This window comes from Topomyia yanbarensis, chromosome 2 (assembly GCF_030247195.1).
Source record: "Topomyia yanbarensis strain Yona2022 chromosome 2, ASM3024719v1, whole genome shotgun sequence".
NCBI classification, from domain to species: Eukaryota; Metazoa; Arthropoda; class Insecta; order Diptera; family Culicidae; genus Topomyia; species Topomyia yanbarensis.
The window spans coordinates 278,585,508-278,652,283 of record NC_080671.1 but is presented as its reverse complement, the minus strand read 5'-3'; the positions used below and the strand labels follow the sequence as shown (position 1 = coordinate 278,652,283).

Sequence of the window (66,776 nt, the reverse complement as noted above, 5' to 3'; positions counted from 1 at the left end):
AGTTCGCGACCGCAGAAGACGTCGTCGCAGCCGTCAAGGAGCACTGCGGCGTCACAATCGAGCGGGCCTCTGTGCGATTGAGGGACGGACCCTCTGGCACCCAAGTAGCCTACCTCAGGCTACTGAATGCGGATGCCAAAAAGGTAACCGAGAAAGGGAAGCTGAAGATCGGCTGGTCGGTATGCCCTATTAGTATACCCCAGCCGCCTTCAGTGGACAGGTGCTATCGGTGCCTAGAATCCGGCCATAAAGCATACGAATGCAAAGGCATAGATAGGAGCAAGCTATGTCGTCGCTGCGGCGAGGAGGGGCATAAAGAGCGGGTGTGCACTAAGGCATATAAGTGCCTTATCTGCACCGCTAAGAAGCAAGCCCATAAACATGCTATGGGCGGACCTTCGTGTCCCTTCGGCGAGTTAAATAAGAAGAAGCCGTGAGAGTCACACAGCTAAATCTTAACCATTGTGCAGCAGCTCAACAGCTGCTGCGGCAGTCGGTCTCGGAGTCGAGGACAGATGTCGCCCTCTTATCAGACCCGTACAGCATCCCTGCCGGCAACGGCAATTGGGTGTCGGACGGATCTGGAATGGTGGCAATCTGTACAACGGGAAGGTTCCCGGTTCAAGAGGTAATACACCCCTCCGCCGAGGGTGTGGCGATTGCCAAGATCAATGGTGTGTTCTATTGCAGCTGCTACGCCCCACCAAGGTGGCCAATAGAACAGTTCTACCAGATGATCGACAGGCTCTCGTCGGACCTCGTGGGCCGGAAACCGGTAGTAATAGCGGGAGACTTCAACGCTTGGGCAGTGGAGTGGGGCAGCCGCTGTACAAATAGCAGGGGTCAAGCGCTAATGGAAGCGTTTGCGAAACTCGATACTGTGCTAGCTAATGATGGCTCCGCTAGTACATTCCGTAGAAACGGAGTGGAGGCGTGGATTGATTTGACCTTTGCCAGCCCGAGTCTGGCTCCAGGCATGGAATGGAGGGTAGACGAAGGCTACACCCATAGCGATCATTTAGCAATCCGCTTTAAGATCAACTATGGTGTGCAGCATCCGCGGGCGGGAGATCCCTGCCAGGTACGCGGGTGGAAGTCCAATCACTTCGACAGCGAAGCTTTCACCGCGGCCCTGGGACTGGAGGCCAACACCGACAGTCTAAGCGGGGATGCGCTGGTAGCTGTTCTATCACGCGCATGCGACGCCACTATGCCGAGAAAAACACTGCCAAGAAACGGTAGATGCCCGGTATGTTGGTGGAGTGCCGAGATTGCAGCTCTACGGTCAGCCTGTCTCAGAGCTAGACGTAGGATGCAAAGAGCTCGCACCGAGGATGCAAGAGAGAACCGCCGTGAAGCATTTCGAGCTGCGAAATTAGCCCTTAACAAGGCTATTAAAAGCAGCAAGAGAGCGTGTTTCGACAACCTGTGTGAGAGTGCCAACGCGAATCCGTGGGGTGACGCCTACCGGATTGTGATGGCCAAGACCAAAGGGGGCTCCTCACCCCCAGAACGGTCTCCGGACAGGTTGGCAACGATTATCGAAGTACTCTTCCCGTCTCGAGCCACAAGCCCCTGGCCACCTGCACTACGAGATAGTGCGGGCACGGTCGAAATGGTGGCTCCAGTGACGAATGAAGAACTACTCGCAGTGGCTAAATCCCTAGCAATGAACAAAGCTCCAGGGCCGGATGGAGTTCCAAACAACGCTCTCAAGGCAGCGATCATAGCGAACCCGAACATGTTCAGGCTAGCTATGCAGAGATGCCTTGACGAGTGCCGTTTCCCCGATAGATGGAAAAGGCAGAAACTGGTGCTGTTGCCGAAGCCCGGGAAGCCGCCAGGCGACCCATCGGCGTACAGACCATTCTGTCTGATAGACACGACTGGCAAACTGCTTGAGAGGATCATCCTCAACAGGCTCACCCCGTACGCGGAAGGTACGGACGGTCTGTCAAGCAACCAGTTTGGCTTTCGGAAGGGTAAGTCCACAGTGGACGCTCTCAACTCAGTGATAAATACTGCCGAGATAGCGATCCAACGAAAAAGGCGAGGTATTCGATACTGTGCGCTAGTGACACTTGACGTGAAGAACGCATTTAACAGCGCAAGCTGGGATGCCATCGCGCTCTCGTTACACCGGCTTAGCATACCGGTGGGTCTGTACCGGATCCTGGAAAGTTACTTCCAAAACCGCGTACTGATATACGAGACCGATGCCGGTCAGAAAAGGGTTCCGATTACCGCCGGAGTCCCGCAGGGCTCGATCCTAGGCCCGGTGCTATGGAACCTCATGTATGACGGGGTTCTGAGACTGAAGTTCCCTCCTGGGGTCAAGATCGTCGGCTTTGCCGACGACGTAACCTTGGAGGTCTACGGGGAGTCAATTCCTGAGGTAGAACTAACCGCAGAACACGCGATTAGCACGGTGGAGGAATGGATGAGCGCGAGAGGCCTGGAGCTCGCTCATCATAAGACGGAGGTAGTTATCGTCAACAACCGCAAGTCGGCACAACATGCAGTTATCCATGTGGGAGAAGTCGCGATCACTTCACAGCGAAGTCTGAAGTCTCTCGGAGTCATTATAGACGACAAGCTGACCTTCGGCAGCCATGTCGACTATACGTGCAAGAGAGCGTCGACTGCTGTTGCGGCACTATCGAGAATGATGTCCAACAGCTCAAAGGTGTGCGCCAGTAGACGTAGGTTACTGGCAGGCGTTGCCGTATCTATCCTCAGGTACGGCGGCCCGTCATGGTCAAGAGCACTGAGGGTAACCAGTTACCTACAGAAACTGGAGAGCACCTACCGCGTGATGATCCTCAGAGTGATATCTGCCTACCGCACGGTATCACACGATGCATCCTGCGTGATAGCGAGCATGATGCCAGTCGGGCTGGTCATTCGGGAAGATGAGGAGTGCTTTAAGCTACGTGGAAATAGGGGAGCCCGCGAGCGCACCAGGGTGACCTCGGTCGCCAGTTGGCAGCGTGAGTGGGACAACTCCTCGAAAGGTAGGTGGACCCACCGGCTGATACCTAGCATATCGAGCTGGGTGGGAAGACCCCATGGGGAAGTTCACTTCCACCTGACACAATTCCTGTCAGGCCATGGCTGTTTCCGTCAGTACCTCCACAGGTTCGGGCACGCGGAGGTCCCAGTCTGCCCGGACTGCCCAGGTGTAGATGAAACTGCCGAACACATACTGTTCGTATGTCATCGGTTCGACGTCGAAAGAAGAGCAATGCTTGACGTCTGTGGCTGGGACACAACCCCGGATACCCTTATCCAGCGGATGTGTCAAACGGTGGAGAAGTGGAACGCAGTCTCGGCTGCTACCATCCAGATTGCCAGTAGGCTACAGGTAATCTGGCGAACCGAGCAACAGACGGCGGGCACGGCTAACTAGTGATTGGTTAGCTGGAGCGAAAAAGGCCAAGCGCAAAATAAGAGAGTGAATGGTCTGTTCATGCCGAGGTAGGTTGGCGCAGCGAATGGCAACCGCGTAAGGGGTAAACCCAGCCACCCCGAAGCAAGACAGAAGAGTGAGTGTATAGGCGTATAAGTGGACTGCCTCATGCCAAGACGGGAGGGTCGTAGCGTAGTATGTTGGAACTAAGCTATCGATGCCTCATGGCGTGGCAGAGGAGTGAAAGGGTGAGCATCCAAGTCAGTCTCACATTGCATGTTAAGAGTGAGCATAAAAGTCAGCCTCACAGGTTGGTAGAGGCTAGCACAAAAGTCAGCCTAGCAAGGAATGAAAAAGGTGAGCACAAAAGTCAGCCTCGCATGGTATGTCAGAAGTGGGGCCTAAGAAAAATGTCCCACATGGGATGCCAGAGGGAGTGATAAAGGTACAATAGAGTGGCACGATTGAGAGTGAATCAGGTGATAGGGTGAGCACCCAAGTCAGCCTCACATGGATGGGTAGGGCGAGCACAAAAGTAAGCCTAGCAAGGAATGAGTAAGGTGAGCACACAAGTCAGCCTCGCATGGAACGTAAAAGGTGAGCACAAAAGTCAGCCTCATGTGGGAGTGTTTGAGAGTGAATCAAAGTGTGATTGAGAGAGCACACAAGTAAGCCTCATAAGGATGTATGATCGCGCGAGTGAGAGTGAATGAGTACATTGAGTACAGCCATCCCCCCAGAAGTAATACCGAGAGGTAGTTCCTGGGAGGAATGATGGCGGAGCCCAATGGAGTTTAGTCGGTATTAATGGCTGGTCACCATTCGAGTCCGACACGCCCCCAGTGCACCCCGTGTGGTAGATTGGACCCTACCGTTAGCACGTGTACTGGGCTAGGACATAAAGGTCTTCTCCATTGTAAAAAAAAAACAAAAATACAGACACACATACAGACTTTTTCCGATCTCGACGAACTGAGTCGAATGGGATATGACACTCGGCCCTCCGGGCCGGGATTAAGTTGACGTTTTTCAGAGTGATTGCATAACCTTTCTATATGAGAAAGGCAAAAATGTGCCAAAATCCAAAAAAGTGAATCGTAGTTAAATTTTTTTTCGAGTTTGCATCAAATCTCGACGTTTCATGCACCTTGAACACATTTAGCATCAAAAATAAAAATTCTATTTTTAATTTTTCCTATAGTTTATATGAGAAATTTCTGTGTGGCCGCACTCTAAAACCCGTAATTCCGGAACCAGAATTCCGATCGATCCAAAATTCAGTAGCAGCCGATGGGAAGGTTGCACCTTTCATTTGAGACTAAGTTTGGGCAAATCGGTCCAGCCATCTCTGAGAAAAATGAGTGACATTAGTTGACACATACGCACATACATACACACACATACAGACTTTTTCCGATCTCGACGAACTGAGTCGAATGGGATATGACACTCGGCCCTCCGGGCCGGGATTAAGTTGACGTTTTTCAGAGTGATTGCATAACCTTTCTATATGAGAAAGGCAAAAATGTGCCAAAATCCAAAAAAGTGAATAGTAGTCAAATTTTTTTTCGAGTTTGCATCAAATCTCGACGTTTTATGCACCTTGAACACATTTAGCATCAAAAATAAAAATTCTATTTTTAATTTTTCCTATAGTTTATATGAGAAATTTCTGTGTGGCCGCACTCTGAAACCCGTAATTCCGGAACCAGAATTCCGATCGATCCAAAATTCAATAGCAGCCGATGGGAAGGTTGCACCTTTCATTTGAGACTAAGTTTGGGCAAATCGGTCCAGCCATCCCTGAGAAAAATGAGTGACATTATTTGCAACATACACACCTACATACACACACATACACACATACATACATACACACACACATACAGACTTTTTCCGATCTCGACGAACTGAGTCGAATGGGATATGACACTCGGCCCTCCGGTCCGGGATTAAGTTGACGTTTTTCAGAGTGATTGCATAACCTTTCTATATGAGAAAGGCAAAAATGTGCCAAAATCCAAAAAAGTGAATCGTAGTCAAATTTTTTTTCGAGTTTGCATCAAATCTGGACGTTTCATGCACCTTGAACACATTTAGCATCAAAAATAAAAATTCTATTTTTAATTTTTCCTATAGTTTATATGAGAAATTTCTGTGTGGCCGCACTCTGAAACCCGTAATTCCGGAACCAGAATTCCGATCGATCCAAAATTCAATAGCAGCCGATGGGAAGGTTGCACCTTTCATTTGAGACTAAGTTTGGGCAAATCGGTCCAGCCATCTCTGAGAAAAATGAGTGACATTATTTGACACAAACGCACATACATACACACACACATACACTTCGGCAGCCATGTCGACTATACGTGCAAGAGAGCGTCGACTGCTGTTGCGGCACTATCGAGAATGATGTCCAACAGCTCAAAGGTGTGCGCCAGTAGACGTAGGTTACTGGCAGGCGTTGCCGTATCTATCCTCAGGTACGGCGGCCCGTCATGGTCAAGAGCACTGAGGGTAACCAGTTACCTACAGAACCTGGAGAGCACCTACCGCGTGATGATCCTCAGAGTGATATCTGCCTACCGCACGGTATCACACGATGCATCCTGCGTGATAGCGAGCATGATGCCAGTCGGGCTGGTCATTCGGGAAGATGAGGAGTGCTTTAAGCTACGTGGAAATAGGGGAGCCCGCGAGCGCACCAGGGTGACCTCGGTCGCCAGTTGGCAGCGTGAGTGGGACAACTCCTCGAAAGGTAGGTGGACCCACCGGCTGATACCTAGCATATCGAGCTGGGTGGGAAGACCCCATGGGGAAGTTCACTTCCACCTGACACAATTCCTGTCAGGCCATGGCTGTTTCCGTCAGTACCTCCACAGGTTCGGGCACGCGGAGGTCCCAGTCTGCCCGGACTGCCCAGGTGTAGATGAAACTGCCGAACACATACTGTTCGTATGTCATCGGTTCGACGTCGAAAGAAGAGCAATGCTTGACGTCTGTGGCTGGGACACAACCCCGGATACCCTTATCCAGCGGATGTGTCAAACGGTGGAGAAGTGGAACGCAGTCTCGGCTGCTACCATCCAGATTGCCAGTAGGCTACAGGTAATCTGGCGAACCGAGCAACAGACGGCGGGCACGGCTAACTAGTGATTGGTTCGCTGGAGCGAAAAAGGCCAAGCGCAAAATAAGAGAGTGAATGGTCTGTTCATGCCGAGGTAGGTTGGCGCAGCGAATGGCAACCGCGTAAGGGGTAAACCCAGCCACCCCGAAGCAAGACAGAAGAGTGAGTGTATAGGCGTATAAGTGGACTGCCTCATGCCAAGACGGGAGGGTCGTAGCGTAGTATGTTGGAACTAAGCTATCGATGCCTCATGGCGTGGCAGAGGAGTGAAAGGGTGAGCATCCAAGTCAGTCTCACATTGCATGTTAAGAGTGAGCATAAAAGTCAGCCTCACAGGTTGGTAGAGGCTAGCACAAAAGTCAGCCTAGCAAGGAATGAAAAAGGTGAGCACAAAAGTCAGCCTCGCATGGTATGTCAGAAGTGGGGCCTAAGAAAAATGTCCCACATGGGATGCCAGAGGGAGTGACAAAGGTACAATAGAGTGGCACGATTGAGAGTGAATCAGGTGATAGGGTGAGCACCCAAGTCAGCCTCACATGGATGGGTAGGGCGAGCACAAAAGTAAGCCTAGCAAGGAATGAGTAAGGTGAGCACACAAGTCAGCCTCGCATGGAACGTAAAAGGTGAGCACAAAAGTCAGCCTCATGTGGGAGTGTTTGAGAGTGAATCAAAGTGTGATTGAGAGAGCACACAAGTAAGCCTCATAAGGATGTATGATCGCGCGAGTGAGAGTGAATGAGTACATTGAGTACAGCCATCCCCCCAGAAGTAATACCGAGAGGTAGTTCCTGGGAGGAATGATGGCGGAGCCCAATGGAGTTTAGTCGGTATTAATGGCTGGTCACCATTCGAGTCCGACACGCCCCCAGTGCACCCCGTGTGGTAGATTGGACCCTACCGTTAGCACGTGTACTGGGCTAGGACATAAAGGTCTTCTCCATTGTAAAAAAAAAACAAAAATACAGACACACATACAGACTTTTTCCGATCTCGACGAACTGAGTCGAATGGGATATGACACTCGGCCCTCCGGGCCGGGATTAAGTTGACGTTTTTCAGAGTTATTGCATAACCTTTCTATATGAGAAAGGCAAAAATGTGCCAAAATCCAAAAAAGTGAATAGTAGTCAAATTTTTTTTCGAGTTTGCATCAAATCTCGACGTTTTATGCACCTTGAACACATTTAGCATCAAAAATAAAAATTCTATTTTTAATTTTTCCTATAGTTTATATGAGAAATTTCTGTGTGGCCGCACTCTGAAACCCGTAATTCCGGAACCAGAATTCCGATCGATCCAAAATTCAATAGCAGCCGATGGGAAGGTTGCACCTTTCATTTGAGACTAAGTTTGGGCAAATCGGTCCAGCCATCCCTGAGAAAAATGAGTGACATTATTTGCAACATACACACCTACATACACACACATACATACATACACACACACATACAGACTTTTTCCGATCTCGACGAACTGAGTCGAATGGGATATGACACTCGGCCCTCCGGTCCGGGATTAAGTTGACGTTTTTCAGAGTGATTGCATAACCTTTCTATATGAGAAAGGCAAAAATGTGCCAAAATCCAAAAAAGTGAATCGTAGTCAAATTTTTTTTCGAGTTTGCATCAAATCTGGACGTTTCATGCACCTTGAACACATTTAGCATCAAAAATAAAAATTCTATTTTTAATTTTTCCTATAGTTTATATGAGAAATTTCTGTGTGGCCGCACTCTGAAACCCGTAATTCCGGAACCAGAATTCCGATCGATCCAAAATTCAATAGCAGCCGATGGGAAGGTTGCACCTTTCATTTGAGACTAAGTTTGGGCAAATCGGTCCAGCCATCCCTGAGAAAAATGAGTGACATTATTTGCAACATACACACCTACATACACACACATACACACATACATACATACACACACACATGCAGACTTTTTCCGATCTCGACGAACTGAGTCGAATGGGATATGACACTCGGCCCTCCGGTCCGGGATTAAGTTGACGTTTTTCAGAGTGATTGCATAACCTTTCTATATGAGAAAGGCAAAAATGTGCCAAAATCCAAAAAAGTGAATCGTAGTCAAATTTTTTTTCGAGTTTGCATCAAATCTGGACGTTTCATGCACCTTGAACACATTTAGCATCAAAAATAAAAATTCTATTTTTAATTTTTCCTATAGTTTATATGAGAAATTTCTGTGTGGCCGCACTCTGAAACCCGTAATTCCGGAACCAGAATTCCGATCGATCCAAAATTCAATAGCAGCCGATGGGAAGGTTGCACCTTTCATTTGAGACTAAGTTTGGGCAAATCGGTCCAGCCATCTCTGAGAAAAATGAGTGACATTATTTGACACAAACGCACATACATACACACACACATACACTTCGGCAGCCATGTCGACTATACGTGCAAGAGAGCGTCGACTGCTGTTGCGGCACTATCGAGAATGATGTCCAACAGCTCAAAGGTGTGCGCCAGTAGACGTAGGTTACTGGCAGGCGTTGCCGTATCTATCCTCAGGTACGGCGGCCCGTCATGGTCAAGAGCACTGAGGGTAACCAGTTACCTACAGAAACTGGAGAGCACCTACCGCGTGATGATCCTCAGAGTGATATCTGCCTACCGCACGGTATCACACGATGCATCCTGCGTGATAGCGAGCATGATGCCAGTCGGGCTGGTCATTCGGGAAGATGAGGAGTGCTTTAAGCTACGTGGAAATAGGGGAGCCCGCGAGCGCACCAGGGTGACCTCGGTCGCCAGTTGGCAGCGTGAGTGGGACAACTCCTCGAAAGGTAGGTGGACCCACCGGCTGATACCTAGCATATCGAGCTGGGTGGGAAGACCCCATGGGGAAGTTCACTTCCACCTGACACAATTCCTGTCAGGCCATGGCTGTTTCCGTCAGTACCTCCACAGGTTCGGGCACGCGGAGGTCCCAGTCTGCCCGGACTGCCCAGGTGTAGATGAAACTGCCGAACACATACTGTTCGTATGTCATCGGTTCGACGTCGAAAGAAGAGCAATGCTTGACGTCTGTGGCTGGGACACAACCCCGGATACCCTTATCCAGCGGATGTGTCAAACGGTGGAGAAGTGGAACGCAGTCTCGGCTGCTACCATCCAGATTGCCAGTAGGCTACAGGTAATCTGGCGAACCGAGCAACAGACGGCGGGCACGGCTAACTAGTGATTGGTTCGCTGGAGCGAAAAAGGCCAAGCGCAAAATAAGAGAGTGAATGGTCTGTTCATGCCGAGGTAGGTTGGCGCAGCGAATGGCAACCGCGTAAGGGGTAAACCCAGCCACCCCGAAGCAAGACAGAAGAGTGAGTGTATAGGCGTATAAGTGGACTGCCTCATGCCAAGACGGGAGGGTCGTAGCGTAGTATGTTGGAACTAAGCTATCGATGCCTCATGGCGTGGCAGAGGAGTGAAAGGGTGAGCATCCAAGTCAGTCTCACATTGCATGTTAAGAGTGAGCATAAAAGTCAGCCTCACAGGTTGGTAGAGGCTAGCACAAAAGTCAGCCTAGCAAGGAATGAAAAAGGTGAGCACAAAAGTCAGCCTCGCATGGTATGTCAGAAGTGGGGCCTAAGAAAAATGTCCCACATGGGATGCCAGAGGGAGTGACAAAGGTACAATAGAGTGGCACGATTGAGAGTGAATCAGGTGATAGGGTGAGCACCCAAGTCAGCCTCACATGGATGGGTAGGGCGAGCACAAAAGTAAGCCTAGCAAGGAATGAGTAAGGTGAGCACACAAGTCAGCCTCGCATGGAACGTAAAAGGTGAGCACAAAAGTCAGCCTCATGTGGGAGTGTTTGAGAGTGAATCAAAGTGTGATTGAGAGAGCACACAAGTAAGCCTCATAAGGATGTATGATCGCGCGAGTGAGAGTGAATGAGTACATTGAGTACAGCCATCCCCCCAGAAGTAATACCGAGAGGTAGTTCCTGGGAGGAATGATGGCGGAGCCCAATGGAGTTTAGTCGGTATTAATGGCTGGTCACCATTCGAGTCCGACACGCCCCCAGTGCACCCCGTGTGGTAGATTGGACCCTACCGTTAGCACGTGTACTGGGCTAGGACATAAAGGTCTTCTCCATTGTAAAAAAAAAACAAAAATACAGACACACATACAGACTTTTTCCGATCTCGACGAACTGAGTCGAATGGGATATGACACTCGGCCCTCCGGGCCGGGATTAAGTTGACGTTTTTCAGAGTTATTGCATAACCTTTCTATATGAGAAAGGCAAAAATGTGCCAAAATCCAAAAAAGTGAATAGTAGTCAAATTTTTTTTCGAGTTTGCATCAAATCTCGACGTTTTATGCACCTTGAACACATTTAGCATCAAAAATAAAAATTCTATTTTTAATTTTTCCTATAGTTTATATGAGAAATTTCTGTGTGGCCGCACTCTGAAACCCGTAATTCCGGAACCAGAATTCCGATCGATCCAAAATTCAATAGCAGCCGATGGGAAGGTTGCACCTTTCATTTGAGACTAAGTTTGGGCAAATCGGTCCAGCCATCCCTGAGAAAAATGAGTGACATTATTTGCAACATACACACCTACATACACACACATACATACATACACACACACATACAGACTTTTTCCGATCTCGACGAACTGAGTCGAATGGGATATGACACTCGGCCCTCCGGTCCGGGATTAAGTTGACGTTTTTCAGAGTGATTGCATAACCTTTCTATATGAGAAAGGCAAAAATGTGCCAAAATCCAAAAAAGTGAATCGTAGTCAAATTTTTTTTCGAGTTTGCATCAAATCTGGACGTTTCATGCACCTTGAACACATTTAGCATCAAAAATAAAAATTCTATTTTTAATTTTTCCTATAGTTTATATGAGAAATTTCTGTGTGGCCGCACTCTGAAACCCGTAATTCCGGAACCAGAATTCCGATCGATCCAAAATTCAATAGCAGCCGATGGGAAGGTTGCACCTTTCATTTGAGACTAAGTTTGGGCAAATCGGTCCAGCCATCTCTGAGAAAAATGAGTGACATTATTTGACACAAACGCACATACATACACACACATACACACACATACACACACATACATACATACACACACACATACAGACTTTTTCCGATCTCGACGAACTGAGTCGAATGGGATATGACACTCGACCCTCCGGTCCGGGATTAAGTTGACGTTTTTCAGAGTGATTGCATAACCTTTCTATATGAGAAAGGCAAAAATGTGCCAAAATCCAAAAAAGTGAATCGTCGTCAAATTTTTTTTCGAGTTTGCATCAAATCTGGACGTTTCATGTACCTTGAACACATTTAGCATCAAAAATAAAAATTCTATTTTTAATTTTTCCTATAGTTTATATGAGAAATTTCTGTGTGGCCGCACTCTGAAACCCGTAATTCCGGAACCAGAATTCCGATCGATCCAAAATTCAATAGCAGCCGATGGGAAGGTTGCACCTTTCATTTGAGACTAAGTTTGGGCTAATCGGTCCAGCTATCTCTGAGAAAAATGAGTGACATTATTTGACACATACACACATACATACACACACATACACACACATACACACATACACACACATACACACACATACACACATACACACACATACATACATACACACACACATACAGACTTTTTCCGATCTCGACGAACTGATTCGAATGGGATATGACGCTCGGCCCTCCGGGCCGGGATTAAGTTGACGTTTTTCAGAGTGATTGCATAACCTTTCTATATGAGAAAGGCAAAAATGTGCCAAAATCCAAAAAAGTGAATCGTAGTCAAATTTTTTTTCGAGTTTGCATCAAATCTCGACGTTTCATGCACCTTGAACACATTTAGCATCAAAAATAAAAATTCTATTTTTAATTTTTCCTATAGTTTATATGAGAAATTTCTGTGTGGCCGCACTCTGAAACCCGTAATTCCGGAATCAGAATTCCGATCAATCCAAAATTCAGTAGCAGCCGATGAGAAGGTTGCACCTTTCATTTGATACTAAGTTTGGGCAAATCGGTCCAGCCATCTCTGAGAAAAATGAGTGACATTGTTTGACACATACGCACATACATACACACACACATACACACACACATACACACACACATACAGACTTTTTCCGATCTCGACGAACTGAGTCGAATGAGATATGACACTCGGCCCTCCGGGCCGGGATTAAGTTGACGTTTTTCAGAGTGATTGCATAACCTTTCTATATGAGAAAGGCAAAAATGTGCCTAATTCCAAAAAAGTGAATCGTGGTCAAATTTTTTTTCGAGTTTGCATCAAATCTCGACGTTTCATGCACCTTGAACACATTTAGCATCAAAAATAAAAATTCTATTTTTAATTTTTCCTATAGTTTATATGAGAAATTTCTGTGTGGCCGCACTCTGAAACCCGTAATTCCGGAACCAGAATTCCGATCGATCCAAATTCATAGAAGAGCAAGAAAAATAAGAATTGTAATTTCTTTGTAATTATTCACCCTATTAAATTGTCATATGATGAAAGCGGAGAAAAATTTGAAAGACATTTTAATCTAATAACTTGAGAATTCGAAATTGTGCATACCAGAGCTTTTTTTTTATATTTAACTTTTTTCCTTTTTTATTGCCCTCTCGCAGGTTGATGGGATTGACGGTATTGTAAACATCATCAAGCCACAATATATTCAATAGAGTTATCTAAATATAAGGACCTTCGCTCTTTTTAGTTTTTATTAGCACCAAGTTCTACTACTAGAGGTTAATTAGTTCTCATGTTAATAATCCACCAAACATTATGACTACTGAGGATTTGATTTATATAAGAAGCCCGCTTCAAGATGTTGATTACAATACGCCTCGATAGTGGTGTGTCGAGGAGGCCGAGAGGGCTGATATGAGCCTTTTGTCTGTTCTATACCTTTCCTCTATTCACCAGCTCATAACCAACAATCAACCAGTAACAAATAGATAATTGAGAAAGGATGTGCTATGTGTGGTGATTGGCTATTCAAGTATTAGTAGTGTTTGAAGTACTAATGTATGTCTCATGTGATGATCATAACTTTAGCTGTATCTTGTACCTATCTAATCTATTAGGTCTCTCATATATTGTCTTTTATTTCTTCTTTTCGAGTCCTATACTGCCATTCTACACCCGCCTTCAGCTGAATCAACAACGATGGTGTTAGTGAACGTCTTAACACTCACACATTCTCAAACGCGGTCTCAGCGGGAACCTAAAAAAATGCCATCGTGCACGCGATTACGAATCGGTCACGTCCGAAAGTCTATCCTTGATCCTAGAAGCCTAGGTCCATGCCTTCAGCTGGACCAATTAAGAAAATACGCCCATACTTATTAGACAACACGTCTCATGGCAACATGACCGGGAACCCTATCGATATAAACGATCCCACTCTCTGCCAGAATTCAAACCGCGCACTGAAAATTTAATATCAGACTCACGGTTCGCGCAACCATTCAAGAACACACGTTACAAAATCACGTCAGCGCACAAACGTTAGAGCCCCTCGCGATTTTCCAAGCAGCCTACGAACTCGCAAACATGATTACACCCCGGTGATAAGGTGAAAATCTCAGCACTCATAAACTTACCAACACGATCTCAAGTGTCAACCTACAAACTCCCGCGCTCGCGCCATCATGAATCAGGATCGTCCGGAAGTATCTATCCTCGGTACAAATAATCTAGGTCCTTGTTAATTATTAAAAAAATAATAAAATTGAAAAATAACTACCATATCCACTAGACAAAACGTTCCATGGCGACATGACCGGAAACTCTAGTGATATGGGGTAACTCTCTCCCTGTCAGAATGTGATCCGTACACCGAAAACTAAAGATCAGAATGACGGTCCGCGAATATATAAATCGCCGCAGGGTTTCAAAATCGAATTTATACACGCGAAGTCACATACACGCGAGCACACGGGACAAACACGTCAACATACGAACGCTTAAGCCCTTCGCGATCATCTACGCACACCTATGCCCGCGATCGCGTAAACTTGATAACACTGCGGCAATTGTTTGAACGTTTTAGTACTTACGAAGTTACAAACGCGATCTCAAACGCCAACCCGCAAATGCGCGATCATGAATCGGTCACGTCCGGAAATCTTTAACCTTTATTCTAGCAATTTAGGTCCATACATTCAGTTGGACCAATCAAAAAAAAATAAAGCTCATATCCACTAGACCACGCGTTCTACGACGACATGATTGGGATCTCTAATGATATGGAAGAGCCCACTTCTTTCTGGAATCTGAACCGTACACAAAAAATTAAGTATCAGATTCACGGTCCGCGTGCGATCATTCTAGAACACACGCGAATATGCGAAAGGCTCACGGTTATGAAATAGAATTTATGCACGCGAAGTTACACGTTAGCACACGCGACATACAAACGCACACGCGATCGAGCACATTAACGTACAAATATTCGAGCCCTTCGCGATGATACACGCGATTCCGAGTCCCTACGCCCGCACATGCCTGAAGCGTACAAAGAATATCACAATCAGAATCACGGCCCGCTACAATTGGCCTATTGCAGTGTTTTATTGGGCGACATTGCCTGTCTCGTCTGCAAATTGTAGTATGTGATTCTGACGGGGAGCCCTTCCGAGAACCTAGCTCTACAGCTCCAGTAGGACAACTCTCGAAAAAAAAAAACTTTTTTCCTTTTTTATTTCGACTATGTTAGTCACATTTTCTTTTTACATTTTAACGACATTCAATTAGCTAGAGATTACTGGGTAGGGAAATTTATGAAAATTAGAGCCATAGTACTCAAGTGAGAGCAAGGATGTGAAGTAAACAGATCGGAATACTAGAAGTGGCAGGGTCATTAGAACAGGCTTAATATCGTACGGGCTTAATCTTTGTCTTCTGTTAATGAGGGTCGAGCTTAGGCAGTATAACTACGAATCACCCGAGTTCACTAACATGTGTCCTGGTATCGATAGACGTGTCCATCTTTACCGTGACAACCGACGATATATTTAACATTTGTTAAAACAAACGTTCTTAGAGGAGTTGTCTACTTTATGTACTAGGTCAACAAAACCGAGTTTTTTGTTTGAATTGGCAGAATACTTTACAAAACGTTCAGAAGCCAATTCAATGTATTTTCGAAGAGAACAGCGCCAAACAGAAATGCAAGCACACGGACGTATCCGTCCTCTTCTGCGTTCGTTTCTTTACTGGTGGTACCGGTTGTTGGATTGCAGACACTGGGAGTATTTTATTGAGTGAATATTTGTTTCTGTAAGATCCACAAGTCTTAGTTTTGAAGCTTTTTGTGGTTTGGCATAATATAACGATGTGCTGTTAGCGGTTATAGTAGGCGGACTTTTCTTAGCTACTTCTGTACAATGTTTTAGGTGGTGCAGTGTTTTTTGGAGAATTTGCGCATAGGAATCTGCCCTGGGTGCATAACCGGTGTTGTCTGATGAGATGTTCCATGTTCGGTTAATATGCATAAAATGGTTTTGTAAAAAGGAATTAGTTTGTTCACAAGCATTCTCACCACAGGAAAAGGATTAGAATTACCCTGGAAAATGTTCCTCAATGTTATTAAATCCATTTCTCCGTACCTTGATATAAACTTTTTTTTTATCGCCATGTCAGGAGTGGGCAGAAATAAATCGTGTAAGCACACCTGTTTAGAGCCGTTGTCTATATATACGGGGATGCTTTAGTTAACGTTGCCGCATTCGTTGGCGTGTTGTATGTTGTTTCGCGTAACGAATGACTGTGATTAATGTTTTATATGGTGCAATTGTAGGATATTAGCTCCTGCCACATTGAGCACCTTTTTCACTTTTAGTAATTGTTTCACTTCTCGAATAGCTGGTCTCAAAGAACATTTCCAAAAAAACAATAGCAACACAATTTATCCACAGTGGGGCTAGTTTTTGCCGGGGATCTATGGCGGAACGATTTTAGCTTGGACTCCGGGAGGGATGAGAAGGTAGACTGACCTTAATTAACCGGTATTGAAATAAATTTTTATTTGTATATTTGTATTTTTATAGCACGTTAAAATAATTTTTCGCCAAAAATGCTTTGTGTTAAGATGGAACACTAATTTTGGGCGTCGCTAGAGATGTTTGTGATATCCATAAGAAGCCAATTGCTATGTGCCAAATAAGGAAATCAAATCAGTTCAATTCAGTCACCAGTACTAGCAGTCGTTTGCCCGCTGTACTCGCAGTTGTTTTATTTGCGTTTAATTCCTTATTACTGCGTTCTGTGTCATTTTTTGTCTATTACTGCATATTCCAACAGCGTATTAAAACCGACTTCTACATTAAAACGTCACATTCCTTTCCAAAAAAACCTTCATAAAAGCTATGATTAGAAAATTGTCTCGGTTGTTCTATATTTTTAATCCTACAACGGTTTTATGGGGTACATTTGTACCCCAGAGCTATTTGCAATCCCTGTTATTCCGTTACGGTTTATTTTAACTGCAAGCAAACTTTATCATAAATCAATTTGATTATTAAACTTCCATTAAAGCTGGTGCAACCTATTTGTTTCACTTAAATAACCTAACAGTGCCTGCTTAAAATTTGTCTTGGGTACAAATGTACCCCCCAAAACCGTTTACGTTAGTGTTTTATCATGTGTATATAATTCGGAAAATTTATTATATCTTTTTATAAGCAAAATATCGATACATAGTAACTTGCGTGAAATTGTATAGGCTTCAACACTTCTGAACAATTAAATCTGTTATTTGATTTAATAATGCTACTATAGCAAAGTAACTAGAAAAGGCGCTTGGATCGTAATCGTATTTTTGGTTTTGATGTCAAAATATGATTTGTATATAATATGTACTACGCACCACTCAATTCCTCATCTTCTGTAGCCCAAGTTCTGGAACGTACAATGCACTGGTCTGTTCCTTCATCGCCTATTTTAACTTCGTTACTGCATATTGCTGTATATTTGCTATTTGTATTGTATTTGTATTTGGTGTTCAAACAAGCATCGGAATAAATGCACTTTTTGGTCGGTTTTTGAATTATTTACTATTTGTTCAAAAGGCAATTTAATAATATTTACAACGCCGTATAGATAGTAAAAATCGGTTAGAAGCTTCCGAAGTTATAGCAATATTAAGGTTAAAAAGGGATGTTGACGTATTTTTAGGACAAATTGTATAAAAATGAAATATTGCATAAAAAAATTGCAAAGCGCGATTATTTTTGAAAAGGCTGCTTTGATTGGCTTATTTTTGAATAAAACTATCTAATTTAATTATAAATTCAATAAAAACTAGGCATATTAGAGCGGTTTTAATTCTGGGGTACGAATGTACCCCACAAAACCGTTTACGTATAGAAAAAGTTACGAAACCGTTGCAGGGTTAAACGAGAATTACGAGCTGAATTTGCTACCTTATTCTTGCTAACAACAAAAGCTAAAAACTGCTCCACCGCTACCAACAGATAAATCTACCCGTGTATCATTTTGTCTAAACCACAGAAGCAAAATATCGTAGGGGAGCCCGGGGCTAGTTGGCGGTTGAGGTAAGTTGGCGGAATCCCTTTTTCTCTGTTTCAATTAGACATATAGCGCTGGCTCTTCTTGTGTACTTCAAGTTAGGTAAAACCCGTTATCCAATGTGTTTTTGTTGCAAAACGATTTGTTTGGTGGAAGTTGTGGGTGATATTGTGTTTTCGAGTATACCACGTAAATGTTCTAAATTTTAAATGCTTTGCGTTATTTAGAGTGATTTTAAATCTATTTCCCGAATGATTATATTTTTCGATAGGGCGTGAAAAGAGCATCCGTATAGATATTACATCTATCCACAAACAAAAGTAATTTTTTAAATAATTTTTAATAAAATATGCGGTTGAGGCAAGTTGGCGGTGCTGCACGTGGGATAAGTTGGCGGTACTATTTACAGTGCAATAAAATCATGAAATATTTTTATTTCTGGAATTCACTCCAAAGTAAAAAAATCTTTTTCTTGTGCATCTCGCCAATGTAGGAGACATTTATTCCAGCCAATTGCATAAAAAATTTCGAAAATTTTCTTTTGTATAGGGAGTACGCGTCAAAGTCAAAATTTCGGGGTATTGAAACTGAAATATAATAGCAAATGTCGGTTAATATACAGTTTTCTCGAAAAGACATTAAGCACGTTCCAAAAAGACCCTTGAAGTAATTGATTCTCCATTTGATTGCTTAGTTTTTGGCGTATACTCACATACCGCCAACTTTCCCCGGGGCCGGGGTAAGTTAGCGGGTTTTCCGCGTCACATATTTTTGTCTCTAAAAATGGAGACAATGCATCAAACACTTTAAAAAAATCGGCGATAAAAATTGAAACCAAAAAACATCGCCAACTAGCCCCAGTCTCCCCTACTTCAACCTACTGTGTCGAACGTGAATAAAAATGAATGACGATCAAAGCGGAAAATGGCCGTACTGTAGTCAAACTGTATTCCTGTTTGCTTTTCGAGGTGTCCCTTAAAATCACCTGTTGGAGAAGTTAAAAATATCAAATTTGCAAATGGAGGTAAAGATGATCAATGTCTATACCTTACAGTTTCATAGTTGGACATAGTGTACTGATTATTTTTCAGACTAATAATCAAGTAGAAGCGTTTATTGCGCAAAATTAAATATATCATTGAATGTGGCAACATGAAGTCAGTACCTCTGTATATATAAAGGCGATGACACAAACGTGGTGCGAATACACGGATTATCTCCATATACCTCTAATAAGGTTGTTAACCATTGTGTACATTTTTAACAGGGCAAAAGAGTACCCGGGAACCCGCTAATTGAAAAACTCGTAACCATAGCAATTTTAGCAACAGCAACATAGTTTGATATATGAATGAATATATACAAGTCCTCTAATCAAGATTTAAATAAGTAAGTTGAGAAGGGCCCATCAGTAACACTAGCCTTGGGGCCCGCCGCCGCTCTCGACGGCCCTGGTGGCAATCTGTACAACGGGAAGGTTCCCGGTTCAAGAGGTAATACACCCCTCCGCCGAGGGTGTGGCGATTGCCAAGATCAATGGTGTGTTCTATTGCAGCTGCTACGCCCCACCAAGGTGGCCAATAGAACAGTTCTACCAGATGATCGACAGGCTCTCGTCGGACCTCGTGGGCCGGAAACCGGTAGTAATAGCGGGAGACTTCAACGCTTGGGCAGTGGAGTGGGGCAGCCGCTGTACAAATAGCAGGGGTCAAGCGCTAATGGAAGCGTTTGCGAAACTCGATACTGTGCTAGCTAATGATGGCTCCGCTAGTATATTCCGTAGAAACGGAGTGGAGGCGTGGATTGATTTGACCTTTGCCAGCCCGAGTCTGGCTCCAGGCATGGAATGGAGGGTAGACGAAGGCTACACCCATAGCGATCATTTAGCAATCCGCTTTAAGATCAACTATGGTGTGCAGCATCCGAGGGCGGGAGATCCCTGTCAGGTACGCGGGTGGAAGTCCAATCACTTCGACAGCGAAGCTTTCACCGCGGCCCTGGGACTGGAGGCCAACACCGACAGTCTAAGCGGGGATGCGCTGGTAGCTGTTCTATCACGCGCGTGTGACGCCACTATGCCGAGAAAAACACTGCCAAGAAACGGTAGATGCCCGGTATACTGGTGGAGTGCTGCGTGATTGCAGCTCTACGGTCAGCCTGTCTCAGAGCTAGACGTAGGATGCAAAGAGCTCGCACTGAGGATGCAAGAGAGAACCGCCGTGAAGCGTTTCGAGCTGCGAAATTAGCCCTTAACAAGGCTATTAAAAGCAGCAAGAGAGCGTGTTTCGACAACCTGTGTGAGAGTGCCAACGCGAATCCGTGGGGTGACGCCTACCGGATTGTTCGCGATGATTGCCACCTCTCGAGTATACGTCTTGATTACGGCCCAGCCATATCTTTGCCACTGGCCGCAGAACCGTCAAATGGGGAATGACAGACTGAATTAAACCAACGTCAATCACAATTAAGGCGATGAGCATATCAAATTTACAACAGCGAATATATTTTTCTAAATTGTTACCTAATTTGTCAACTATCCTATACGGTGAACAGTGAATTTAAAGGTAAAATTAAGATTTCCTATGATCGATTTATTTAATTAAAGCTAAGTATTTGGCAGTATTCATACTTTGAACAGAAGCCACACTTACGTGCAATTGGCGCCACTAGTTAAATTTATCAATTAATTGTAAGTAAAACATGTTTAAATATTAATCTAAAATCACAATATAACAGATTATATAACCTAGATTCAACAAAACCACACAGATTGTTACAAAAGACGGAAATCAGGTCGAAAAAGACTAAAATTGTAAGTTAACCTAACATTTTGTAACCTAGCTTAAGAACTAATGAATTAAAATATTATAGCTTGAAGCTTACTCTGATAAACGACGAGTTTGACTAAAGATCGTCTGAAAACGATTCCGTCCGTAACAAATCTTCAAGAATTTTACGGTAATAATATGTCGCCGAAATTAAAACCAAAAAAACTGAGTGCTGTACGAACACTGTCGTTGGAGGAACAGTTAATCGGGGACAAATGTCCAGCTTGCCACGAATCGGATATTGCGGATAACATGATGGTTCAATGCGACCGGTGTGACCAATGGTTTCACTTCACTTGTGCTGGAGTGGACGAAGGGATAAAAGATACCAGTTTTGTATGCGTTATCTGTGTTTATCGCAGTACTCCAGCAAGCACACACTCAGGAAGATCTGAAAAGTCGAGAATCTCGATGAGAATCCAACTCGACTTACAACGACTAGAAGAAGAGAAAGCAATAAAACAGAAGTTACTTGAAGACAAATCTGAGCTAAATAAGGAATTCGTCGGGAAGAAGTATGAGCTACTGCATGCGGAGTTAATAGATGTTGAAGACAACATAAGTGAGAGGAGTCATCGTAGCAACCGAAGTATTACTAGCAAAGTCCAACAGTGGTTACAAACCCAGGAAAAGTCGACTATGAGTACCGGCATCGGTAAAGCAAAAAACCCAACTGGTCTCACAGCGAATACGGGTACAATACCCAAAAGGACCGCTGCAGTTAACAACGGTGTAAACACGAAGCCATTCACTTCCAGTCCACACAACGCTCAATCTAATCATGCTTCGGGGGATGCAAACAAGCAATACGGTACACTAAATCAGCAATTAGTACCCTACGGAAACCACAAACAATCGCTCTATTCCAGTCCTCAGCAGCCAACTTCAGTGTCAATGCTGACAAATCAACAAATTTCTCCGCTCACAGAGCAACAAAAAAAATCGGCTGTGAGTAAAGATGTCGTAATCTCCCCCAACGAAAAAACTATTGTTAAGCAGCTCGAGAAACAGGTACAAGATCTGCAGCAACAATTGAACCAGTTACAGTCACCCTCGCAAGTTCAGCCAATTTTATCTAGAACTGAAAGCAGACATTTGGCACCGCCGCTCCCACAAGCGGTTAGCGTAAACAGTAAATTTCCTTACGGTGCAGGGTATTTACAACCTCGCCCGCATGTAGCCTTTCCATCTCTAGGACCCGATATGTCAATGGGAAACCCTGTAGAGAACTCTACACCAGTTACTATTCCCCAGCGACAACATTCCTTCGCACCAACGAACAGGGTAAACTCTAACACTTCACTGCTGGTGCACCCCGATAATAAGGGTTCAACGTTCTCCACTCTAACGAGCGTCCCGTGCTACACTGAATCCATTTCTTCGCCTTTGGCCTCACATACACATGCTATAAGCCCATCGGTACACATATGTGAACCAAACGCACAACAACTTGCTGCAAGACACGTCGTCCCAAAAGACCTCCCTATTTTCTTCGGCGACCCGGTTGACTGGCCACTGTTTTACAGTAGCTACCTAAACTCAACGCAAATGTGCGGCTATTCAGAAGCAGAAAATCTTATGAGACTTCAAAGATGTTTGAAGGGTAACGCTTTAGAGGCGGTTCGCAGCTGTCTCCTTCACCCATCGTTCGTCACGCAAATCATCACGACGCTCCAAACACTATATGGACGGCCAGAATTGATTGTAAAATGTCTCCTTGACAAAGTCCGCTCTACTCCTCCACCAAGAGCCGATAAATTAGAAAGCCTCATAAATTTCGGTCTTGTAGTGCAAAATCTATGCGGTCACTTACGGTCGATGGGGATGGATGCATATTTGTCGAACCCAATTTTGTTGCAAGAGCTAGTGGATAAGCTTCCCACCGTTAATAAACTTAATTGGGCAGTGCACCAACAACAAGTTCGATCCGTGGACGTTGGCGTTTTCGGGGACTATATGGCATCACTTGTATCGGCGGTATGCCAAATAACACCCTATAACGAGACGGTTTCGAAGCAAGAGAAACCCAAGAACAAAGAGAGGGGTTTCCTCAATACTCATTCAGCAGAAAACGAATTGAGCAAGTGCGACTTCGAGCGAAACGAGAGCAATGCTGAAAAGTTTATTGACTCGGCAAAGCCTTGTCCTGTTTGTAAGAAAGATGGACACAAGGTAAAAGATTGTAGGAATTTCAAAGAGAGCAGCTTGGACAACCGGTGGAAGCTTGTAGAACAATTGTATCTTTGTCGTAGATGCTTAGTAGCTCATGGAAAATGGCCTTGCAAAGCACCAGTTTGTGGAAAGGATGGGTGCGGTGTACGCCACAACAGTCTTTTGCATCCCGGGAAACCTGATATGTCGGCTATCATTGGAGAACATTCGAAAGGCCCTGAAACAGTGTCTGTTCATCATCAACTGCCTCGTTCAACTTTGTTTCGTGTAATCCCAGTAACGTTATATGGGAAAAAGGGCAAGTTTGAAACTTTGGCTTTTCTAGATGACGGATCTTCCTTGACACTAGTAGAAAAGCATATAGCGAATCAGTTGGGGATTGAAGGCGAGGCAGAGCCACTCTGCTTGCAATGGACGAGCAACGTAAAACGGGTGGAAAAAGAATCCAAATTGATTAGTTTGGAAATCTCTGCGTCCAATGGCAACCAACGTCACATGTTAAATAATGTACGGACAGTTGAGAGCCTTGAGTTACCCAGACAGTCGCTACAATTTGATGAGTTAGCAGGAAGATTCCCATACATCAGGGATCTGCCTGTGCAGAGTTTTAAGGAGGGCGCTCCTGGTATATTGATAGGGCTGGATAACGCCAGGCTAATTGTCACACTGAAAAAACGGGAAGGGCATCTCAACGAGCCAGTTGCAGCCAAAACAAGACTGGGATGGACCATTTTCGGATCTATACAGGATGCACGTGCACAAGAAACTCCACAAAACACTAATCTTCACATTTGCGCTCGCTCACGCGACCAAGAATTGCATGATGCAGTGAACGAGTTTTTTAACGTAGAGAATCTTGGTGTTACTGGCATCCCAATGATTGAAGCAGAGGATGATCAACGAGCTCGGAAGATTCTGCAAGAGACAACTAAGCGCTTGGGTACCGGAAGGTTTGAAACGGGTTTACTATGGAAATGCGACTACATTGAATTTCCTCACAGTCGGTCAATGGCAGAGCGACGTTTAAAATGTTTGGAACGAAGGCTAGAAAGGCAACCAGATCTATACGCAAACGTCAAGCAGCAGATCAACGATTATCGAAACAACGGCTATGCACATATAGTGACAAAGGAAGAATTGGCCAACTCTGACCCCAGGACAGTTTGGTATCTTCCATTAGGAATCGTTTTGAACCCAAACAAACCAGGCAAAGTTCGAGTAGTGTGGGACGCAGCAGCAAAAGTTGATGGCATTTCACTTAACTCTATGCTGTTGAAGGGGCCTGATCTCCTCGCATCGCTACCAACGGTTTTATACGGTTTCCGACAACGTCAAATTGCTATAACTGGTGATATAAAGGAGATGTTCCATCAAATAGTTATTCGTCCTCAGGACCGACAAGCGCAACGATTTTTGTGGCGGGATAATTCAACACAACCAATACAGGAGTACGTGATGGATGTGGCAACCTTTGGTTCAACATGCTCGCCATGCTCCGCGCATTATGTCAAAAATCGGAATGCCGAAGAGTGGAAAGATGTACACCCGCAAGCTGCCATGGCCATAATTGACAACCACTACGTGGACGACTATTTGGACAGTGTAGATACCGAAGAAGAAGCGATTCGCTTGGCGTTAGAAGTGAAAACCGTACACGCGAAAGGTGGATTCCATATTCGAAACTGGTTATCTAATTCGGATGCGGTCATTAAACAGATCGGGGACTGCGGTTCGGAAGCGTCAAAATGTTTTACTCTGGACAAAACGACGGGAGCTGAGAGAGTATTGGGTATGATTTGGTTACCAAATGAAGATGTATTCACGTTTGCTGTCAAGTTTCGAGACGATATCCAGCCCTTGTTGGAGGACTCCAGGAAACCAACGAAGCGAGAAGTCTTACGTGTCGTAATGAGCATATTCGATCCTCTGGGTTTCGTCGCCCCCTTTGTAGTACATGGCAAGTGTCTAATTCAGGATATATGGCGATCGAAGGTAGGATGGGATGAAAAGGTTCCTGATGAGATTTTCTCGCGTTGGAAAAAATGGGTTCAAGTACTTGGCAGACTTTGCGAGGTTAGGATTCCTCGCTGCTACTTTCCAGGATACAGTGCGGATAGCTTAGACACGTTAGAACTCCACGTGTTCGTGGACGCAAGCGAAAGTGCATATGCTAGCGTAGCCTATTTCCGTATCGTTGATTGCGGTCTAGTTCGTTGTGCTCTGGTGGCTTCTAAGACAAAGGTTGCTCCGCTGAAGCCAATGACGATTCCTCGTCTCGAATTACAAGCAGCGGTTCTTGGGGCACGTATGGCTAAAACTATACAAGAAAGTCACAAAATTCCAATTAGACTTCGAGTAATGTGGAGCGATTCGAGTACAGTGCTTTCGTGGATTCGTTCTGATACACGACGATATCCCAAATTCGTAGCATTCAGAGTCAGTGAGATTCTTAACGTGACGAGCTTAGATGAGTGGAGATGGCTTCCAACACGTTTAAATGTAGCGGATGAGGCTACGAAATGGGGTACTGGACCAAGTTTCCGTAAAGAAAATCGTTGGTTCCGAGCCCCAGAATTCTTGAACGGATATGAAGTAGAATGGCCAGCAAATAATCTACCACCACCAGGCACGACTGAAGAACTGCGCCCTGTCGTTGTTCATCATAGGCAGGCATTCGAACCACCAATGGATTATAAACGATTCTCTAAATGGGAGAGACTACTTCGGTCAGCGGCCTTTGTTTACCGCTTCATCGAAAACAGTAGGAAAATGTCCCAGGGCAAAAACTCCATCAACACAGGAATTTTATCCCAAGAAGAGCTGCAGAAAGCAGAAGCATGTTTTTGGCGTTGGGTTCAAATGGAAGCATATTCTGAAGAGCTAGCTGCAATCGAAAGGAATCAACAACAGAATCCAGGTGGTATTGTGAAACCAGGATACGCCAGCAAATTAGATGGAGTTTCTGCATTTGTGGATCAGAATGGAATATTAAGGATGGAGGGGCGCATAGGTGTCGCCACGTGCGCACCGTACTCTGCAAAGTTTCCTGCATTTCTTCCTAAAAAACATCCAGTCACTGAACTTCTCGTAGATTTCTACTATCGACGTTACGGACATGGCAGTGGTGAGACGGTAGTAAACGAAATTAAGCAGCACTTCAAAATCGCACGCCTTAGGCCCGTTGTTCGGAAAATAGCAAAGCAGTGTACATGGTGTGCTGTCTATAAAGCAACTCCAGCGGTTCCCAGAATGGCGCCGCTACCGGAATCCAGGGTAACACCTTATGTTCGACCTTTCACCTTCACCGGTGTCGATTATTGTGGACCGTTCATCATTCGGATTGGTCGAAGCAACGTAAAAAGGTGGGTGATGCTCCTCACTTGCTTAACAGTACGAGCGGTGCATTTAGAAATCGCCTGCAGTTTAAGCACTGAGTCATGCAAGATGGCACTACGCAGATTCATAGCTCGCAGAGGGTCTCCACAGCAGATATACAGCGATCAGGGTACTAATTTTCAAGGAGCTAGGAAAGAGCTAAAGGAAGAATTAGCAAGCATCAATCGTGATCTAGCCGGAACCTTTACGAACTGTACCACCCAATGGTATTTCAATCCACCCGCAGCCCCTCACATGGGTGGTGCGTGGGAACGCCTAGTTCGTTCGGTTAAAACTGCACAATTCAATCTTGCACCAGTCAGAAAGCCTGATGAAGAGACCTTTGGAACACTTTTAGCAGAAGTCGAAGGAATTGTCAACTCTCGACCATTGACCTATGTCCCACTAGATGCTGCCGACAACGAGGCTCTTACTCCCAACCATTTCTTGATGCTTAGTTCCAGCGGTGTAGTGCAACCACTTAAGGCGCCGATGGACAGTAGTGCAATCCTCAGATCTAACTGGAATCAAATACAAGCTTTGCTCGATCAATTTTGGACCAGATGGATAAAGGAATACCTGCCAAATATTAACCAACATACAAAGTGGTTAACCGACACCAAACCACTTCAACCAGGAGATTTAGTGATAATTGTGGACGATAGAACTCGTAATAGCTGGACACGCGGTAAAGTCGTCAAAGTGATTCCAGGAAGGGATGGCAGAGTACGTCGTGCAGAAGTAATAACTTCCAGCGGAGTAATCGAAAGGCCTGTTTCAAGACTGGCTGTACTCAATGTGCTCAGAGGTAGTGTGGCAGAAGAAAGTATCCTGCAACACGGGTCGGGGAATGTTCGCGATGATTGCCACCTCTCGAGTATACGTCTTGATTACGGCCCAGCCATATCTTTGCCACTGGCCGCAGAACCGTCAAATGGGGAATGACAGACTGAATTAAACCAACGTCAATCACAATTAAGGCGATGAGCATATCAAATTTACAACAGCGAATATATTTTTCTAAATTGTTACCTAATTTGTCAACTATCCTATACGGTGAACAGTGAATTTAAAGGTAAAATTAAGATTTCCTATGATCGATTTATTTAATTAAAGCTAAGTATTTGGCAGTATTCATACTTTGAACAGAAGCCACACTTACGTGCAATTGGCGCCACTAGTTAAATTTATCAATTAATTGTAAGTAAAACATGTTTAAATATTAATCTAAAATCACAATATAACAGATTATATAACCTAGATTCAACAAAACCACACAGATTGTTACAAAAGACGGAAATCAGGTCGAAAAAGACTAAAATTGTAAGTTAACCTAACATTTTGTAACCTAGCTTAAGAACTAATGAATTAAAATATTATAGCTTGAAGCTTACTCTGATAAACGACGAGTTTGACTAAAGATCGTCTGAAAACGATTCCGTCCGTAACACGGATTGTGATGGCCAAGACCAAAGGGGGCTCCTCACCCCCAGAACGGTCTCCGGACCGGTTGGCAACGATTATCGAAGTACTCTTCCCGTCTCGAGCCACAAGCCCCTGACCACCTGCACTACGAGACAGTGCGGGCACGGTCGAAATGGTGGCTCCAGTGACGAATGAAGAACTACTCGCAGTGGCTAAATCCCTAGCAATGAACAAAGCTCCAGGGCCGGATGGAGTTCCAAACAACGCTCTCAAGGCAGCGATCATAGCGAACCCGAACATGTTCAGGCTAGCTATGCAGAGATGCCTTGACGAGTGCCGTTTCCCCGATAGATGGAAAAGGCAGAAACTGGTGCTGTTGCCGAAGCCCGGGAAGCCGCCAGGCGACCCATCGGCGTACAGACCAATCTGTCTGATAGACACGACTGGCAAACTGCTTGAGAGGATCATCCTCAACAGGCTCACCCCGTACGCGGAAGGTACGGACGGTCTGTCAAGCAAACAGTTTGGCTTTCGGAAGGGTAAGTCCACAGTGGACGCTCTCAACTCAGTGATAAATACTGCCGAGATAGCGATCCAACGAAAAAGGCGAGGTATTCGATACTGCGCGTTAGTGACACTTGACGTGAAGAACGCATTTAACAGCGCAAGCTGGGATGCCATCGCGCTCTCGTTACACCGGCTTAGCCTACCGGTGGGTCTGTACCGGATCCTGGAAAGTTACTTCCAAAACCGCGTACTGATATACGAGACCGATGCCGGTCAGAAAAGGGTTCCGATTACCGCCGGAGTCCCGGAGGGCTCGATCCTAGGCCCGGTGCTATGGAACCTCATGTATGACGGGGTTCTGAGACTGAAGTTCCCTCCTGGGGTCAAGATCGTCGGCTTTGCTGACGACGTAACCTTGGAGGTCTACGGGGAGTCAATTCCTGAGGTAGAACTAACCGCAGAACACGTGATTAGCACGGTGGAGGAATGGATGAGCGCGAGAGGCCTGGAGCTCGCTCATCATAAGACGGAGGTAGTTATCGTCAACAACCGCAAGTCGGCACAACATGCAGTTATCCATGTGGGAGAAGTCGCGATCACTTCACAGCGAAGTCTGAAGTCTCTCGGAGTCATTATAGACGACAAGCTGACCTTCGGCAGCCATGTCGACTATACGTGCAAGAGAGCGTCGACTGCTGTTGCGGCACTATCGAGAATGATGTCCAACAGCTCAAAGGTGTGCGCCAGTAGACGTAGGTTACTGGCAGGCGTTGCCGTATCTATCCTCAGGTACGGCGGCCCGTCATGGTCAAGAGCACTGAGGGTAACCAGTTACCTACAGAAACTGGAGAGCACCTACCGCGTGATGTGCCTCAGAGTGATATCTGCCTACCGCACGGTATCACACGATGCATCCTGCGTGATAGCGAGCATGATGCCAGTCGGGCTGGTCATTCGGGAAGATGAGGAGTGCTTTGAGCTACGTGGAAATAGGGGAGCCCGCGAGCGCACCAGGGTGACCTCGGTCGCCAGATGGCAGCGTGAGTGGGACAACTCCTCGAAAGGTAGGTGGACCCACCGGCTGATACCTAGTATATCGAGCTGGGTGGGAAGACCCCATGGGGAAGTTCACTTCCACCTGACACAATTCCTGTCAGGCCATGGCTGTTTCCGTCAGTACCTCCACAGGTTCGGGCACGCGGAGGTCCCAGTCTGCCCGGACTGCCCAGGTGTAGATGAAACTGCCGAACACATACTGTTCGTATGTCATCGGTTCGACGTCGAAAGAAGAGCAATGCTTGACGTCTGTGGCTGGGACACAACCCCGGATACCCTTATTCAGCGGATGTGTCAAACGGTGGAGAAGTGGAACGCAGTCTCGGCTGCTACCATCCAGATTGCCAGTAGGCTACAGGTAATCTGGCGAACCGAGCAACAGACGACGGGCACGGCTAACTAGTGATTGGTTAGCTGGAGCGAAAAAGGCCAAGCGCAAAATAAGAGAGTGAATGGTCTGTTCATGCCGAGGTAGGTTGGCGCAGCGAATGGCAACCGCGTAAGGGGTAAACCCAGCCACCCCGAAGCAAGACAGAAGAGTGAGTGTATAGGCGTATAAGTGGACTGCCTCATGCCAAGACGGGAGGGTCGTAGCGTAGTATGTTGGAACTAAGCTATCGATGCCTCATGGCGTGGCAGAGGAGTGAAAGGGTGAGCATCCAAGTCAGTCTCACATTGCATGTTAAAGGTGAGCATAAAAGTCAGCCTCACAGGTTGGGAGAGGCTAGCACAAAAGACAGCCTAGCAAGGAATGAAAAAGGTGAGCACAAAAGTCAGCCTCGCATGGTATGTCAGAAGTGGGGCCTAAGAAAAATGTCCCACATGGGATGCCAGAGGGAGTGACAAAGGTACAATAGAGTGGCACGATTGAGAGTGAATCAGGTGATAGGGTGAGCACCCAAGTCAGCCTCACATGGATGGGTAGGGCGAGCACAAAAGTAAGCCTAGCAAGGAATGAGTAAGGTGAGCACACAAGTCAGCCTCGCATGGAACGTAAAAGGTGAGCACAAAAGTCAGCCTCATGTGGGAGTGTTTGAGAGTGAATCAAAGTGTGATTGAGAGAGCACCCAAGTAAGCCTCATACAGGATGTATGATCGCGTGAGTGAGAGTGAATGAGTACATTTAGTACAGCCATCCCCCCAGAAGTAATACCGAGAGGTAGTTCCTGGGAGGAATGATGGCGGAGCCCAATGGAGTTTAGTCGGTATTAATGGCTGGTCACCATTCGAGTCCGACACGCCCCCAGTGCACCCCGTGTGGTAGATTGGACCCTACCGTTAGCACGTGTACTGGGCTAGGACATAAAGGTCTTCTCCATTGTAAAAAAAAAAAATACATACACACACACACATACAGACTTTTTCCGATCTCGACGAACTGAGTCGAATGGGATATGACACTCGGCCCTCCGGGCCGGGATTAAGTTAACGTTTTTCAGAGTGATTGCATAACCTTTCTATATGAGAAAGGCAAAAATGTGCCAAAATCCAAAAAAGTGAATCGTAGTCAAATTTTTTTTCGAGTTTGCATCAAATCTCGACGTTTCATGCACCTTGAACACATTTAGCATCAAAAATAAAAATTCAATTTTTAATTTTTCCTATAATTTATATGAGAAATTTCTGTGCGGCCGCACTCTGAAACCCGTAATTCCGGAACCAGAATTCCGATCGATCCAAAATTCGATAGCAGCCGATGGAAAGGTTGCACCTTTCATTTGAGACTAAGTTTGGGCAAATCGGTCCAGCCATCTCTGAGAAAAATGAGTGACATTATTTGACACATACGCACATACATACACACACACACACATACACACACATACACACACACATACATACATACATACACACACACATACAGACTTTTTCCGATCTCGACGAACTGAGTCGAATGGGATATGACACTCGGCCCTCCGGGCCGGGATTAACTTGACGTTTTTGCATAACCTTTCTATATGAGAAAGGCAAAAACCTGTTTTAATCGACCTAGCGGTGCAAATGTGCCTTTTTCATTTCTCTAAACTATGGCACGGAGGCTTTTTATGTTCAACATACTTGTGGAAATGTCCATTACATTCTCAGTACACTTTGCACTTATACACAATGACATGCCAGCCACGAACTTGATGAGCTACGTGTTGACGGTGAAACACTTGAAACAAAAAAATATCATACTCCATTAGCCTAATCAGCATTAGACCAATGTTATCTGCTTGCTAACTCATTTTGTCATGCGGGGGTGGGTATGTGAGGAGGACGAAAGTCCCATGAACGAACGACTCCCCAGCTTAAATTGGTATGCTTTGTGATATAGTGGTGGTTTAAAGATGATGGGGTTGAAAGGGAGGGGTATGAGGGCTGGATGGGGTGGTGGTCTGAGGGCTGATTAAAGGAGATTTTTAAAGGAGGGGAGTGAAAAGTAGAGGGGGGGGGGGGTGTAACCCCTCTCCGTAAACCATCAACTACGCCCCTGTTAAAATCCAGAAACCTTTTGCGAGTCAAAAAAAAATTAGGATTAGGTTGACGTTTTTCAGAGTGATTGCATAACCTTTCTATATGAGAAAGGCAAAAATGTGCCAAAATCCAAAAAAGTGAATCGTCGTCAAATTTTTTTTCGAGTTTGCATCAAATCTCGACGTTTCATGCAACTTGAACATATTTAGCATCAAAAATAAAAATTCTATTTTTAATTTTTCCTATAGTTTATATGAGAAATTTCTGTGTGGCCGCACTCTGAAACCCGTAATTCCGGAACCAGAATTCCGATCGATCCAAAATTCAATAGCAGCCGATGGGAAGGTTGCACCTTTCATTTGAGACTAAGTTTGGACAAATCGGTCCAGCCATCTCTGAGAAAAATGAGTGACATTATTTGACACATACGCACATACACACACACATACACACACATACACATACAGACTTTTACCGATCTCGACGAACTGAGTGGAATGGGATATGACACTCTGCCCTTCGGGCCGGGATTAGATTGAGGTTTTTCAGAGTGATTGCATAACCTTTCTATATGAGAAAGGCAAAAATGTGCCAAAATCCAAAAAAGTGAATCGTCGTCAAATTTTTTTTTTCGAGTTTGCATCGAATCTCGACGTTTCATGCACCTTGAACACATTTAGCATCAAAAATAAAAATTCTATTTTTAATTTTTCCTATAGTTTATATGAGAAATTTCTGTGTGGCCGCACTCTGAAACCCGTAATTCCGGAACCAGAATTCCGATCGATCCAAAATTCAATAGCAGCCGATGGGAAGGTTGCACCTTTCATTTGAGACTAAGTTTGGGCAAATCGGTCCAGCCATTTCTGAGAAAAATGAGTGACATTATTTGACACATACGCACATACATACACACACACATACACACACATACACACACATACACACATACATACACACATACACACACATACATACATACACACACATACAGACTTTTTCCGATCTCGACGAACTGAGTCGAATGGGATATGACACTCGGCCCTCCGGGCCGGGATTAGGTTGACGTTTTTCAGAGTGATTGCATAACCTTTCTATATGAGAAAGGCAAAAATGTGCCAAAATCCAAAAAAGTGAATCGTCGTCAAATTTTTTTTCGAGTTTGCATCAAATCTCGACGTTTCATGCACCTTGAACCCATTTGGCATCAAAAATAAAATTCTATTTTTAATTTTTCCTATAGTTTATATGAGAAATTTCTGTGTGGCCGCACTCTGAAACCCGTAATTCCGGAACCAGAATTCCGATCGATCCAAAATTCAATAGCAGCCGATGGGAAGGTTGCACCTTTCATTTGAGACTAAGTTTGGGCAAATCGGTCCAGCCATCTCTGAGAAAAATGAGTGACATTATTTGACACATACGCACATACCTACACACACATACACACACATACACACATACATACATACACACACATACAGACTTTTTCCGATCTCGACGAACTGAGTCGAATGGGATATGACACTCGGCCCTCCGGGCCGGGATTAGGTTGACGTTTTTCAGAGTGATTGCATATCCTTTCTATATGAGAAAGGCAAAAATGTGCCAAAATCCAAAAAAGTGAATCGTCGTCAAATTTTTTTTCGAGTTTGCATCAAATCTCGACGTTTTGTGGACCTTGAAAACATTTAGCATCAAAAATAAAAATTCTATTTTTAATTTTTCCTATAGTTTATATGAGAAATTTCTGTGTGGCCGCACTCTGAAACCCGTAATTCCGGAACTAGAATTCCGATCGATCCAAAATTCAATAGCAGCCGATGGGAAGGTTGCACCTTTCATTTGAGACTAAGTTTGGGCAAATCGGTCCAGCCATCTCTGAGAAAAATGAGTTACATTATTTGACACATACACACATACATACACACATACACACACATACACACATACACACATACACACATACATACATACACACACATACAGACTTTTTCCGATCTCGACGAACTGAGTCGAATGGGATATGACACTCGGCCCTCCGGGCCGGGATTAGGTTGACGTTTTTCAGAGTGATTGCATAACCTTTCTATATGAGAAAGGCAAAAATGTGCCAAAATCCGAAAAAGTGAATCGTCGTCAAATTTTTTTTCGAGTTTGCATCAAATCTCGACGTTTCATGCACCTTGAACACATTTAGCACCAAAAATAAAAATTCTATTTTTAATTTTTCCTATAGTTTATATGAGAAATTTCTGTGTGGCCGCACTCTGAAACCCGTAATTCCGGAACCAGAATTCCGATCGATCCAAAATTCAATAGCAGCCGATGGGAAGGTTGCACCTTTCATTTGAGACTAAGTTTGGGCAAATCGGTCCAGCCATCTCTGAGAAAAATGAGTGACATTATTTGACACATACGCACATACATACACACACATACACACACATGCATACATACACACACACATACAGACTTTTTCCGATCTCGATGAACTGAGTCGAATGGGATATGACACTCGGCCCTCCGGGCCGGGACTAGGTTGATGTTTTTCAGAGCGATTGCATAACCTTTCTATATGAGAAAGGCAAAAATGTGCCAAAATCCAAAAAAGTGAATCGTAGTCAAATTTTTTTTCGAGTTTGCATCAAATCTCGACGTTTCATGCACCTTGAACACATTTAGCATCAAAAATAAAAATTCTATTTTTAATTTTTCCTATAGTTTATATGAGAAATTTCTGTGTGGCCGCACTCTGAAACCCGTAATTCCGGAACCAGAATTCCGATCGATCCAAAATTCAATAGCAGCTGATGGGAAGGTTGCACCTTTCATTTGAGACTAAGTTTGGGCAAATCGGTCCAACCATCTCTGAGAAAAATGAGTGACATTATTTGACACATACGCACATACACACACACATACACACACATACATACACACACACATACAGACTTTTTCCGATCTCGACGAACTGAGTCGAATGGGATATGACACTCGGCCCTCCGGGCCGGGATTAAGTTGACGTTTTTCAGAGTGATTGCATAACCTTTCTATATGCGAAAGGCAAAAATGTGCCAAAATCCAAAAAAGTGAATCGTAGTCAAATTTTTTTTCGAGTTTGCATCAAATCTCGACGTTTCATGCACCTTGAACACATTTAGCATCAAAAATAAAAATTCTATTTTTAATTTTTCCTATAGTTTATATGAGAAATTTCTGTGTGGCCGCACTCTGAAGCCCGTAATTCCGGAACCAGAATTCCGATCGATCCAAAATTCAATAGCAGCCGATGGGAAGGTTGCACCTTTCATTTGAGACTAAGTTTGGGCAAATCGGTCCAGCCATTTCTGAGAAAAATGAGTGACATTATTTGACACATACACACATACATACACACACATACACACACATACACACACACATACATACACACATACACACACATACATACATACACACACATACAGACTTTTTCCGATCTCGACGAACTGAGTCGAATGGGATATGACACTCGGCCCTCCGGGCCGGGATTAGGATGACGTTTTTCAGAGTGATTGCATAACCTTTCTATATGAGAAAGGCAAAAATGTGCCAAAATCCAAAAAAGTGAATCGTCGTCAAATTTTTTTTCGAGTTTGCATCAAATCTCGACGTTTCATGCACCTTGAACACATTTAGCATCAAAAATAAAAATTCTATTTTTAATTTTTCCTACAGTTTATATGAGAAATTTCTGTGTGGCCGCACTCTGAAACCCGTAATTCCGGAACCAGAATTCCGATCGATCCAAAATTCAATAGCAGCCGATGGGAAGGTTGCACCTTTCATTTGAGACTAAGTTTGGGCAAATCGGTCCAGCCATCTCTGAGAAAAATGAGTGACATTATTTGACACATACGCACATACATACACACACACATACACACACATACACACACATATACACACACATACATACATACACACACACACATACAGACTTTTTCCGATCTCGACGAACTGAGTCGAATGGGATATGACACTCGTCCCTCCGGGCCGGGATTAGGTTGACGTTTTTCATAGTGATTGCATATCCTTTCTATATGAGAAAGGCAAAAATGTGCCAAAATCCAAAAAAGTGAATCGTCGTCAAATTTTTTTTCGAGTTTGCATCAAATCTCGACGTTTTATGGACCTTGAAAACATTTAGCATCAAAAATAAAAATTCTATTTTTAATTTTTCCTATAGTTTATATGAGAAATTTCTGTGTGGCCGCGCTCTGAAACCCGTAATTCCGGTACCAGAATTCCGATCGATCCAAAATTCAATAGCAGCCGATGGGAAGGTTGCACCTTTGATTTGAGACTAAGTTTGGGCAAATCGGTCCAGCCATCTCTGAGAAAAATGAGTGACATTATTTGACACATACACACATACATACACACATACACACACATACACAAACATACACACACATACATACATACACACACACATACAGACTTTTTCCGATCTCGACGAACTGAGTCGAATGGGATATGACACTGGGGATTATGGGATTAGGTTGACGTTTTTCAGAGTGATTGCATAACCTTTCTATATGAGAAAGGCAAAAATGTGCCAAAACCCGAAAAAGTGAATCGTCGTCAAATTTTTTTTTCGAGTTTGCATCAAATCTCGACGTTTTATGCACCTTGAACACATTTAGCACCAAAAATAAAAATTCTATTTTTAATTTTTCCTATAGTTTATATGAGAAATTTCTGTGTGGCCGCACTCTGAAACCCGTAATTCCGGAACCAGAATTCCGATCGATCCAAAATTCAATAGCAGCCGATGGGAAGGTTGCACCTTTCATTTGAGACTAAGTTTGGGCAAATCGGTCCAGCCATCTCTGAGAAAAATGAGTGACATTATTTGACACATACGCACATACATACACACACACATACACACACATACACACACATGCATACACACACACATACAGACTTTTTCCGATCTCGACGAACTGAGTCGAATGGGATATGACACTCGGCCCTCCGGGCCGGGACTAGGTTGACGTTTTTCAGAGTGATTGCATAACCTTTCTTTATGAGAAAGGCAAAACGTGCAGATAAAACGTTTCCGAAAGACGAATTACGTGCTGGAAGGTGAGTCAACTAATTTTTGTTGTTTTTCCTGTATTTTCAGGCTGAAACGGACCCACCAAAAACAACCAAAACAAACCTTGGATGTAAGGTTGGAATGTGTCCGTTCGGTACTGGACGATTTCGGACGACGGATTGTGGACAATTGAAGCGGACTATGGGTGAGTTTAAGGCCATCGTAACTCGCGCCGCAAAACAGTAGGAAAAAGTTAGTTTTTCGAGAAAATAGACGATAAAATTAACTAAAATCCCAAAACAAAAAACATACGTCCCTGCAGAATTTATTCAGCTATCATCTGGTTAAAATTTTCCGTGAAAATTCTCCCGATTTTCCGAATGCATTACCTTAGACCGGAAAAACTTTTGCCTTTTTTGCATTTCCACGCTAATATCTTCGAAAATAAAGCGATGACATACTCTTTTTAGTATTTCAGTGTGTTTCTATTTCTCTAAAGCACACATTGGAACTTTAGTTTGATGGAATTTTCCGACTTTTCCATGAAAATTTTACGATTTTCCTAATTTCATTCATAACCTATCTATGCATTGTGCATACGCTCTAATTGATTCAAAAAATATACTGGATCATTCTACGTAATATTTACATCTAATGTATATTCAGTTTTCACGAAAAGTCTAAGATTTTCATTGGGAAATTCCATATTTTCCATCGATTGCATATCAAATCGTAAACTCCGCGGATGCTTGTTTGTATGCGTATACATGAACCGGCAGTAGATGGAAAACACAAATAATAAACGTTAGTAGGCGTTTGCGTTAGTGTCACAAGTTGCAGCATTTCAGGGATTACATCTTGACTACGATGTTGCGAACAATGAATAACAATATTTGTTTTCCATTCAAATATCGGTACTTAGTTGATTGTAACATTAATTTCAACATAATTACTGAATTGTGCTGTGCTTTTCATAAATAACATCAGTTTTTTTTTCTGAGCTAGAATATGGTTTTGATATTGGTGTACAATTGATGAAATTTTTGAAGACAACGTCCTAAACATGAACAAAACTAATTGAAAGAGATCAAATGTGACGTTGTAAAACATTATACTAACATGATAGCATATTTCGACTGGCTAAAAATCCACTTTAAGAATCCGGAAGAAAATCGTGTGAGTCAGTGAGCTAATTTCATATGCAAGTGATCTACCCAAATTTTCCAAATCTATCATATAAATCACACATTATGAGAAATTCCAGCATCGTCAAAGAGTTGTGAGTTGGTGTGATATTGCGGACATTGATAAAAAAACATGTTCATAATTTATTTCACTTTTTGGAAATCAACCAGAACAGGTTGGCAAAGCTGTATTATTGTGCAATACGATGCCACACTATGCCACCATTTTCTTCTGATACAGAACTCCTATCCCTCACCTTCCCGCGATGTCAGTTCCTACATTTTGACAGCGGTTGGGGTTGGAGCCTGACTCAGATTTGTTTCGGATGGAAGCGGCATTAGTGACCACGGTACGATTTGTGGTCGTATGCTGACAGGGTCAGCATACGGTACGCGCGGTCTACCCAAGCTAAACTAAGCTAAGCTTTTTGGAAATCAACCACAATAGTTTCTAATGTACACTCGCTAGCCAATAAATAATATAAAACGTTTTTCAGTAAGCATTGCCGTCCTGAGCATAACCAATCAATAGATATTATAAATATTTAGAGGAACTAAGCACGGCGAAGACTGACTATTCATATAACCATTAGATCTTCAATGTCCCAACAATGCTATGTGGCGGTGACACTATACCGATGACCCATAGTGAATTATACTGCCAACGATCGCACATTTGTCCCATTTTCTATGGAATTCTTATCTTTATGGGAGTGATTTGCGATCATGGTTAGTATATGTGTATATAAAAGCTATTCTGCTCTACCTAAGTATCAGTGATTTGTAAGTTATGCTACGTAGATTCGCCAACTTTGTTTGAAAAAAGCCAAACGATTTTTTTTACTGATAGCGTATAAGTACAATACTTCGTATAAAAGGTACTATTTGATATAGCAATTAGATATGTATATGTATTTCAACCTGTGAACATACACTTCGGTGCGCTATGCCCCACTACCGTGCAACAGATCATAGACATCGTGAAAGAATCAATCAGACGTAAAAGCATAAGATTTCCATAGTGAAAAACAACAATCCGAGAAAAACGTTGTTCAAGGTGGTAAAGTTTTTATGCCGACCCAGCAAACGTTCGACCATACTACCGATTTCGTCCATCGTGTGTTAGAGCGAGGGACTTTGAACAGAGAAGATAATTCTGAACACTACTCCTCTAAACTCCTCCAAGGAGTCCGACATTTGCCTGATCCCCCGGATTCCTAATTGCTAATGCACTTCACATGATTCCAGGTCTAGCTGTTCGCGCTAGATTTCGCTGGTTTTTTTTAATTGATCCGACTTCCGGTTCCAGAGTTACGGGTTGAAGAGTACGATCACACAGCAAATTCCCTTATAAACTGGTACCATCATAATGTCCAAATGATGCAATACATATTAAAATATGTGCAACATTACTTGGATTTGCGTGTCTAGATCACTAAAGACCCATCGAAGTCGCTTTGACCGCATTGGCCACCTATGACGGTTCTTGATGCCCCCGGGGAACTTCCCAAGTCTCTAAGTTAATGTCATACCTATTTCTCAGCTAATTATTTACCGATATTTCCAAACTTGGTCTCAAATGAAAGTTACTACGTTCCAATTGAATTTTGAATTGAAAAGTTACAACGCTGCTATTGAATTTCTAATTGAGCCGACATCCGGTTTCAGAATTGCAGGGTGATGAGTACGAACACACAGTAAATCCCGATTTCAACGTATTCGGCGATGGATGTAAATTTTTTACAAAAGGCGAAAATTTTTCCAATATGTGACCACAACTGCTTGGATTTGTAGTTCTAGGTCACTAACAGTCATTCAAAGCCTCTTTGGCCACATTGGCAACCATCGACGGTTCCAAAAGCCGCAGCGGAAGTATTCAAAGTCAAAATAACAGTTACATCGATTTCTCAGTGATTACCGGACCGATTGGACCAAACTTAATCCCCAATGAACCCCAAAAACTGTTATTAAATTTTATTTCGATCCGAATTCCGGTTGCGGTGTTACGGGTTATGGAATGTGGTCACAGAGAAAACTCCCATTCAAATCGATAGCGCTATGAATGCAAAAAGGATTTTTTTCCCTAAAATAGGAGCCAAACATCTTGCATTTGTAGTTCTAGGTTACTGACGGCCCATAGAAATCTTGTTGGCCACATCAAGATCCATCCGAAAATATTTAAAATCGTGACCGACCATCTTCGATTCCTACTTTACCCGTTTCACCGACATGGAAGACTGAACATTTTTCACAATTAGAAAGATTTTTTCGACTCAAGAAGAATTTTTTAAAAGGGCGTAGACATTTCTACGTGCCATAATTTCAAAAATGTTTAGTTCGATTACTGTATTTTATACAGCAAAACTTTCTAAGAATGAGCTACAGAGAATGAACATTTCTGTACGAAAAAAATATACACTGAAAAAAATGTTGTGTCATTTTCCACAAAAACAAAAAAAATTGCGCTAAAAATTTAAATTGCAAATAAAACTAATTTTTTCTAATTTTTAATTATTGCCATCGAAAACTTAAAGAGAAAAGAAATATTTTGAACGTGTTTGTATGATGAAAAACTTATCGCTAAAAATTAACAATAGCTTTATACATGTTTTTTTTTAGTTTCATGCTAATTGACATATACAACTGTAATTTTATTTCAGAATATAATTCTAAATATCGTTTTAAATTATAACGCATTTAACAAAAATCTTCCGAAATGCGATAGTTTTCGAGGTATTTGGAATTTTGTTCCAACAAAAAAGCTAATTCGTGTGATTACGCCTTTTTGCCTTTCTCATATAAAGAAAGGCTATGCAATCACTGTAAAAATCGACTTTTTAACCGAGGCCCGGGGGGCCGAGTGTCATACACCATTCGATTCAGTTCGTCGAGATCGGCAAATGTCTGTGTGTGTATGTATGTGTGTGTGTATGTGTGTGTGTCATTTAAACTCACACAATTTTCTCAGAGATGGCTAAACCGATTTTCGCAAACTTAGTTTCATCTGAAAGGTATAACGCTCTCATAAGCTGCTATTGAATTTTTAGTTGATCCGACTTCCGGTTCCGGAGTTACGGGTTGAAGAGTGCGGTCACACAGCAAATTCCCATATAAACTGGTACCACCATGATGTTCAAATGATGTAAAACATATTAAAATTGATGTAACATTACTCTAGTTTGCGGGTCTGGATCACTAATGATCAATCAAAGTAGCTTTGACCACATTGGCCACCTATGACGGTTCATGACGCCCCCGGGGAACCCGCCAAATTCCTAAGCTAATATCACACCCATTCCCCAACGAATTCTCTACCGATTTTTACAAACTTGATTTCAAATGAAAGATACAGTAATGCCATTGACTGCTGCTGAATTTCATTCGGTTCTGACTCTTGCTTCCGGAGTTACAGGGGTGTTAGTAAGGATACACTGGAATTTCCCATATAAATCGGTACAATCGTAATACCTCAGAGGCTAAAATGGTCACCAAATTACTTCTAATCGCAGATCTAGATCACTCAAACATACTTTGAATATATTGTCCACGATCGACGATTCCGGAAGTCCGGAATTCCGGGCATATTCTACAATTAAAGTCACATCGGTTCTTCGGTGATGACTGAACCGATTTTCTCAAACCAAGTCTCAAATGGAAGGCAAAATATGCAGTTGAGTATTGCGTCGCCGCCCCCCCCCGTCTTGCCCTTACACCTCCCTTCTTCATCACTTCCCTCCCCTTGGACCACCCTCACGCCCGCATTTCCTTCATCCATCCCGTATACCGAAATAAGATGAAGGATTTCTGACGCATCCTCCACTCCCACTCTACTAACCTCCCATTCCCTACACTTTCAAACCCATTCCACCAACCTTTCCAAATTATAATCACATGAAGATAACATTGAACTCATGCTTATTAAGCTAATTAAATATTATTCTTTTGCCTTTCTCATATAGAAAGGTTATGCAATTGCTTCAAAAACCAATTTTCCAACCGAGGCCCGGAGGGCCGAGTCTCATATAACATTCGACTCAGTTCGCCGAGATCGCAAAATATCTGTGTGTATGTATGTGTGTATGTATATGTGTTTGTATGTATGTATGTATGTATGTATGTATGTATGTATGTATGTATGTATGTATGTATGTATGTATGTATGTATGTATGTATGTATGTATGTATGTATGTATGTATGTATGTATGTATGTATGTATGTATGTATGTATGTATGTATGTATGTATGTATGTATGTATGTATGTATGTATGTATGTATGTATGTATGTGTGTATGTGCGGATTTGTTAACAAAATGTCCACATCGGTTTCTTGGAGATGGCTGAACCGATTTTTACAAACTAAGATTCAAATGAAAGGTATAATATTCCCATACGTTGCTATTGAATTTCATTTTCAACCGACATCTTGTTCCGGATTACGAGTTGAAGAGTATGGTTACAAAACAAAATTTGTTGATTTGTCCACATCGGTTTCTCGGAATTTTCTGAACCGATTTTGACAAACTTGATTTTAAATGAAAGGTCCATCAGCTGCTGTTGAATTTTGTGTGGATCCGAGTTCTGGTTCCTGAATTACAGGGTGATACGTACGATACGCAGCAAATCCCGATTCTAACGAATTCTGCGATGAATTGGTGAGGTGATTTTTTTCCAAAATATAAACACAACTGTTGAATTTGTAGATCTAGGTCACCAACAGTCATTCAAAGTCTCTTTGGCCACACTGGCCACCATCGACGGATCCGGAAGCATCCAAATTCAGTATAACGGTTATATTGGTTTTTCGAAAATGGCTAGAACGATTTGATCAACTTAGTCTCAAATGAAAGGTGTTGCGTCCCCGGAAACTGATATTAAATTCCATCTCCATCCGACTTCCAGCTCCGGAGTTACGGGTTGTGGAGTGCGATCACATAGAAAACTCCGATTCAAACCGATACCTCGATGAATGCAAAAAGGTGCTCTTATATATACTTACCAAGTGTAATAAGAATGAAAGACATTTCCATAATGTTATATTGTACGAACTAGTTATTAAATCATAGTTTGGAGAAATGAGAAAGGCACAATTGCACCTATAGGTGCATTAAAACAGGTTTTTAATAGATATTTGCGTTACCCCATCATTAAATGTCAAAAATCTAATGCTTATCGTTTTAAAGACATAAAAGAAACCTTTTCAGTGTATTTGGACCATGGATAAGCTTTCAAAAAAAATTTCCTAACTACAACTTTTGACATATTTCCATGATTCATACTATTTGCATTCAAAAATACAATTTTCTTTTTGAATATGATTCTAAACACCGTTTTAAATTAAAATGCTCATGACAAAATTTTTCTGAAATGTAGTAGTTCTAGAAATGTTTCAAATTTTGTTTTAACTTCACAATTATTTTATTTCATTGAGACCATTTCGCGTTTGTCCATCAACAACAATAGGTTTTTTAAATGGCCCATAAAATTTCCTGTAACTTCTCCTTTGAATTCAATGCGGTATTGTAACCCATTTGAAAACTACATGAAAAAAAGCATGATCGTATGATCGAACTATTTAGTTTAATCATCAGATCCTTTAATTGAATAGAATTTTGATTGTTTTCGTATAGCTTTCAAATGGTTTACAATATCGCCTTGATGTCAAAAAGAAAGTTACAGGAAATGTTATGGGCCTTTTGAAAAACCGATTGTTGTTGATGGAGATACGCGAATAACTTCTGAAAAGGTAGTAATATAACAAAAGAATTGTGTTTTTAAAACAAAATTTAAAATATCTCGAGAACTACTACATCTACATTACAGAATTTTTTTGTTATTAGCATTTTGATTTAAAATTGCGTTAAGAATCATATTCAAAAAAATGTATTTGTGACTGCAAATAGTAATAATTATGAAAATATGTCAAAAGTTGTTGTAAGAAAAACTTTGTATTGAAAGCTTCTCCATGATCCAAATACACTGAAAAAATTTCTTTTGCCTCTTTGAAACGATAAACATTACATTTTTTATATTTTATGATGGGGTAAGGCAAATAACTTTTTAAAAGAACATAACCAGTCGAATTAATTGTTTCTGTTGGAACAAAATTCCAAATATCTCGAAAAGTATCGCATTTTGGAAGATTTTTGTTAAATGCATTTTGATTTAAAATGATACTTAGAATTATATTCTGTAAAAAAATGTGTATGTTAATTAGTATGAAATTTAAAAACATGTATAAAGTTATTGTTCACTATCATACAATCATATTTATTTTTTTTCTCTTTAGGTTTTGGTTGACAGAATATAAAAAAATCGCAAAAATGTTTTTTTGCACTTTAAATTTAAAAATAAATTTTTGTTTTTGTGAAAAATTACACTTTTTTCAGTGCATTTTTTTGTACGGAAATATTCATTCCCTGTAACTCGTTCTTAGAAAGCATTGCTGTATAAAATACAGTAATCGAACAAAAAAATGAAATTTATGCACGTAGAAATATCTACGCCCTTTTGAAAAAATTGCTTTTGTATCAAATTATTGCAATTGTCAAAGAAAATCATGGAGATTCATAAACCGAGCACAACTTCAAAGTTTCGTTCGAATCAACGATGGTCACACGAAAAAATCCGTTCATAAATTCATGAACAAAAGGTTACGATTTCATGAACTGGACGATTTACGAAAACCGTGACAAAGTTCCTGAAATTATGAATAATAAACCTCGTATTCATGAAACTATTTGTATTTTCTAAAAACAAGCTCGCCCCGAATATATACATGGCGTTACATTAGAATGTTTGGGTGGGTTACTGTTGTTGTTTATTTTTTATTGTGATTCTTGTTCATAATTTGGGAATACACAGTCGACAGTCAAACGTTGTTCACGATTTCAAGAGCTTATTCGCGATTCTTGTGCATTCTCATGACGTTAGCGGGATTAAAGTTCATGATTTCAAGATCTTAGTCGCGATGTTCGTAATTTTCATTCACGTTATCGTGATATTTTAGTCATAAATAGAGTGATTCATGTTCACGAGTTCATGATCTTTGTCACGATTTTAAATATTTTTGTCACGAGTTGTGTAATTTGTGCTCATGATTTCAGGATCTTACTAGCGATTTTTGTAACTTCTGTTCATGTTATCGTGATATTTTAGTCATGAATAGAGCAATTCATGTTCATGATTTCAGGATCTTGGTCACGATTTTAGATATTTTTGTCACTAGTTGTGTGATTTGTGTTCATGATTTCAGCATCTTAGTCACGATTTTTGTAATTTCTGTTCATGTTATCATGATAATTTATTTTAGAGCTTACTTTCAAAGAGTAATGTAACTAATGTTCATGATATCAGCAGTTTTATCATTCTATTCGTAAATTCTCTTCGCCTTATCATGATCTATTATTTTTTGGTTACTACTGGTTTTTTACTCGGAATAATGTGACAATATGAACTGGATCATTAAAATAAGACTCATTCGTGATATCTGGTTTTGTGAAATATATCACGCACACTATTTGAGGTTCTCAGTGCAGTTTTCGTTTTCTGTCCGGACATCACAATGAACCTTATCAAATGAATAACGATGTTCTAGGTTTTAATATTTTTATATCTACTGCTCGTACCTATTACTGGTCGCTAGAACTGGGTATTTCATTAAAAAGTGTATGGAACAAAAATGATTGCACGAATAATACTCCAACTTTTGTGATAGAGTTCACGTAAAAATTTCATTACCATGTTGCATGAAATTGTAAATGATTAGGGATATCTTCTAAATATCACAAGCACGCAAATAAATACTAGATAGTTCGTAAATCATGTACTAAGAATCATGAACCAGTTCACGAACACATGAATATTTTATGATTTCGGGAACTTTTTCACGAAAACGAATAAGTTGTGACTATTATACTAGGTATCATGAACCGGTTTATGAAAACATGAATAATATTTCATGATGTCGTGAACTATTTTACGAGCACGGATATTGAATCGTAACTAATATATTAGGAATCATGAACCAGTTCACGAATGCATGAATAATATTTAATGATTTTGTGAACCATTTCACGAGCACGGATATTTTTTTTTTTTATTCATTTCGTTTATTTGATAGGCACAAATGCGTTAGCTTGGCGGTGCCAAAAGCTTATGTTTTTACATTTTGGATATCTTAAAACTAGGAGGTTACAATGTTGAAATATTTTTTTTACGAAGGAAAAAAAAAGTTTACAGCTATCTTAAGGCTAGAAATAAGATTCAATATACAAGAGAGGGCCAAAAGATTTTTTTATGAAAAAATTTAAAACAAGGGATTCACTTTGATATACAAGAGGAGGAGTAATAGTATTTTACGAAATATTTTACGGTTATCTTAAAACTAACAATATAGTTTAGTACACAAAAGGGGGAACAAATATTTATGAGAAACTTCACAGAAATCTTAAAACTAGGGATTCAATTCTATTTACAAGATGGAGGACAAGAGTTTCAATAAAGAGTAAAAATTATAGCTATCTTAAAACTAGGAATACAGAATACTAATTTGATTTTTTTAACTAAAACTTATGCTTGGTCAAGATATTCAGAGGGTGGCTTATTTCCGCATCAGTGTAGCAGCAGTTGTATCAAGGACAGGGGAGAGACAGGGAAAGAAGAGCAAAACTTGCAACTTTCGCTCGAACGGGGGGGGGGGGGGGGGAAGGGGGATCAGCGATACAAATTTGCGCCTCAGTCTAGTAAGTCGTCGAGTACCGGATTGGCGGATGGTATTCTTCGGACCCGCGGGGAATCCTTCAAAAGTCATCGGACCTCGAGTCGCTCTCGCTTCAGTTTCCTTCTATGCAGGCGTAGTGGTAAGGGCGACGGCGGTTACATAGTGGAACTCTGGAGCTGATCGGTTCCACAAGGCAGGAGGAAACTCTAAAAACGAGAAATAAAAGAGAGGGGCTAAATTGGGATATTTATCGTTTTTATGAAGGTATAAATAAGGGACATATAGGGGAAATCACGAGTTGCCAGCATATCTCGGACTGGTACATTGGGTGGTCTACCTCGGGCCCGAAGGGATTCCTTTAACTGAGACCTGGCGTCACAATACCCGGCGCATACCCAGACAACGTGTTCGATGTCGTGATAGCCCTCGTCACAAGCGCACAGACTACTCTCCGCAAGCCCAATACGCCGCAAATGCGCATCCATGGTGTAGTGATTGGACATAAGTCGGGACATTACGCGAATAAAATCCCGACCCACATCCATCCCCCCGAACCAAGGCTTCGTTGATACCTTTGGGATAATCGAATGTAGCCATCGTCCAAGTTCCCCGTTGCTCCACGAGGTTTGCCAACTGTTGAGCGTCCTCTGACGACAAATACTAAAAAATTCGTTGAAGCAGATTGGTCTTTCGTATATGTCACCATTTAATGCGCCCGCCTTTGCTAATGAGTCGGCCTTTTCATTGCCCGGGATAGAACAATGAGAGGGGACCCAAACAAAGGTAATCTGATAAGATTTTTCAGATAACGTACACAAGGACTCCTGTATCATCCCCAGAAAATACGAGAATTGCTTTTTAGGCTTCACCGCACGAAGAGCCTCGATAGAGCTGAGGCTGTCCGAAACGATGAAGTAGTGATCTGTGGGCAGAGTGTCGATGATCCCAAGGGTGTACTGAATTGCAGCTAACTCTGCGACGTAAACTGAAGCGGGAGCATTGAGCTTGAATGAAGCGGTGATAGTATTGTTGAAGATACCGAAGCCAGTGGACCCATCGAGATTTGATCCGTCAGTGTAGAACATTTTGTCGCAGTCGACTTCTCGGAATTTATTATAAAATATATTGGGGATCACCTGCGGGCGTATATGGTCCGGGATAAGCACGGATATTGAATTGGAACTAATATACTAGGAAGTATGAATTAGTTCACGAGAATTGAATGGGTTCATGAATAAAATTCCGAATTTCGTGAAATAGTTCACGAAAAAATAGCCAGAATATTTCGATGTTGTGAACTATTGTTCCTATAACTATGAAAAAAATCATGAGTCAACCTTTGGTTTTATGAATAATGTTCATAAAGTTGTGAACTAGTTCTTGGCGGAAACCGTGACCGAAGTTCACAAAACAAAATCAAATATTTCCACAAATGAAAGCGTTATGCGGGCGTTACTGAAGGGAAATTGAACATAATTATAAAAGCCATGATTTTTAGTCAAGGTCCTGTTTTCGTAACGTAAAGAATTCAATTCACGACTTTGGGAACAATTTTTTTCCGTGTATATTTTGTGGTCGGCCGGTTTCTTGTGGAATCCTTCAATACAATCAGGTCACTTGGATAAGCACCCCACCAAGATCCAGTTATTGTTCGAAGTAAATTTATCCTTTGTTAGCACTTCGTTTAGCCTACCCATTTGCCTTATGAATCGAACTAAATTTTGAGATATTTGAAGGCAAGGACTTAGGCTACCGTTCTATCAGCCAGCTGAAGCTGAAGCTGAGCTGAATTACGCTTCATTGAAAAAATTACCAGCTCTGTTTTCCCCGTAGATAAATCGATTCCCCTTCTTTAAAGCCCTTTTTGAAAAATTATTCAAGCTGTCTTGCAGTGGTTGTTGTAATTTTAGAGTACATGGGTTGACAATACAATCAATTACATTATCAATGTCATTAACATGTGTGTGATTATCTGGCAGTAAATTGTATAATTAATTATTTAATTTTGGTGAAAGACCACATTCATGTAGATTCAACGAGATTGTAAATCAATGTAAACTGAGTTGAACTTTCCTTTGCGGACGCCATTTGATCTTTTTTGCCAAACAATTATTCGTTTCCTTGACCCTCCGAAAACCAAGCTGGGTATCTGATAGCAAATCATTCGCGTCAATTCAATTTTCGAGACGTCGTGCAATTTTCTGATGCAGGATAGCATTTCAATCGGTCGATACGAGTTATGATCGGAGTGTGGTTTTACCGGATTTGGAATGGCGATAATTCTCACTTACCTCTTGTAACGCGGGACAATGTTCTGCTCAAGAAACTTGTTGAATAAATCCAGCAAGCGTCTTTGAGCTTGAGCTTGAGCTTGTGCGACCACCCCTGGCTGCTACTACGTTATCGATCGGGACTAGCTGAAGTTGCACAGGGAATCAGTAGATAATTATGCTTGGGATTAGCGAAACATCTTTCAATGTGCAACTCCTGGTAATCCTAAAGTGTTTCTGATCAATACCGACGCCGGCCAGGCCCGAACGTAGATCGCAGAAGGAAAGGGAAGGAATGGTTAGTCCGATACTTCCTTTTGCTAGAGGCCGTATATACTACTGCGCACTCCACAAGTATCACGGGAAGAGGATATTTTTGTTAGTAGAGTATAGAAGTTGGATATACTTCTTCTTTACCGACGCCAGAGAGGTGATTCCACTACTTGTACTAGATATCTATCCACCAATTTCATGGACCGAGGACCAACGGTTTTACTTCCCTTCCGAAGGAAGACGTGACCACAGATTTTTTCACCTCAGAAAAATCTCAACGACCTCGGCTGGAATTGAACCCAGGCCAACTGGAATGAGTGGCGGTCACGCTTACCACTCAACCACCGGCGCCGTCTTAAATCCAGCAAGCGTCTTTGGCAAAATCAAAAAGACTCTTCCCCAAGTTGAATTTAATTCAGTTGTATGAGAGGAGCGCAATTGAAAATTCCTTCATTATCAAGGGCTAATCAATAGATTCGTTACTTGTGGGAGCATCACAATTGTTTTTCTACGCAAGAGAAGAATCTAGACAAAGTTTCATGGCAAAATTAAATATACATCGCTTCCTAAAAACTTCGTTTTCACTAGTCCCGTTTCGATCTCTCTTTCTTCTGGTTGTGATCCAAAGAGTACTCAGTGATGTTTCTCTAGACAAATCATCAACGAAGCGGCTCTAATAACTAAACTTCTTGGCTCGACGTAGACTGACATATCTTTTTTGCAATATCGCATATTTTTCAAAATTCATGCGTCTATCCCCTTGTTTCAAAAATTCTTTGTAAGCAATATGTCTAACTTCATACGCATCAGAGCACTCCTTGTTCCACCAAGAATTAGGAGCAAGGAGCATTTATTCTCAGGTAATACGATTATCAAAAAACGTCGATCAGCAATATTGGTTTTAAAAACAATTTTTCTTGGATTCCAGTTAGCATGCAAAGTTGTTCGCTGTTACTTTTCCCGTAGCCTATTGCACGTTTACCTCACCTTCTCACCTAGTTACTACCAAAGACGAATCACCTTAGAACTCTAAGCACTTTGGTTAGGAGGTCGTTTATTTATTGTCATGCCAGGATTCCCCGACAAAGGAATTTCTCTCGGTACCGGTGTTTGTTTCGTAAGCCAATTAGCTCCTATTTTTGTCACGTTTTAGTCGAACAGTCCTCGGCGGCGAATCTACCCCACTGTGAATTCCTCGGTGGTAGATTTCTCCCGATGCTGATGTTCGTTTCCGTAAGCGATTTACCTCCCCACTACCCCCCGATCTACTCGATCTATTCCCTAGTGGTGGATCTAGCCTACTCAACAGGCCAGTAGGTGCTAAGGTCCATCCAGCGATTCCGGGTGCAACGTAGCTTGCGGTTCACTGGCGCCCGAACAACCCACTGCAAGTTATTGACCGCGGTCTACTCAGTCCAATCCCCGACGGTGGATCTAGCCTACTCACGAGCTACCCGGTAGAGTGTCGAGGTCGGTCTGGCGATTCCGGTAAAGCCAAACGTCCGGTTCGCTGGCGCCACGACGACCCCAACCCGGTGCTACGGCGCGTACTACTCTACTGGTGTCCGGCGATGGACCTAGTTCACACAGCCGAAAAGTTTCCCGGATGCGGAATTTCTCCCGAAACCCTATTTCAGGTTTCACAGTGGCGTTCTAGCCAATGGAGCTAGTTTATTTGTCCCTCGTATACTCGTATACTCGTAACCACTCTATTGTTATCGTTTTATATATGCTCTTCATGGTACATCTCTTGGACGATATTATCGACTGTCACACTAGGCATATCCTTTCGGACTTCTTCGCGCCTAGGGCATTCGAAGACCGCGTGTTCCGGTGTCTCTTGCATGTTCACACACTCCAAGCAAATGGGTGACGAAGCGTGTCCAAATCGATGCAGGTTCTTCCGGAAGTATCCGTGCCCGGACAAAAACTGCATCAAATGGAAGTGTACCCAAGCAGACACATTTGGGATGAGTCGGTGGGTCCTCCTTCCTTTCTCTGCGTTGTTCCCCTCTTGCTGCCACTTATCCAACGAGTCCGCTCGGACCAGTCTCCTTGCATTACATGCATTTCTCCGCTAGTAGCATTCCACGTCCTCAAGCAGATGGGAATCATCCTGGCAATTACGCATACCGCCTCCGACGACATCGTTCTGTACGCACTCGCGACACGAACAGCTTTTTGGCGAAATGTGCTTATTAACTTCATCCGGTTCCTCTTTGAGTTCAGCGCAGCAGCCCAGGCCGGAACGCCATAATGAGACACCCGCCAGGAGACGTCTCGTGTTGCCTCTTGCTCCTCCGTGATTCGACATGATCCTTGCTTTAGTTGTCCTCGTAGCCTTCTCACATACATAGTTGAAATAGCTATTATAATTTAATCAATCATCGACCATCACACCCAGGAGCTTCAGCGCACGCATCTCCACCTCCTCAAGGGTCTCACCGGTTATCTCCACCTCCTCAAGGGTCTCACCGGTTATCGCTAGGGCAACAACATCTGCCAATGTGACGATCTCAACTCCCCTGGGCAGTTGCAGTGTTAACACTCCATTGTACATTATATTCCGTTGGGCTAAGTGACCCTAATTGACCTCTTCCCCATTTTCGTTTCGTAGACCAGTACTCGGTTCTGAAAATAACTTTTCAGAACCTTGCACAGATAGTCCGGAACCCGCATTCTGTGCAGCGCTATGGCAATCGCCCCCTGCCCCAGCTGGCACTATTGAACGCGTTCTTCACACTGATCCTAACCACAGCTTAGTAGCGATTACCTTTTCTCTTCTGCTTCGATGATTTCTGTGCGGTCGCGATGACTGTGCGGATGGCTTTTATCGTCTATAACGTATGTTGAGGATGACCCTTTCCAGGAGTTTATTAAGAGTATCCAGCAGGCATATAGGCCGATACGATGATGGATCTCGTGGTGGTTTCCCTGGTTTTGGCAGCAACACCAGTTTCTGGATCTTCCACCTATCCGGAAAGTAGTCATCGTCCAGGCATTTCTGTGCGACTATCCTGAACATGTCCGGAAATTCCAGTATCGCGGTCTTCAGCGCCACGTTAGGGATACCATCGTATCCGGAAGCTTTCTTCGCTTTCAGCCCTTTTGTCACTATAAGGAGCTCGTCGTTCGGGACTCGATAATCACCAGCATTTCCACCGTCTGCATCAACGTATGCTGTAGGCGGCCATCCGGTTAGGTCGTGCTTCGAGAAAAGACTCTCCACGATAATTTTCAGTTTGTCAGCGCGCGTTTCTATTGGCGTCATTGGACCTTTGATACTGGCCATAACGACACAGTCAGCATTGCCCCACGGGTTGGCGTTTACTTATCTGCATAGCTCCTTGTAGCAGGTAGACTTACTTAGCACTATGCCTGGCAAAAAAGAACAAATGGCGTCCATGTTCTTAGACGTAAAACTAAAATTCAACTCAGTTTACATTGATGTTCTCTCGGTGAATCTACATCAATGTGCTGTGGGCATCAAAAGTCAATAATTATTTATACAATTTACTGCCAGACAATCATATACATGTTAATGACATTGATAATTGTATTATCAACCTATGTACTCTAAAATTACAACAACCACTTCAAGACAGATTGAATAATTTCCGGCTTATATGGAAACTTATTATATGACCGGACGATTCATTCTATCTTTCCGAAACCATATATCTGAAATTTCATAGTAGTCTATAGGGCTAATATACCTTACATTTCACCAAAGTTTGTGAAAATCTCCAACCATCTCCGAGAAACTGATGTGAGTTTTTTTAATTTTGAAAGATGGCCATCTTTCCGCGTACTTCCAAAACCGTTTTTGGCGGTCAATGTGGCCAACAAGATTTCTATGGGCCGTCAGTAACCTAGAACTACAAATGCAAGATGTTTGGCTCCTATTTTAGGGAAAAAAATCCTTTTTGTATTCATAGCGCTATCGGTTTGAATGGGAGTTTTCTCTGTGACCACATTCCACAACCCGTAACACCGCAACCGGAATTCGGATCGAAATAAAATTTAATAACAGTTTTTGGGGTTCATTGGGGATTAAGTTTGATCCAATCGGTCCGGTAATCACTGAGAAATTGATGTAACTGTTATTTTGACTTTGAATACTTCCGCTGCGGCTTTTGGAACCGTCGATGGTTGCCAATGTGGCCAAAGAGGCTTTGAATGACTGTTAGTGACCTAGAACTACAAATCCAAGCAGTTGTGGTCACATATTGGAAAAATTTTCGCCTTTTGTAAAAAATTTACATCCATCGCCGAATACGTTGAAATCGGGATTTACTGTGTGTTCGTACTCATCACCCTGCAATTCTGAAACCGGATGTCGGCTCAATTAGAAATTCAATAGCAGCGTTGTAACTTTTCAATTCAAAATTCAATTGGAACGTAGTAACTTTCATTTGAGACCAAGTTTGGAAATATCGGTAAATAATTAGCTGAGAAATAGGTATGACATTAACTTAGAGACTTGGGAAGTTCCCCGGGGGCATCAAGAACCGTCATAGGTGGCCAATGCGGTCAAAGCGACTTCGATGGGTCTTTAGTGATCTAGACACGCAAATCCAAGTACCAGTTTATAAGGGAATTTGCTGTGTGATCGTACTCTTCAACCCGTAACTCTGAAACCGGAAGTCGGATCAATTAAAAAAAAACCAGCGAAATCTAGCGCGAACAGCTAGACCTGGAATCATGTGAAGTGCATTAGCAATTAGGAATCCGGGGGATCAGGCAAATGTCGGACTCCTTGGAGGAGTTTAGAGGAGTAGTGTTCAGAATTATCTTCTCTGTTCAAAGTCCCTCGCTCTAACACACGATGGACGAAATCGGTAGTATGGTCGAACGTTTGCTGGGTCGGCATAAAAGCTTTACCACCAAGTAAAAAACACACTTTTACCGATCTCGAACAACTGAGTCGAATGGTATAAGAGATTCGGCTCTGCGGGCCGCGGTTAGAAAGTCGAAATTCCGACCGATTGCATAACCTTTCTATATAAGAAAGGCAAAACAATATCCAGTTGTGCACCACAATTAATAATGTACTAACTATTATTTGTGATACACAACTACAATAAATCAATCGAAGACATCCTAGACTTCATAAACTTTTGCTTGGAAGATGTCATCACATAACTCAATTCAAATCAATCAGACACTGGCAGTCATTCTGAACCATTTCTTATAACTAGATATTCTGCTTGGTATCCATAGACTTGTGGTAAGGGCAATCTATAGATAACCTAGACTGGGTGGAACAGAAGATAAGTTACTGCTGGTCCGGTAAACCATATTCCGAAATGCTCGAATTTAATGCAGATATGATTCTATGTCGGAAGAAAAGGTTACTAATGGGGTTTTTCATTGAAAAAGCCCGGGGCGGTGGATTGCACTGGTGTTGCATTTTCTAGTAGTAGAGCAAGCCACTAGACGCGTTTCATTCCCACTTTTGCTAGAAAGTGCAAAACCAGTGCAATCTACTGCCCCGATATAAGAATCAGAACAAAATTCCGAAAATGGGTTGGATACAATGTAGAACCGGTTTAAAATCCTAATGAAAAATCACAGCCTTTGATACTACAAAATCATATTTAGAGAATGTAGGTAAATGATCTATTTTGAATCCATCTGTAACCGGCACCGGTGCCTATATCATAGTGTCTTTGCGTTGAGCTTTACTGCCCATAAAACCATAAGAGTCCCATATGAATTTTATGTTGAAAATGAGTTATCTGTTGGATTGTATTCTGTATCACCACTGAATCACAATGAACAAATAAGATTACCAGGTTTGTTTAGAAAATATCGAAAAAATACCATAACTTACAATTCACTGATACTTAGGTAGAGCAGAATAGCTTTTATATACACATATACTAACCATGATCGCAAATCACTCCCATAAAGATAAGAATTCCATAGAAAATGGGACAAATGTGCGATCGTTGGCAGTATAATTCACTATGGGTCATCGGTATAGTGTCACCGCCACATAGCATTGTTGGGACATTGAAGATCTAATGGTTATATGAATAGTCAGTCTTCGCCGTGCTTAGTTCCTCTAAATATTTATAATATCTATTGATTGGTTATGCTCAGGACGGCAATGCTTACTGAAAAACGTTTTATATTATTTATTGGCTAGCGAGTGTACATTAGAAACTATTGTGGTTGATTTCCAAAAAGCTTAGCGTAGTTTAGCTTGGGTAGACCGCGCGTACCGTATGCTGACCCTGTCAGCATACGACCACAAATCGTACCGTGGTCACTAATGCCGCTTCCATCCGAAACAAATCTGAGTCAGGCTCCAACCCCAACCGCTGTCAAAATGTAGGAACTGACATCGCGGGAAGGTGAGGGATAGGAGTTCTGTATCAGAAGAAAATGGTGGCATAGTGTGGCATCGTATTGCACAATAATACAGCTTTGCCAACCTGTTCTGGTTGATTTCCAAAAAGTGAAATAAATTATGAACATGTTTTTTTATCAATGTCCGCAATATCACACCAACTCACAACTCTTTGACGATGCTGGAATTTCTCATAATGTGTGATTTATATGATAGATTTGGAAAATTTGGGTAGATCACTTGCATATGAAATTAGCTCACTGACTCACACGATTTTCTTCCGGATTCCTAAAGTGGATTTTTAGCCAGTCGAAATATGCTATCATGTTAGTATAATGTTTTACAACGTCACATTTGATCTCTTTCAATTAGTTTTGTTCATGTTTAGGACGTTGTCTTCAAAAATTTCATCAATTGTACACCAATATCAAAACCATATTCTAGCTCAGAAAAAAAAACTGATGTTATTTATGAAAAGCACAGCACAATTCAGTAATTATGTTGAAATTAATGTTACAATCAACTAAGTACCGATATTTGAATGGAAAACAAATATTGTTATTCATTGTTCGCAACATCGTAGTCAAGATGTAATCCCTGAAATGCTGCAACTTGTGACACTAACGCAAACGCCTACTAACGTTTATTATTTGTGTTTTCCATCTACTGCCGGTTCATGTATACGCATACAAACAAGCATCCGCGGAGTTTACGATTTGATATGCAATCGATGGAAAATATGGAATTTCCCAATGAAAATCTTAGACTTTTCGTGAAAACTGAATATACATTAGATGTAAATATTACGTAGAATGATCCAGTATATTTTTTGAATCAATTAGAGCGTATGCACAATGCATAGATAGGTTATGAATGAAATTAGGAAAATCGTAAAATTTTCATGGAAAAGTCGGAAAATTCCATCAAACTAAAGTTCCAATGTGTGCTTTAGAGAAATAGAAACACACTGAAATACTAAAAAGAGTATGTCATCGCTTTATTTTCGAAGATATTAGCGTGGAAATGCAAAAAAGGCAAAAGTTTTTCCGGTCTAAGGTAATGCATTCGGAAAATCGGGAGAATTTTCACGGAAAATTTAACCAGATGATAGCTGAATAAATTCTGCAGGGACGTATGTTTTTTGTTTTGGGATTTTAGTTAATTTTATCGTCTATTTTCTCGAAAAACTAACTTTTTCCTACTGTTTTGCGGCGCGAGTTACGATGGCCTTAAATGCTATTTAATGTTTGCCAGCCCTGCTGACAAAACTTTTGGTTTTTTAGAATTGAAGGATGTCGCATGCAGCTAAATTAGGAGTGAATACGGACCACGGCACCGGGCCGGAACTACTCTTGGCGGACACACGCCGGACGGACAGCTACCAGGGACATGGGATTGCCTAAAACGGCTTTTTTGAAGACTGCAATAATGGATGTTGCGAAGGGAAGTTGACTTCCAATTAAAGGTAAATGTGTGAACAAATTCTAATGTTTCCTTTTTTGCCTTTCTCATATAAAGAAAGGCTATGCAATAGGGCATTGCCCACAAAAAAATTTTTTTGAATTCTCAAAGGCCCCTCCTCTCACATTGTGACAAATGTCAAAGTAAGTTCAGATGCCAAATTTCACATCATTTGGACAATTCTAGACCCCCGCCCACTTCGATTGAAATTTTTGAAATTGGTGCTATGGGAAAATGTGGAGGAAAAATATATTAAAAGCTATAACTTTTGAAGTAGCAATCAGAAAATTACAATTTATATCTCTTTTTAAAGGAAATAACCTTGGAGAATGGAGATATTCCTGTTTCTATAAAAATGCGGGAAAGTGGGGTACTGGGTCATTTTGACCCCAAAATCCCCTATTTTTTTAATTTTTTTGCTCTGTTGTGCAAACCATACATATTTTACAGTTTTTCTAATGTGAAAAAATCTCAGAAATCGAACGGAATCTTTTAGACCTTTGTCCGAATACGAGAAGTTGGGGTTATAGGACCTTTTGTCATTTATATTAAATTTTATCATTTTCTCGTGCCCATATCTATATTATTCTTCATTCAATTTTCATAAATTGTACCTTGTTCAATGTGGAAAATTCTTAGGAACAAAATAAAAATAGATTCGTTTGCGTTAAAATTCAGAAACATCAAATTATCTGACATATAGCCTCGATTTCACATTATTATCATAAAATCGCACATATTAACTCCATTTAACAACAAAATTCTTATTTAATTTACTATTAATAGTGAAAAATGCACTTAGGAATCACATGAGAAAAGTTTCATACATGAAAAAATAGGTGAAGTTGAGGTATTAGGACATTCAATGAAAAAAATGTGGTTTGTAGAGTTAATGTCAAAAAAATCGATGTTTTTGAATTTTAACGCAAACGAATCTATTTTTGTTGTATTTCTAAGTATTTTCCACGTTCAACAAGGTACAATTTATTAAAATTGAATGAAGAATAATATAGATAAAAAAAAAAAATTTAATATAGATGACAAAAGGCCCTATAACCCCAACTTCTCGTATTCGGACAAAGGTCTAAAAGGTTCCGTTCGATTTCTGAGATTTTTTCACATTAGAAAAACTGTAGAATATGTATGGTTTGCACCACGGAGTAGAAAAATTTAAAAAATACGTGATTTTGGGGCCAAAATGACCAAGTACCCCACAATCCCGTATTTTTCTAGGAACAAGAATATCTCCATTCCAATAATAAGGTTATTTCCTTTAAAAAGATATATAAATTGTAATTTTCTGATTGCTACTTCAAAAGTTATAGTATTTAATATAATTTTCCTCCACATTTTCCCATAGCACCAATTTCAGAAATTTCAATCGAAGTGGGCGAGGGTCTAGAATTGTCCAAATGATGTGAAATTTGGCATCCGAGCTTACTTTGACATTTGTCACAATATGAGAGGGGGGGGCCTTTGAGAATTCAAAAAAAGTTTTTTTTTGCAATGCCCTACTATGCAATCACTGTAAAAATCGACTTTTTAACGGAGGCGCGGAGGGCCGAGTGTCATACACCATTCGATTCAGTTCGTCGAGATCGGCAAATGTCTATGTGTGTATGTGTGTGTGTGTATGTGTGTAGGTGTGTGTCATTTAAACTCACACAATTTTCTCAGAGATGACTGAACCGATTTTCACAAACTTAGTTTCATATGAAAGGTATAACGCTCCCATAAGCTGCTGTTGAATTTTTAGTTGATCCGACTTCCGGTTCCGGAGTTACGGGTTGAAGAGTGCGGTCACACAGCAAATTCCCATATAAACTGGTACCACCATGATGTTCAAATGATGTAAAACATATTAAAATTGATGTAACATTACTCTAGTTTGCGGGTCTGGATCACTAATGATCAATCAAAGCAGCTTTGACCACATTGGCCACCTATGACAGTTCATGACGCCCCCGGGGAACCCGCCAAGTTCCTAAGCTAATATCACACCCATTCCCCAACGAATTCTCTACCGATTTTTACAAACTTGATTTCAAATGAAAGATACAGTAATACCATTGACTGCTGCTGAATTTCATTCTGTTCTGACTCTTGCTTTCGGAGTTACAGGGGTGTTAGTAAGGATACACTGGAATTTCCCATATAAATCGGTACAATCGTAATACCTCAGAGGCTAAAAACTATTGAAATGGTCACCAAATTACTTCTAATCGCAGATCTAGATCACTGATTGCCAATCAAACATTCTTTGAATATATTGTCCACTATCGACGATTCCGGAAGTCCGGAATTCCGGGCATATCCCACAAATAAAGTCACATCGGTTCTTCGGTAATGACTGAACCGATTTTCTCAAACCAAGTCTCAAATGGAAGGCAAAATATGCAGCTGAGTATTGCATCAGAGCCCCTCCGCCCCCCCCCCGCCTTGCCCTTGCATCTCCCTCCTTCATCACTACCGTCCCCTCGGACCACCCTCACGCCCGCATTTCCTTCATCCACCCCGTATACCAAAATAAGATGAAGGATTTCTGACGCATCCTCCATTCCCACTCTACTAACCCCCCATTCCCTCCACTTTTAAACCCATTCCACCAACATTTCAAAATATATTCACATGAAGATAACATTGAACTCATGCTGATTAAGGTAATTAAATACTATTCTTTTGCCTTTCTCATATATAAAGGTTACGCAATTGCTCCAAAAACCGACTTTCTAACCGAGGCCCGGAGGGCCGAGTCTCATATAACATTCGACTCAGTTCGCCGAGATCGCAAAATATCTATGTGTATGTTTGTGTGTATGTATGTACGTATGTATGTATGTATGTGTGTATGTATGTGTGTATGTATGTGTGTGTATGTGTGTGTGTGACCAAAAATGTCACTCATCTTTCTCAGAGATGGCTGAACCGATTTTGACAAACTTAGTCTCAAATGAAAGGTGCAACGTTCCCATAGGCTGCTATTGAATTTCTAATGGATCCGACTTCCGGTTCCGGAATTACAGGGTGATAAGTACGAACACGCAGAAAATGTCGATTTTAATAAATTCTGCAATGAATGTATAAAGGTGAAAATTTTTCCAAAATATGACCACAACTGCTTCGATTTGTAGTATTAGGTCACTAACATCCATTCAAAGTCTATTTGGCCACATTGGCCACCATCCTCGGTTCCGGAAGCCCCGGCGGAAGTATCTAAATTCAGAATAACAGTCACATCGGTTTCTCGGAGATGGCTAGACCGATTCGACTAAACTTGGCCTCAAATGAAAAGTATTGCGTCCCCGTAAATGGCTATTTAATTTCATCCCGATCCGACTTCCGGTTCCGGAGTTACAGGTTGTGGCGTGCGATCACATAGCAAATTGTGATTCAAACCGATACTCCGATGAAAGCAAACCTGTTTTAATCCACCTAGCGGTGCAATTGTGCCTTTCTCATTTCTCTAAACTATGGCACGGAGGCTTTTTATGTTCAACATAATTGTGGAAATGTCCATTACATTCTTAGTACACTTTGCACTTATACACAATGGCATGCCAGCCACGAACTTGATGAGCTACGTGTTGACGGTGAAACACTTGAAACAAAAAAATATCATACTCCATTAGCCTAATCAGCATTAGATCAATGTTATCTGCTTGCTAACTCATTTTGTTCTGCGGGGGTGGGAATGTGAGGAGGGCGAAAGTCCCATGAACGAACGACTCCCCAGCTTAAATTGGTATGCTTTGTGATATAGTGGTGGTTGAAAGATGATGGGGTTGAAAGGGAGGGGTATGAGGGCTGGATGAGGGGTGATATAAGGAGATTTTTAAAGGAGGGAAGTGAGCAGTACAGGGGGGGGGGGGGGGTGTAACCCCTCTCCGTAAACAATCAACCACGCCCCTATTATAATCCACAAACCTTATGAGAGTCGAAAAAAAAAATTGGCCGGGATTAGGTTGACGTTTTTCAGAGTGATTGCATAACCTTTCTATATGAGAAAGGCAAAAATGTGCCAAAATCTAAAAAAGTGAATCGTCGTCAAATTTTTTTTCGAGTTTGCATCAAATCTCGACGTTTCATGCACCTTGATCACATTTAGCATCAAAAATAAAAATTCTATTTTTAATTTTTCCCATAGTTTATATGAGAAATTTCTGTGTGGCCGCACTCTGAAACCCGTAATTCCGGAACCAGAATTCCGATCGATCCAAAATTCAATAGCAGCCGATGGGAAGGTTGCACCTTTCATTTGAGACTAAGTTTGGGCAAATCGGTCCAGCCATCTCTGAGAAAAATGAGTGACATTATTTGACACATACGCACATACATACACACACACATACACACACACATACACACATACACATACACACACATATAACTCCGCTAGCGAATGACGGATCTCAATAAAGGCATGTCTGTAATAATATACGTACATGGAACTATTGAGAACCAGAGCTACAGGTCCAAAGCCCTGGTAAAGGAGGATGGTTGTGATGATCCGGGCCGAGATCACCACGTAAAGCAAGGTAGGGCATAACCCCAATTCCAAGGCGTGAAGCGACCCGTGCCGAGGGATGAGTGCTCGAGGGGGTGAAAAAGATGCTCGATCGTTAACGGAGCCTGTGGGGTACCTGGGCAACCCCCATAGTAAGCGTCCCTTACCACGCTAATGCGGAGCTCTGGCGTGGCGGACATTTATTTCTCGCACGACTCGTGGGACTATACATGGAGATAACAAAAAATAAAAACAAACAGACGGAGGTGCCAAACCCCTTCGCTAGAGGTGGTTTGGCGAGGTCTCTCCCCCGTGGGGAGAGTAGTGGAGCGATGAGTGCTGCATCTGAAAGCACCAGTGACTCCCCAGCAGCGGTAGGAAATAGCCCTACCAGTGCACCGGAGGGGCCACTATCTGCAATGCGCAAAGTAGCGAAGCAACTCGATGCAATAATCGAGTTCGCTAGCGCAAAGCAGAATATAGCCAAGGAGTTGAGTTGAGCCTCCTGGAGCTCCGGAAAGCTGTTCGTGTCGCAAGACAGGAACAGCAGGCCTATGCTAAGAGGGTGGAATGTCGGGAGAGGCCCGACAGAGAAACCCAGACAGTGGCCTCCAATAGGGAGGAAAGAGAGAAGGTTAATAGAGGTTCACAGACAGTGGCCTTTACCTTCTACGGAGCAGCCACGTCGATCGGAGCGGCGACCGAGTTCCCCTCGAAGGGAAAAGGCAAGGGCAATCGCAAGACGGCATCAAACGCGAAGCGCCCTAGGAAGTCGCCAGGCGAGGGTGCCAAAACTGACACCACTCGGCGTGCAACCGTTAAGGTCAAACGCCGTTTGGGCGAGGTAAGCGAGGGCGAGAGTGACCTCGCTGTGGAGAGCGATGGTACCAGCAACCCGGCACGACCGGGGCAGGGGGGCTCAAACCCCTGGACGTTGGTCACCAAGAAAAAGCCGGCACCGAAACCGGAGGTACCGCGGCCTGCGAAGAAGGCCAAGGACAGAGGCGAAGCCTTGTGGTTGAAAACCGACAAGGACAAATACGCCGATGTCCTAAAATCGATTAAGGCGGCCGAAAGCCTCTCGGCCCTTGGGCAGGATGTGCGCAGCGTAAGACGCACTAACACGGGAGAGATGCTTCTGGTGCTGAAGCGAGGCGCACAGTCTAGTGCAGTATACAAGGCCTTGGCCCAAGAGGTCCTTGGTGAGGGCGCCCAAATCAGGTCGCTAGGTGCGAAAACGACTCTCCAGTGCAAGCACTTGGACGAGTTCATGACCGCAGAAGACGTCGTCGCAGCCGTTAAGGAGCACTGCGACGTCACAATCGAGCGGGCCTCTGTGCGATTGAGAGATGGACCCTCTGGCACCCAAGTAGCCTACCTCAGGCTACTGAAAGCGGATGCCAAAAAGGTAACCGAGAAAGGGAAGCTGAAGATCGGCTGGTCGGTATGCCCTATTAGTATACCCCAGCCGCCTTCAGTGGATAGGTGCTATCGGTGCCTTGAGTCCGGCCACAAAGCATACGAATGCAAAGGCATAGATAGGAGCAAACTATGTCGTCGCTGCGGCGAGGAGGGACATAAAGAGCGGGGGTGCACTAAGGCACACAAGTGCTTTATCTGCACCGCTAAGAAGCAAGCCCATAAACATGCCTTCGTGTCCCTTCGGTGAGTTAAATAAGAAGAAGCCGTGAACGTCACACAGCTAAATCTTAACCATTGTGCAGCAGCCCAACAGCTGCTGTGGCAGTCGGTCTCGGAGTCGAGGACAGATGTCGCCCTCTTATCAGACCCGTACCGCATCCCTGCCGGCAACGGCAATTGGGTGTCGGACGGGTCTGGAATGGTGGCAATCTGTACAACGGGACGGTTCCCGGTTCAAGAGGTAATACACCCCTCCGCCGAGGGTGTGGCGATTGCCAAGATCAATGGTGTGTTCTATTGCAGCTGCTACGCCCCACCAAGGTGGCCAATAGAACAGTTTTACCAGATGATAGACAGGCTCTCGTCGGACCTAGTGGGCCGGAAACCGGTAGTAATAGCGGGAGACTTTAACACTTGGGCAGTGGAGTGGGGCAGCCGCTGTACAAATAGCAGGGGTCAAGCGCTAATGGAAGCGCTTGCGAAACTCGATACTGTGCTAGCTAATAATGGCTCCGCTAGTACATTCCGTAGAAACGGAGTGGAGGCGTGGATTGATGTGACCTTTGCCAGCCCGAGTCTGACTCCAGGCATGGAATGGAGGGTAGACGAAGGCTACACCCATAGCGATCATTTAGCAATCCGCTTTAAGATCAACTATGGTGTGCAGCATCCGAGGGCGGGAGATCCCTGTCAGGTACGCGGGTGGAAGTCCAATCACTTCGACAGCGAAGCTTTCACCGCGGCCCTGGGACTAGAGGCCAACACCGACAGTCTAAGCGGGGATGCGCTGGTAGCTGTTCTATCACGCGCGTGCGACGCTACTATGCCGAGAAAAACACTGCCAAGAAATGGTAGATGCCCGGTATACTGGTGGAGTGCCGAGATTGCAGCTCTACGGTCAGCCTGCCTCAGAGCTAGACGTAGGATGCAAAGAGCTCGCACCGAGGATGCAAGAGAGAACCGCCGTGAAGTGTTTCGAGCTGCGAAATTGGCCCTTAACAAGGCTATTAAAAGCAGCAAGAGAGCGTGTTTCGACAACCTGTGTAAGAGTGCCAACGCGAATCCGTGGGGTGACGCCTACCGGATTGTGATGGCCAAGACCAAAAGGGACTCCTCACCCCCAGAACGGTCTCCGGACCGGTTGGCAACGATTATCGAAGTACTCTTCCCGTCTCGAGCCACAAGCCCCTGGCCACCTGCACTACGAGACAGTGCGGGCACGGTCGAAATGGTGGCTCCAGTGACGAATGAAGAACTACTCGCAGTGGCTAAATCCCTAGCAATGAACAAAGCTCCATGGCCGGATGGAGTTCCAAACAACGCTCTTAAGGCAGCGATCATAGCGAACCCGAACATGTTCAGGCTAGCTATGTAGAGATGCCTTGACGAGTGCCGTTTCCCCGATAGATGGAAAAGGCAGAAACTGGTGCTGTTGCCGAAGCCCGGGAAGCCGCCAGGCGACCCATCGGCGTACAGACCAATCTGTCTGATAGACACGACTGGCAAACTGCTTGAGAGGATCATCCTCAACAGGCTCACCCCGTACGCGGAAGGTACGGACGGTCTGTCAAGCAACCAGTTTGGCTTTCGGAAGGGTAAGTCCACAGTGGACGCCCTCAACGCAGTGATAAATACTGCCGAGATAGCGATCCAACGGAAAAGGCGAGGTATTCGATACTGTGCGTTAGTGACACTTGACGTGAAGAACGCGTTCAACAGCGCAAGCTGGGATGCCATCGCGCTCTCGTTACACCGGCTTAGCCTACCGGTGGGTCTGTACCGGATCCTGGAAAGTTACTTCCAAAACCGCGTACTGCTATACGAGACCGGACAGAAAAGGGTTCCGATTACTGCCGGAGTCCCGCAGGGCTCGATCCTAGGCCCGGTGCTATGGAACCTCATGTATGACGGGGTTCTGAGATTGAAGTTCCCTCCTGGGGTCAAGATCGTCGGCTTTGCCGACGACGTAACCTTGGAGGTCTACGGGGAGTCAATTCCTGAGGTAGAACTAACCGAAGAACACGCGATTAGCACGGTGGAGGAATGGATGAGCGCGAGAGGCCTGGAGCTCGCTCATCATAAGAGGGAGGTAGTTATCGTCAACAACCGCAAGTCGGCACAACATGCAGTTATCCATGTGGGAGAAGTCGTGATCACTTCACAGCGAAGTCTGAAGTCTCTCGGAGTCATTATAGATGACAAGCTGACCTTCGGCAGCCATGTCGACTATACGTGCAAGAGAGCGTCGACTGCTGTTGCGGCACTATCGAGAATGATGTCCAACAGCTCAAAGGTGTGCGCCAGTAGACGTAGGTTACTGGCAGGCGTTGCCGTATCTATCCTCAGGTACGGCGGCCCGTCATGGTCAAGAGCACTGAGGGTAACCAGTTACCTACAGAAACTGGAGAGCACCTACCGCGTGATGTGCCTCAGAGTGATATCTGCCTACCGCACGGTATCACACGATGCATCCTGCGTGATAGCGAGCATGATGCCAGTCGGGCTGGTCATTCGGGAAGATGAGGAGTGCTTTGAGCTACGTGGAAATAGGGGAGCCCGCGAGCGCACCAGGGTGACCTCGGTCGCCAGATGGCAGCGTGAGTGGGACAACTCCTCGAAAGGTAGGTGGACCCACCGGCTGATACCTAGTATATCGAGCTGGGTGGGAAGACCCCATGGGGAAGTTCACTTCCACCTGACACAATTCCTGTCAGGCCATGGCTGTTTCCGTCAGTACCTCCACAGGTTCGGGCACGCGGAGGTCCCAGTCTGCCCGGACTGCCCAGGTGTAGATGAAACTGCCGAACACATACTGTTCGTATGTCATCGGTTCGACGTCGAAAGAAGAGCAATGCTTGACGTCTGTGGCTGGGACACAACCCCGGATACCCTTATTCAGCGGATGTGTCAAACGGTGGAGAAGTGGAACGCAGTCTCGGCTGCTACCATCCAGATTGCCAGTAGGCTACAGGTAATCTGGCGAACCGAGCAACAGACGACGGGCACGGCTAACTAGTGATTGGTTAGCTGGAGCGAAAAAGGCCAAGCGCAAAAAAGAGAGTGAATGTTCTGTTCATGCCGAGGCAGGTTGGCGCAGCGAATGGCAACCGCGTAAGGGGTAAACCCAGCCACCCCGAAGCAAGACAGAAGAGTGAGTGTATAGGCGTATAAGTGGACTGCCTCATGCCAAGACGGGAGGGTCGTAGCGTAGTATGTTGGAACTAAGCTATCGATGCCTCATGGCGTGGCAGAGGAGTAAAAGGGTGAGCATCCAAGTCAGTCTCACACTGCATGTTAAAGGTGAGCATAAAAGTCAGCCTCACAGGTTGGTAGAGGCTAGCATAAAAGTCAGCCTAGCAAGGAATG

The 66,776-nt window shown here is 43.1% G+C and overlaps 1 protein-coding gene across 1 annotated transcript; it reads left to right on the top strand.

The window, feature by feature from the left end:
- The first annotated feature begins 21,055 nt into the window (after window positions 1-21,055).
- LOC131680366 (uncharacterized) lies at window positions 21,056-27,409 on the top strand. The gene has a single exon (XM_058961084.1). It carries the CDS (start codon window positions 21,056-21,058, stop codon window positions 27,407-27,409), a length of 6,354 nt encoding a protein of 2,117 aa, XP_058817067.1.
- Window positions 27,410-66,776: the final 39,367 nt, after the last annotated feature.

Excerpts from the sequence above, each read along its gene's own strand:
- LOC131680366 (XM_058961084.1), top strand. The coding sequence starts at position 21,056 with ATGTCGCCGAAATTAAAACCAAAAAAACTGAGTGCTGTACGAACACTG.